Source organism: Ailuropoda melanoleuca, chromosome 1 (assembly GCF_002007445.2).
Source record: "Ailuropoda melanoleuca isolate Jingjing chromosome 1, ASM200744v2, whole genome shotgun sequence".
Lineage (NCBI taxonomy): Eukaryota > Metazoa > Chordata > Mammalia > Carnivora > Ursidae > Ailuropoda > Ailuropoda melanoleuca.
The window spans coordinates 77,080,857-77,152,369 of NC_048218.1; the positions used below are offsets into that span (position 1 = coordinate 77,080,857).

The 71,513-nt window shown below is 45.7% G+C and overlaps 1 protein-coding gene and 1 long non-coding RNA gene across 4 annotated transcripts; one reads left to right on the top strand and one right to left on the bottom strand.

Annotated features, from left to right (window-relative positions):
• The first annotated feature begins 7,304 nt into the window (after nucleotides 1–7,304).
• Nucleotides 7,305–59,331, top strand: LOC117802396. Of its 2 annotated transcripts, none has more exons than XR_004625770.1 (3): nucleotides 7,305–7,582; nucleotides 19,673–19,767; nucleotides 59,168–59,331. It is a non-coding gene; the product is annotated as an uncharacterized LOC117802396 (long non-coding RNA). The 2 variants fall into 2 exon arrangements; XR_004625769.1 differs by lacking the exon at nucleotides 59,168–59,331 and adding an exon at nucleotides 39,701–40,646.
• RTP4 (receptor transporter protein 4) lies at nucleotides 23,150–26,057 on the bottom strand. 2 transcript variants are annotated; one of them, XM_034661341.1, is made up of 2 exons: nucleotides 25,752–26,057; nucleotides 23,150–24,356 (listed from the first exon to the last, which is right to left on the bottom strand). In XM_034661341.1, the coding sequence occupies exons 1-2, from the start codon at nucleotides 25,931–25,933 to the stop codon at nucleotides 23,354–23,356; spliced, it is 1,185 nt and encodes a 394-aa protein (XP_034517232.1). In that variant the 5' UTR covers nucleotides 25,934–26,057; the 3' UTR covers nucleotides 23,150–23,353. The 2 variants fall into 2 exon arrangements, with proteins under 2 accessions (XP_034517232.1, XP_034517237.1); XM_034661346.1 differs by having other exon boundaries at nucleotides 23,150–24,335; nucleotides 25,752–26,054.
• Nucleotides 59,332–71,513: the final 12,182 nt, after the last annotated feature.

Sequence of the window (71,513 nt, forward strand, 5' to 3'; positions counted from 1 at the left end):
TCAAAATCTTGCCATTTGCAACAACATGGATGGAACTAGAGGGTGTTATGCTAAGCAAAATAAGTCAGTCAGAGAAAGACAAAAACCATATGATTTCACTCATATGTGGAATCTAAGAAACAAAGTAGATGAACATAGGGGAAGGGAAGAAAAAATAAGATGAAAATTGAGAGGGAGGCAAACCATAAGAGTTGCTGAACTCTGGGAAACAAACTGAGGGTTGCTGGAGGGAAGGTGGGTGGGGAGATGGGGTAACTGGGTGATGGGCATTAAGGAGGGCACTTGAAGTAATGAACACCGGGTGTTATATGCAAATGATGAATCTCTAAATTCTACCCCTGAAACTAATAATACAGTATGTGTTAACTAAATTGAAATTAAATAAAGAATGTTTAAAAATACTTTAACTTGGAAAATTTATAAGAACAAATGAGTACGTTGCTAACTTCTATCCCTACGTCCAGTTTTGATTTTGGGTTTGTTTGGGTTTTTTTTCTTTTTTAAGAGAGAGCAGAAAAGGTGGACAATATATAGCACAGCAAATATGTGAGCGTGAAATCAGCAACCTCTTCTGCTAACCACACTGGGATACTGAGGGCAAATCTTTCCCTCTCCAAGCCTGTCTCTGTGTCCCCAACTCAGTATAAATCCACCATAGCCTGGCTGTGAGTGTCAAGACACAGGGACTGAAGAGGAGTCCAGATACCCAAGCCAGAGTCATGAGAGGCATTTGATTAAAATGATTCCTTTGAGTTTTCATTCTTTGGGATTATTTTTCTCCAAATTTCATCTTTCTTCCAAACAAAAGCCTGAAGTCTCCCCTTGCTGCATCATAAGTATAATCAAAACATACCCTTTGGCTAGAAACATGTTGTCCCAGATGCAAAAAAAAGCAAGTAAGAAAGATCCACATAATTTCCTACACAATGATTCCAGAGAACATTTTGCAGAAGACAATTGATTTCCACCAGCACACTCATTAATTTTCATGACGCCTTCTCTAAGTTTTGGAAACAAATGAAGTTATTAATATTTGAAGACATTGGGCGGTATTTTCTGGGCCACCTCATTAGAAAAGCTCCATTGTCAACTAAAGACAAGGAGGGGGGGTCTAGACCCAAAATCTAGCCTCAGAGCTGGCTTATGAGAAGCCAGGAGCCCTGCCACTGTGACGAGAAAGTGGGTTGGAAACACCGGAGGCATCAAACTGGTTCTCAGAATTGGTACTTCACAATCCCATGTGAATAGAAAGGAATGTGTGCAGGAGCACACGAGGGGATTGAAAGGACTTTGCCAGAAGCCCTCTGCAAACTTCTCCTTGCATCTCAGTGACCACCTTTGTGTCAGATGCTGGTTTATGAACCAATCACTTTCCTTGGAGCTGGGGGTGAAGCATGTGAGCTGTGTGAGAGAAAAATGGATACCTGAAATAAAAAACCAATGCTTTGTAAGGAAAGAGTGGAAAATGGGCACTGGGCAGGAAACCCACAGTGTTCATGAACTCATACTTAGAGCTGTCTTGGTTCTGCACTCAACGGCCTCAGCCCTTGGCTGTCTCAGATTTTCAGTGTCCAATGACAGTGGCCCGCACCTGACTAGAAGTAGAATTTACTCACAGAGGAGGGAAGCAAGACGAGAGAAGGCAGGGTTTTGAGGAGATGGTGTCGAGTGTGGAAGACTACAAAGCACAGAGCTTAAGAGCAGAGTTGAGGAGTAAGACTTCCAGCTCTGTTGGATCTTGCATACTTGGTCTCAGTACCCAAATGGTCCTCAGTTTCCCCTTTGATTAAATGAGGATAACAGTACTGGCCACAGTGTCGCTGTGAAGATTAATTGAGATACTAGAAGGGGGATGCTTTAAGCTTGAAACTTCTAATGGATATTTGATTTAAAAAACTGCTATTTTATTACGATTTCTGAGAAGCGAGGACAGTCAGTGGGGAAAATGTTGGGGGTGAGGTTGGCAGAGACAACAGCTGGTCCTGGAGGCCCTGGGGGCAAAATCTGAAGAAAGGTTTGTTTTGAGGAGAGGGGAAATGGGGTGAAACCACTCCTTCCTGCTCTGTTCTGTTTTATAGTGGAGCCTCAGAGAAATAGCCCTCATCAGTGGGACAGTTCAGTTGATGAGGGCTAGCTCCAACATCTTAGAGCTTTGCTCCTCCTGCCTCATCCCCTATAAATCTCAAAAACAGGCACCCAACACAGGGATGTGAACTTGAGCAAGTTATGTTCTTTCTCTTGGTATTCATTTCTCAACCTATAAAATGCCGATCTCTCAAAATCTCTCCTATGCCCTTGGCCCTAATATACTGTGAGTCGCAGAACAAGATTAGACTTTGGGCACAGCACTTCCGAAACATTTCCCTTTCATCCTAAACATCCCATTTCATCTAAACATGATGATGGCTCTGAACTTCACTTAGCCCTAAAGAACTTACCCTTCTTAGAATTTTTCTCTTCTTTTTATTTAGAGGATAAAAAGATTGCAAAAACAAGCCTCAGAATCAGGGCGTGGGGGTAGATGATTCATTCCCATCATGTTATCTTTTGAATGTAGTTAATAGCTCCCCCTGCACTACCCCCATTCCTTATATACCTGAATTCCACTGGAGACAAACAAAACGATAATGGCAAAGGCAATCTTAGAGAGACACTAGCAAGTCTGATGGACTCTGGTAATGAAGTTATTACAAACTCTGCCGCCCACAAAGATCTGGCAAGAACAAAAGGATGGGTGTTTGTGCAGATGCCGTGTCATAGCTCAGTGTCACTTGCCTCAGGCTACCAAATCTCTTGGCAAATAAGTTAACTCACTTATCCTCAGAGACCTGCCCGAGGGAAGGACATTCGTATTCACTCTGATGAAGAGCCAGAAAATTAGGAGTTTTTCTAAAGCCAAAAAGTCAATGCTAGCCTTGCGAACCTACCTGAGGCTTTCTAGGTTTTCCATGCAGCTTCTCACTCCATTTTGGAAAAGCAAATTATTACAGAGCGCTTGAATTTAAGAACTAGAAGGGTTTTTAACAGATGCCAATGGAGTACTTTCAGTACCTAAAGCCCTTTCTTAAAATCTCCAGTAGGTATCCTCTAGCTTCACTTGAAAACAGCTAATGAAGGTTCCAACAGAGACTATGCAGAAAAGGAGGCTGGAGATCGTGAAATATGAGGATTGAGTGTGGAAGGGTGGGTGATGGAGTGATTAAGGAATCCTGCTAGAGAGAAGACAAGGAGTATTAAGAACACACCTTGGGTTTGGGAAATGTGGGAACGAGGACCCAGTTCGGGCTTCCTCATAGGTCAGTGTTGGCCTGAGCAGCACCTTATGGGGGTAGATGGGCGGGCAGACAGGAAGTAGGGAGGGCACCACTTCCGTAAGCTCCTCTCTGCAATTGACCATGTGGCTCTTGTACATCATGGTCTTTCTGGATTGTGTTGCAAGGACAGAAAGACTGGTTTGGGCAGAATGAGACTTCAGTGATTATCCTACATCTACTAGCAATTACCAGAGTAATTCTGACAAGTTAAAAAAAATTACCTGAAACTTGGAAATTGGTGAAAGAGACTGTCAGGTACTCACTCAATGCCAGAGTTGACTCTCTATTTACTGGATTATTTTTCTTCACTATAAGGCAGAAGCTCATTTGGAAAATTTTGTTCCATAGAAATGCAAATAATTTCTTCCCAGCGGAACTAAGAGCCTCGGAGTTTACGGTTTATGATCCTGTTAAACATAAACCAGTTTTTGTACAGCCTGTAACCCTGCAAGCCGTCAGATCACCTATGCATATTTAGGGTCTCAAGTGCTCTTAGGGCCAGTTTTAAATCTTACTGCTTTCCACGTTAATTAAGGAGCTCAATAAAATCTGGGAAATGTATTCATTTACCATTTGTATGAAAGACATGGTTTTATCTTTTTGAAAATTATATTTTAACAGGCAACTCACTTCTGCCTCCAAGGATTTGGTCTCCTTATCTGTTAAAAGATGCTTCAGGACTAGAAGGTGTCTAAGGACCCAGTCTAAGGTCTCTGAGCCACTAAGCCACCTGGGACCCTCTTTCCCAGCTTCCCAGGGTCTTCAGGGAAAGGGGTATCCTCACTCTTTGGAGCAGAGAATTAGTGCCTGCCAGCACCTTCCCTGCCACTCAGCTCTCAGAGAGTGGTCAGAATGATGTAGTTTTGGAATACAGGTGAGGTTCAATGGGGTGGAGTCTGGAGCCAACAACTAAGAATTCTTGCAGCATCTTTGGTGCAAAATGGTGGTTTATTAAAGCACGAGGGACAGGCCCCGGGGCAGAAAGAGCTGCTGCCCCCGGGGTTGTGAGGAATGGCTGATTATATACTATGGGGTTGGGGGAGGTAAGGAAAAAGAGAGGTTTCGAGAAAGAACTTTCATATATTAGAGAAGACTCACAAGGTATCAGAGTCCTTGCTATTGTCAAGTTAAGGTTGTTTACCCCTCTGGTAAAGCATTCACAGTAAGATAGTTGGGATTCCTCCAATCACATGTCCTTATCAATGAGCTGCAGGTTTAAAAGAAATTCAATTTTATTTACATTTCCTTCTGCCTCAGTCTCCCTCAATTTTATGGAGAGGAGGGTGATGTTAGGGCTTCAGAAAATTGAGTTATGGGTCTCTGGAAGTTAGGCTATTGATAAGAAAGCTTCTTCTTTGTAAAGCATTACGACAGGTGTGACCTGAGGGAGACTCAGGTCTTGCAGGATTGTGATCTCTATTAGTTAACTGTTTTTCCTTCCCTTAGCTTTATATATCCCATGGGGGGGGGGAGTGTCATGTCAGCTTCTGCTTTGTCCTCAGCTTGCCTTCTTTTCCCTCATCAAGAAGACACTAGAACACTGTTCTGCATACTGCAGCACTTCGAAGGTTGTTTAGAACTTCCCAAGAACCAGACGACATTGCTTTACCCTGTTTACTCCCATTGCCCTGCTTCTCCCTCCCCCAACCAGTCCCTACTTCCCGCTATAAACCTCAGTGATTCCTAGTGCCACATCCCCTTTTAGTTTAATGAGGATGGTAAGGCAGCTTCCCCCGAGTGGTTCACCTGTTAGGCAACCTCAAGTGGAGATCAGTGCCTTTTGGCTGCCACTGAAGCAACACAGGTCAAACCACTACACCCCTCATTCCCACTGCTGGAAAGGGGCACGTCAGGATCGCTCTCTAAACCCATTTCCAGCTCTGAGGTCTGATGAATCTGTCCTTTCAGACCTCCAGAGACTTCTCTCCCCCCACCTTCATGGCCCGAGGATGTTTAACCATCATACTCCCTGACTTCTTGGGGGTGAAATGGGAAGGGTAGAGGGGCAGAGAAGGGACTACTGGATGCATTTAGTACTCCTTGAAATCCACAGCTTGTTGCCCTGGACTGTAGTTAACAACCAACACATAGAAAAACGTTTGCATTTCAGGGGACTCCTGATTTTGTTAACAGGAGGGTTTTTTTTGTTTTTTGTTTTGTTTTGTTTTGTTTTTTTGCTGAACTTCCTCAGGTCAGATCTCTGTTTGCCTCAGAATCAGCTCAGTGCTCATCGTAGTCATAAAATAAATATTTTTGTTTCTGATCCCAGCTTGGCTGCCTGGCCTGACTGATAACACTTGCTCATGGCTGGGTAAGGTGTGGCTGAATTTCTCTGCACACCTTTCTTCCCTCCAGTGACGACCCGATGCATTATTTCAGGCTTCCAGTTAATTCCTCAGCATGGGGGTAGAGTCACGCTTCTCTCCAGGCCAGCCCCATCCTGGACCTTCATGGTTCCTGGATAAAACAGTTTAAGGCTGGGGTGGCTGAAGTTTGGATGGAAGGAAAGGCCAAGACGTCATATAATATTTCCTGGATATGGAATAGTTACACAAGGTGCCTTAGAAACAAAATCATCAAGTGTTTGGGTATGGTTATCCTGGAAATCTAATTTGAAAGCAATCAGCGATGTACCTATTTAACACCTGGAATGGATTTTTTTTGTAAGAACACCTTCCTCCTGCCTGGAAGGAGGAAGCGCCCGCCCGCGTGACTCAGTTCGTTAAGCCTGACTCTTGATTTCAGCTCAGCTCCTGATCTCTGGATTTTGAGTTCAAGTCTCCTGTGGGCTCCACCCTCAGTGGAGCTTAAAAACAAAACCAAAACAAACACCTTCCTCCATAGGACAAAGAACTTTGGGATTCTCTGCTCCAGTTTAAAAAGAAGTTTTTCAAGGATTTTGGGTGAAGGAACATTTGGTTCTCTAAGAAGGAAAGTCAACTCCAAGTCAAGCGCACATTCCTTCACAAAACCTTTGAATCTCAGAGACGCAGTTGTCTCCAGTATCACATCCTGAGCAAAAAAGAAAAAAGAGGGAAAGGAAGGAGTGTGGTGGGCACTCCAGCTTTGCCCCAACCACAAGCAGGGAGAGAGGAAGTGCAGAAGCAGCAGCAAGGGTTTGTCATCCCACCCTGCCACCCTCCCTGGCTTTGTTCTTTCTCCAGACAAGTCATCCCCACACCCGCAGGCCTCCACCCACCGGTGCCCCACACCACCCCGCGGCCTTGGCTGCCCAGGTGCCCCAGAACCGCGTGCGGGCGATTTGGTCCCCAGCGGCTTTGGGTTTCGGCGGCTGCCGCGGGGCGAGCACGAGCCGGGGTGCAGTGGAGGGGGGCGAGCCGGGACCCCACGCGGAGGTCTGGGCGCCGCCCCACCGCGTGGCCGTCCCTCCGGGGCTGGCGGGTGGGCGCTGGGACCCCTGGCGGCCCCGTTCGGGTCTGGCGCCCGCTTGGTCCGGGGTCCGCATGCTGGGCCGCAGCGCGCCCCAGACCCGCACCCAGCCAGGGCAGGCCGGGTCCCCACTCCGGATCACTGGGAATTTCTTGCAGTCATTTCGGGGCCGGGAGTGTGTCCGCAGTGACTTGCGGGCTGCAGCAAGGCTCACATACACGGCAGTAAGCCTCAAACCGTAACCGCAGCATTGTGCTTAACATTTCGAGCACCAAAAGACTATTTTCGGGGAGTACTTTGCCACCGACGATCAGAATTGGCGGAGCAAGGGATGGTACAAGCCGACAACGTTTCCTCGGTTTTATCAGGGATTTAAAGCTCGCCTTTGTCCGCACTGAGCCCCCCGCCCGCCCTCCCTCCTCGCCTGCAGCTGACCCGCGAGCCAAGGCTAGCGCCAGGCTTGCACAATGGAAACATCCGTGCCAACTGCGTTCCTACAGTGTCTGCATTGTGGCTGGGGGAGGAGTCCGGCAACAGAAGAGAAGGGCCCGGATGTGACAAGAGCCAAGAGAAGAGGCTTGTTAGAGTAAGGAGCTCAGGATGGGGAAACCGGAGGAGCTGGGAGAACCTTAGAATTCCGAACAGACGCCTTCAGAGTGGCTTTTCATTTTAATTGTTGTGAAAGCCGTATGTGTACAGAGCTCCAGAAAAGTCTTCTATAACGTTTATTACAAAAATCCGCCCTTCCCCGCCCCCTCCACTTCCGTTTTCATCCGCAGAATCAATCAACCTTTGTCTCAATTTTGTCTTCTAGTATTTAAAACTCCATGTTTCTGCTTCTTGATTTCCAAAACCATCCACGGATTTCCTCCCATCAAGTAAGAATTTAGCTGTCTTACACCCTCAGCCCCCTCAGCTTTTAAGTCCTAATTTTTTTTTGTTAAAATACTATTAAATCGTGATACTTATTATGACTGTTTGAATATTATTCATAGCTAAACGATGTTGAGAGTCTCATTGCCTTTATTGTACAGCTGTTCTGTTACCCCCGCAGTTAATGATCAACTTGGCTTTCGTTTTGTTTCTCTGTATTTTTCTGAGTTCCTGTCTAAATCATCTCCAAACTCTGTTGGAAGTGTGAAGTCTTCTCCTTTGCATTCAGGTGCCTCAGGGAACCTCTGAGTTCCTTTTGTTTGCCCCTTGCAAGCATTCCCTCCTGGAGCCTTCCTTCAGCCAGCTGCAGTGTGGGTTTCTCTTTAGGCCAGCCGGTGGCCAGCTTCTCCAGCATTCTGAGAACTCACTCAGCCCCTCTGCTGTGTGGAAGCCCCTACTAACTGGGCTCCAGGTCCTCACTACACTTGGTTTACTTCCTCATTTTGGGGAGTGGGTCATATCCTCCAGCAGCTTCCTGAAAATGGATGCGGGACAGGAAAGGAGGTAAAAATTTGACTTCGTGTGTGACTGAAGATGAGGTTTATTCCGTACCTACATTTGACTAAATTTTGGCTAGGTATAAGATTCTATGTTGGAAATAATTTTCCCTCAGAATTTTGAAGGCTTCGTTGCCTTGTTGCTGTATCCCTGTCAGCTTTTTAGTGTCTTGTATCTGAACGTGGACAGAGCCAAGGACTACCAGATTTTTGAGGAAATCCTCTAACATGAAAGGTAGAGACCAAAACAAGCATGAGAAGAATAAGTGAGAGGTGGCAGCCAGTACAAGTATCAGAAAAGACAGATGCATGATGTGGTTTTGGAATATAGGTGAGGTTTGGTGGGGTGGGGTCTGGCGCCGACAGCCAATAAAGAATTCTTGAGACATTTTTGGTGCAAAAAGGTGGTTTTATTAAAGGACAGGGACATATCCTACCCAGGAGTGGGGCGTGGAGGTTGCAGGGTGCCATCTTGTGCCTTGTCCTCAGCTTGCCTTCTGCTCCCTCATCATTTCCCCCTTGAACAATTTTTACCTTTAATTCTTTAAGGTTGTTGAAGGCAGAAGGTTCTCATCTTCTGTAACTTCTTCCTGCTGAATAGGGGCATAGAGATGTCCCTATCTATGGGTCAATATTGGTCAGCTGGGGAACATATAGGGGAGTTATGAGACGGGGAGGCAGCTGAATCCAACTCAGACAACATATATAAACCTAGTTGAGTAGAAAGGATCATCCGTAGGGCACCTGGGTGGCTCAGTCGGTTAGGCGTCTACCTTTGGCTCAGGTCGTGGTCCTGGAGTCCTGGAGGTCGAGCCCTGAGTCGGGTGGGCTCCCTGCTCCTCAGGGAGTCTGCTTTTCCCTGTGACCCTCCCCCTCTCCTGCTTCTCTTTCACTCGCTCAAATAAATAAAATCTTAAAAAAAAAAAAAAAAAAGAAAGGATCATCCATCAGCTAGAAGTTGTGGCAGTGAAGGAATCTTGCTGGGAGGCAGGGAGACTAGGCAGGGAGACACCAGAAATGACAAGAACCATTAATGTTATTATAAGAGAAGCCTGAATAAAAGACCTTCAATAGTTGACCATAATTTTCCTCCAGTTCAGTTTTAACCAATCATTAAAGGAAAGAGAGATTGCGTAAAGCACCAATTTGATTTATGTTAGGTAGAAACCAGAAATATTTTTGTGGTAATCTGGAATGTCTACACAGCAGCTCTGTTGTGATGATAGTGCAAGTTCTATTCTGTGCAACAGTTAAAACATCTAATGCCATTCTATTGTGTAAATTTTGTATTTTGTAGTTTTCTATTTTGTAAATATTTGTATTTACAGTATTAGTATTTAATAGAGAAATGCTATTTTGAGTGTTATTTAGGGCTTTGACCGTGTACTTATTAAGAGCTTCCATGTGCCAAACATCCTCCAGTCTCAAAGAGGGAACAAAGAGGGATGCTAGGTGGTCATACCAGTGAGACGCAGAGCGTGTCCACTATTGTTTTAAATTTGGAAGGTTGGCTGGGTGGGTAACGGTTTTAAAAATGCATCTGTGCATCCAGGCAAAACCCAGAGTGCAGCAGCCTATGCAGCCTGGGGAAAGCCACGGCCACAAGTTAGAGCCACATAGCCACTACGTCCCAGCCAGGAGCCCGCCATTTAATATGAGGCCTCCTTGAAGTGCAGTCAGGATTACCATGGCTATTTGGTTTTGGAAGGCCATCCCTTGAATTTGTATAATGATTGCAGGTCCATTTGACTGGGAAGTTATGGCTTGATAATAATCCCCTTTTCTTTAAATTGCTCCATGGGCATATAGGAGTAGGAAGGCATATTTGGAGTCAATATATAGATTAATTTTTAAGGGTTTTGCCAGTTGCAAAGTGCAGGTGCGTGCGATTAACTCTGCTCTGGGGGCAGACGTATTTGCTGACACGGCTTTGGCTTCAACACTGAGTTAAGACTGACGATAACATACCCAGGTTTTCTTACCCTCTTTGCCATGAACTACTGCCATTTAAATAACTAGCTGTCATTGCATTTTTAATAGGGGCATCTTTTAAATATTTTTATTCTGTGGGGATAAACAACGTTATGCTCCATTGTGCAATGGTCAGGTCCAGGCATAAGGGTAGCTGTGTTTAAAGTTTGACAGGTTTCAAGTATTATTTCTGGAATATCTATAAGCATTGCCTGGTGCTTATTAAGTTGGCTTCCCATCATCCATTCATGGCTTTTGGTCTCTAGGACCCTCTGGAATTGGTGTGAAGTCCTTACAATCAGGGATTGTCCCATAGTGAGCTTTGAGGCTCCCTGTATGCTTGGCTAAAACTTTTGTCTGCAATTGTACATCAACAGAGAGGGCTTCTAGAGTAAATATGACTAGGAGGGATGAAACCATCAAGGAGCCCTTTTTATTTGAGGTCCAGCCTTATCAGTATTCTAATTACAAGGAGTCTTGTCTCAAGAGATAAGGGCATCCCCAGGTGCAACATCCAACCCAATCATAAAGAAAGGGGGGCTAGCCAATATCTCCACTAGTCCACAGCCAGAGGTACACTCCAGCTTTTAAGGAAAAATTTCATCATCCCAGCCACACGGTATTGGTCAAGGTGACAGTTGAGTTATACAGTTATTGGGGGATTAATCCCATTTTCCAGTTGTTGAATAATCATATTCCCCTGGGGTCCTGTTATTATCCCCACAGAATAAAAAGCATCAAGATTATCTATACATGAGCTATTGTATAGAATAGAAAAGCTATTTCTCTGAAGTTTACCTCAAATTGTCTAGCTTAAGTAAACAATATTTCAGAACAAAACTAGGATTTACCATCTACAAAGGCGGGTTATTGAAACACAACTTTTCTCTCTAAAATAACCCTCCTTTCCAGAGATAGCCAAATCAAGACTAATTTGTTTGCAAAACTAGTTCAATTTTTAACAGACTTAGCCTAATTATTTACATAAGCTCAGCAAGAACGAGTGATCATACAGATCTTTTAGAATCTGCTTTGCTGGAACTTTTTATAAGGAATCTCCAGGTTGAACTCTTAGTAGCCTTTCCAGGCCAGAAGCCAAGCCAAGTACCTGCCATCAGACATGTCTGCGGATTTCTCTTCACGGGGTCCCCTGTATATCCTGAGTTTCCAGCACCTGCCAGGAAGTGAAATTCTTTACTCACCTGGGAAGGCTGCTGGGAACTCTGTAAGCAAGGCATCAGGCCAACAGTTCCAAGAGGCTTTATGGCTCTATGTTTCATAAAGTCGACCTCAATTCCTTAAAGCTGTCTGGTCATATCTGAGTCTATGCCTGTCTCTCTCAGATGTGACATTCCAGTCAAAGCCTTGGTAAAATAACCAATGTTTCCAATGGTGTCCTGTTACAAGCAGAACAGATTCTTATTGAACTCATGCAAATGACTGTGACTGTCATGGAAGAAAGAATACTTACGGAGACCTTTTGAATTTGAGAGTTCAGGTAGAGAGAAAAGTTAAATGCTTTAATTTGTTTTATTATTATTTCTGTAAATCACTGATGACTTAAGAGAAAGTTTCCTTAGTCTGGAAGAACAAATATCAGAGAACAAGCAATGTTTCAACCAAGAGTTGCAAAAAAAACTATTGAATCATTTCTCCCAATTCACTTAGTCCCATATTACTATTCTTGTTCGGTTTGAATGCAGCTTTAGTTAATTCTGGAAATTCTTACCCATTTCAGTTTTAATCTTAAAGATATCGAATACCTGTATTTGTCCTAAAAGTCCCTTATATGAATCTCCTTAAAGATGGAACAGTAACTATAAATGACAAGACTCAGAAATGGACATGGTTAAAAATCAGATGAGAGGGTATATAGCTGGCAAGGAAAGTTAATTCAGTGACACATGACACTTCAATAATCAAAATACTAAGTGATGGTCTTACACCAGAACATATAAACTTTAAGAACTGCATATCATCTCTAGAATAGTTATAGCATTTACCCAAATATTAACCTAAGACTTATTTGTTTAACAGTACTTCTGGAGTAACTTAACATACCAAATAAAAAGGCTTAATGAGTCAAATGGCCTAATGAGGCCAAATGAGGCTTCATTTACAATTTAAATCTTGGGAAGTTTGTTTAACATCAGAAAGTCTTTTTTTTTTTTTTTTAAGCACGTGCCTAAGTAGGATTACAGATCATTACAAAACTCAATTATTTTTATTTAACCAAGGTGACAATAAAAGATTCCAAAGCAAATATGTAGGGTTACAGTTGTTAGCAAAACTTAGCTCCTTTGATATTGAGAAGTTTTAACCAAGCAATCGAAGACCTGATAAAGACAAAACACAGAAACTGGTTTTCTGGGCAGACAAAACAGAAAAAACCTTTGTTTACATTTTCTTATGAAGAGCAGACCAATAATTCAAGAAAATTTTTTCTTTTGAACCGACTTTCAATCTTATACCACTGTACTTTTAAAATCCCTTTATTTTAATCTTAGTCTGTTCTGACCACACCTAAAATTCCTTTTCAAAGATTTCCTTTCACAAACCTTCCACAACTTTCTTTTGCATTCAGATTTTGTCCTAACCCATTTCTCTCCAAACAACATCTTATTTAGGGCAATATTACCTTATTTTACCTCCAATAAAAATGTATTCCCATTCCTTAGATTTTTCTTACATATCTCCTACTTTTTTTTTTTTTTTGGAGAGACACAGAGAGAGAACACAGGGGTGAGGAGGGGCAGAGATAGAAAGAGAAAGAATCTTAAGCAGACTCCATGCCCAGTGCAGAGCCCAATGTGGGGCTGGATCTCATGACCCTGAGATCATGACCTGAGGCAAAATCAAGAGTCAGATGGTTAACTGACTGAGCCACCCAGGTGCTCCTCTCCTACTTTTCTATATACAGAGTTGTTTCCCTTATTTCCCTCAGTATAAATTACATTTAGTAGAATTTTGCACTCCTAGAAACTTTAGTCTCCAGTGAAAACTAAGTAGTAACAAATTGTGAACTGTTAGACCAAAACTTTTTAGACAGCAAATTTGTGAATCAGTTAAGCACAAAGCATGTTAGTGTCTTTGCAATAAGTAGTCAAAACCACAAGCCTACGCCCTCAGTACTCAATGCTTTAGCACTTTATCCTATTTTGGAAAAGACCTAGATGTCCAATGAATTTAATCCCACTTACCATCCAGGCAAAACTTTAAAGTTTCAGGTTACCAAAGACTTTGAAAGCTATCTTAACAATTACTTGTGAAAACTTTGGGACAGACAAGATTAACCATCATTTTAGGTCTTATTTTTTTTTAAGATTTTATTTATTTATTTGACACCGAGAGAGACAGCCAGCGAGAGAGGGAACACAAGCAGGGGGAGTGGGAGAGGAAGAAGCGGACTCCCAGCAGAGCAGGGAGCCCGATGTGGAGCTCGATCCCAGGATGCCAGGATCACGCCGGGAGCCACCCAGGCGCCCCAGGTCATCTTCTTGCTGACAAATTGCAACCGAGGTAACAAGAGCTTATTTGACCTTAAGTAAACCTCGGTAGAATAAAAGTTTCACATTTAATGCTGGTAACTCTAAAGACATGTTTATCTTAATTAAACCAACAAACTTAAATTAGTTTAAATACTCAATTATATTCCACCTGGATCCTCTTTTAAAAGTCAGTTTGCTCCCCGTTATCAATTTTTCCCTGAGACACTGGTTGGGAAATCTGGAGTGGGTGGTGTTAAGTCCCCGGAGGGCTCTTCTTTGCTCCTTGACAGCAAGGGGACGAGGAGGAGCCAATGGTGCAGGAGGCACCCAGGATGTCTAGAAGCCAGTTATCCAGGCCACACCCAAGGTGGTGCAGAAAGAGGAGGAGGGGGAGGGGAAGGCAGAAGTGAAGTGCTGCCAGTAGGCTGAGAAAGGGTTCGGGGTTCAGAGCTTATCATCTCCAACACAGTGAGAAAGGGACAGGCGGGGCTAAGTAGGGAGAGATGGATAGGGGGTTCCATGATCAAGCTCACAGAAATCCCAAAAATGTGAAGGTGTAAGGGAACCAGAGATAAGGGAACACTCCAGACCACCCTGCCCTAGGTGTGTGTGTGGGGGGAGGTATTTATGACAGTCTCCTGTAGTCAACAGCAAATAAATAGACCCTAAAAAGAAGTAAGCCATTAAAGAGGTTATACTAGTCCTGCTTACACAAAGGTGCTGTCAGCAGAGAAGTCAAAAAGATTTAAGTTCCCTGGTTAACTTTCTATAAAAGGCCAGCCCTAAAAGCCCTCCGTGGCAAACCTGTCAGGATCCCTCTCACTCCTGAGAGCTTTTTTCTGTATCCTTGCCTAATCCTTCCGTTGCTTTACTCATTCTCCTTTGTCCTCGAGATTCATTCTTTTGACTCCATGAGACAAGAACCCAGCTCTCCTGCTTCAAGAGGAGCAGACGCCATGTTTTCCTGCCAAAAGTGGGGAATAGGCAATCCATATCCGGCTGGAGAAGGCGGGGAATTTCCCTGAAACAGAGTTTTGGCAGCTGTTTGGGAATATTCCTTAAAGTCCCCATCCTGAAGTAGACTAACCACAGTTGGCTCCAGTTACAGCCATTAGCTCAGGAAATGAGTGAGGGAGAAGCCCCCACATCTATTAGGAAGAAGAATGGGGGGGGAGAGAGTGTCAAGAGTTCCCTTCATCTGGGATGGCCTGTGTTTCCTCCAGTAACCTTGGTTACTCAGAGGAGACCTATTTAGATAATTATCATCCAATATGTCAGGGGGGAGTTTACTAGCCAAACACATTCTGCAAGAGGCCCTTAGGTCTGGGTCCTGATTTAGAGCCCTGAAAGTCTGGATGGACCTAGGGTACCTCTATTTGCCCTGTTTGCTGCCGAAGAGATCTGATAGATCCCAATGAAGCCATGCAGTGTTACAGGAGATCAGTCCTTTCCTAAGTTTTGCAATCTGAATTGTTTCCAGTGGGTTAAAAAGGTATCCCCAGGGACAGTCCTTGGGGAGTGAAGCAGGAGCCTACTGAGGCCATGCTCCTGGAAAAGTAGACAAGGTCCATTACCAAAATCCCCCCCCCCAACTCCCAGGGGGCGTCCCACACAGGATATGTCAGAGATCCCGTGTGTCAAAAGTGACTAGAGGCATCCCTCAAGCAAAAAAATTGCTATTGATCACCATCCTGCCTCATCACGAAGGCATTCCTGCCATAAAAGGCCCTGGAAGGATGCTGGTGTCTCCCCTTCCCCTTGGCATCCTATGCTACAGATGGGTACCCGGTAAATGGACTGAAATACTGCACCAAGCCGTCCAATGCCCTGAAAGCTGCATTATCGCTCTGCCATTTTTAACCCATGGAGAATACTAGAAAAGTTTTACAGGGGGAAATTACCCAATTTTGTAATTTAAGTAGTTAGTAGAGGATATTGAGGGGAAAACAGTAAGACAGAAATCCATCACGGTTCAATGCAACATTCCAACGCATGTAGTCTTTACAGCCAGCTTCCCTAGGAAATGGTCCCAGGCTGGGCTTTAATTCAGTCGGGTACTGGTTTCAGCCAGCTCCCACTGGAGGTCTTGAGGCCAGAAGTGGCTAGACGTGAGATGTACAGGGGATCACATTAGACCAATGAGGGGGAAACCTCACACAGGAGTCTTAAGATTGGCAGCTGTCCTGGTGATTTAGGTGGCTTGTCCTGTGCCCAAGACAGACAACTTTGAGTAAGAACAGGAATAAAGAGAGGGCATCAGGTTTCTGGGTCTAACTACCATTCCGGCCAGGGTACTAACTTCCAGCCAAAAGACAGGCTTTCTCCTCCCCATAGCATAGCCGCGGGCTGGAGGAATCAATGCAAGTGTTCCAATGAGACTGTAGTCCTTGAAAAGCCCCTGGAATGAAAGTAAAGGAAGAGAAGAGAAAGTACTCACCAAGTTTGCACCGAAACTCAAGAGTCTAGATGAAAAGATTAAAAACCCCATATTCGGGTGCCATTTGATGTGGTTTTGGAATATAGGTTAGGTGCAGCGGGGTGCACCCTGGAGCCAACGGCCAAGAATTCTTGAGACATCTTTGGTGCAAAAAGATGGTTTTATTAAAGTACAGGGACAGGACCCGTGGGCAGAAAGAGCTGTTGCACCTGGGTTGTGAGGGGCAACTGATTTTATACTTGGGAGTTGGGGGAAGTAAGGAAAAGGGAAGTTTTCAAAAGAACTTTCATATGCTAAAGAGGACCTATAGGATATGGGAGGCCTTGCCATGGTCAAGTTAAGGTTGTTTTCCCCTCTGGCAATGTGTTAAGACAGTTGGGAGCTTCCTGGATGAACGTCATGCAAATCTCACCCAGGAGGTGGGGGCCTGTTGCCTGTCTGGCTAGTGCTTTGTGCTCTGCTAGCCTTCTGCTCCCTCATCATGCAAACAAACAAAAGCTTAAATGCTTCAGAGACATACTGAGATGCTGGAAGACCAATATCATTATAAGTCTAGGTCCTTTATACGTTTGGTTTTTATCTTGTTTTTCTCTCAAAAACTTTTTGAGTCTTTTATATATCTGGTGTTAGAAATTTCATAATAATATGTCTAGATATGAACCTTGTCCATTCGTTGTGTAGGGGGCCCTAGGGTAGACCCTCTCAATCAGGAAATCATGTTCTTTGGTTCTAAGGAAGGTTTTTAAAGTAATCCTTTCATTATTTTTTTCATTTCTGTTTTTTTTCTTTCTGGAGCTTCTATTGTTTGGATATTGGGTCTTCTGGACCAATCCACTAGTTTTATCTACTTCCTAATCTCCATGTAGGTGGACAGCCAGTAAGAGTATTTCTCAGTTTATACAATCAAAAGAAACCACAAATGGATGATCAGGAGACGGAAACCAGCTGAACCAATTAAAAAAAGAAATCAGAACTCTTTATTCAGGAAGATCAGAGCCACTTTTCAGACCCATAATTCATTGGCTGCAAGATAGGGTGGTTCCCAAGGAGGAATGCTGCAGAAATACCCAATCCTTCCTCAAAGAGGTGTGTGGCCATTTATTTGGGTAATTGTGTGCTGGGGGAAGGGGACTATCCAGACATTTTGGGGGCTTTTAGATCCAGGGTCTGAACTGATACTGATCCTCAGGAATTTGAAATAAATCACGGACCGCTATTTGAGTAGACGTATGTGGGGGCCAAGTAATAAGCTGAATCCTGGCTTAGGGCAAGTTTACGATGGACCCACTGAATCCATAGCTCACCCAGTGGTCACCCATAGCTCATTGCCAGTCCCTGAATGGATCATCGGAATGGACACAGGTGGTAGATGCCAAAACCCTTCACTGGTTCTTCAGTCTGTGGGGTAAGAGCTACTGTAATGAAAAAAGCTGAGGACCTCTCTTTCTGAAACCTCAAAACAGTATCATAAAACCCAAAAATATCACACCTCAGGGGGAATGGTAGAGATTAGAACCACCCTTAAGACCAAAAAGACAAAGAAGTGGTGATCTCCAGCCTGTCCTCATTTGATTCACCAGACTGGCTCCTAGAGAAACCAATCAAATCCTGGAGGATGACATTGCACTATCTGAGATGCAACCAAGTAGAGGTCTCAGTTACAACCACTGTGCCAGAAGAGATATTTTGGATAGAGCAAATTATACTTTCAGAGACATGCTATATGGACATTAATCTGATGAATTCATCCTTTCTCAGAAGTACTTTTCACATAGAGAGTATAGCAGCTTACATTTACACTTTTGTCCCAGGACCATGTCAATTCTCTCAACCTCTGTCATAATATAATCTGCAGTCTGAACCATCTGGGACTTTCTACAGAACATCGCATTGGTTTACTCCATCAATGATATCGTTTTAATCAGACCAGAGGAGTAAGAAGTGGCAAGTGCATTGGAGACCTCACCTTCCAGAGGTGGGAGTCTTACAGAATCCTACAAAGATTCCCTGCCAAGTCAGTAAAGGTTTTAGGGGTATGGTAATTTGGAGCGTGCCACGACAATACTTCCAGAATGAAGGGCAAATTATTGCATCTTGACCCTCGCACCACTAAAAGGAAGCACAATACCTGGTAGTCCATACTTCTCTGGTTTATTTACCAAGGGATAGAGAAAGCTGCCAACTTTGAGTGAGACCCAGAATAGGAAACAGCTCTGCAGCAGGCCCACAATGCAATGCCCTGCCACATGGCCCATGTGATCTGGCACATCCTTTGGCACTAGAGTTAGCTGTAATGCTATGCGGTGTTTACCTCAATCCCCAGTAGGAGAAATACAATTTATAACACTTGTGTTCTGAAGCAAGGCCATGCCATCTGTAGCAGAGAATTACATGCCATTCAAAAACCAACTCCTACAAGCCAGTTGGCTACATAGACGTAAAACTCCTGATGGTGAGATATCAAAATATGGTGGGGCCAGAGATGCCCATCATGACCTAGATTCTGAAAGGCCCATTTAATCATATGCAGGCTCAGCATGATCCATCAGAATATGGAAGTGATGCAGCCTGGGATTGAGTACAAGTCAGGGATAGAGAATACAAAGGAGCTGGGTGAAGTGGTGGCCCAGCCCCCAGGTTGACCTCCACAGGTGCACTAATGCCTCTCGCTCAGCTCACAGCTGATGACGTGTTCAGGGAAAAGCTGTTAATTAGGACTGGTCAACAGAGGAAGGAAAAGGCCACTCTTGGTTCACCAGTGGTTTAGTTCAATTATGTGGTGAAAGCTGAAAATAGACAGTAATTAGTTAAGATAAGGTCATACTGGAGTCCTTATAAAATAAAGGGGAAATTTGGATACAGAAATGACTTGTGAAGAACACCATGTGAAAGTGAAGGGAAAGATCAAGGTGACACTTCTACAAGCCAAGGAACTCCAAACATGGCCAGCAAACCACCAGATCCTAGGTGAGAGCCTAGAACAGAATCTCTCTCACAGCCCTAGCAGACTAACACATCACATAATATCACATTAGATCAATGACCAAATTTGTAGCAAAAGAGTTACAGCAGAGGTGATAAGGACATGGAATTTCCTGGTTTCATCAAATACAGCACCACCCAGAAGCTGCCAGCCTGACAGATCAATAACATAGTCTCTCAAAGATTGGAGACCTCTTGGTCTCCTCTTGGAGATGCTGCCTTGCAAAGATGAGTCACCATCCACCAGGGTATAGTATACATCCTGAATCAATGACCACTATGTGTGTGGTCCCAGTAGGCAGAGTGTATGGGTCTGGAAATCAAGAGGTGGAAGTAGGGGTGACCCTGTTTACCATCACTCACATTAAATCAGGTGCCATTTTCAAGGTGTCCCATCAACCACAACACAAGGCTCCATAGGTCTCGCCATGCTCGGTGGGGGCTGCTCCCATTAAGGAACACAGCAAGAACCCCATGACCAGCAATGGCTGGCTGTTTCACAGATTTTTTGCCAAGAGAACAGCAGGCAAGAAAGTGTCACTCTCCTGATCATTGGAAAAGAATAGGACTCCTGTTACACAGTGGGGGCGGGAAGAATATATTTAGCACCCAATGATCCATCGGGGCCTCTTTTGGTACTTTTCTGTCCACTTTTGACAGCGGGTGGACAAATGCAGATGCCACAGACTGAGAAAGACCTTGTGACCAAGGACCCACACCCAGCTCAAGGATGAAGGTCTGGATAACTCCATCAGGTAAGCCATCTGAATAGCAGAGGTGCCTGGGTAAGGGGAATGGAGAGTGGGTAGTAAAGGGAGATGGTGAATATCTAGTTGCCACCCCAAGACAGATGCAGTGATGGAGCTCAGTTTGCCTGCCGAATGTTTTATACCAAGCAAGTGGATTGAAGTGGTGTAAAATAATGACCATAGTAGAGGCTGTGGTCCTCCGCCAGATCCCTGCCTTTGGGACCAGGACACTCATTACCCCAGCTTTCAGGAGCATTGCCAGCTAAAGACTTGTAGCTGAAATCCCCCAAGGACTCACCTCCAGCCGCCTCACCTGAGCTTGCTGCAGCGAATCAGTCTAATTTGTTTCGTGAATCTTATCTCTCTTATCTCTCTTACCTTCTCTTATCTCTCTGAGGCATAAATCATAGCTTTATTTTTGAAATATATTTTGGGTTGTTTTCTTATCCTTGAATAATCTCTGTTTTCTTTGACTCCCCACTTTTTTAAATCTTTTTTTTTTTTGCCTTCATATTTGGAGATATTTCAAATATTTGATATCCCTCGGCAGTCTGTCCAAATTAGCTGTCTAACACCGAAGAGCTGACTAGAAGTTCTGTAGGGATTTTGTATCTGATGGATTCACTCTGGATCTACTTCAGCTAGTCATTCCATTGGATGAAACATCCCCCGCCGTCACCCTTTAAAGGAGATATTTATTGTTTCTTCTCCTGAGCTCATAAGTGTTCCCAAAGAGGATCCATCCACTTTCCTGTGTATTTGAGGAGTGGGTGGGTAAGATCGAAGGCTGGCATGGCTCCTAGGTTTCGTGGTGGGGTAGGAAGTCCAAAGAGTTCGTATGTAGACCTGAACTATCTTTCTGATTGCCGGGTGGCACTCCCACCCTTCACATCACCCAAGTCCCTGAGTCCAGAGTCCTTCTAAGTCTTCAGAGAATAAACCTCCATTCTTCTCCCTGGAGCCAGTTAAGAGTGGTCACCAGGCTACAGAAGAGTGGAGGAAAGAACCTTGCTGTAAAGGCTTTCAGCCAGTCCTCCTTCCGCAGCCCCAGCACCCACCTTCAGAGCCACAGTTGGCCACAGTTTTTGAACTTTCTGAAATTGTGCCACATGAATTGCTTTGCATCTCAGTTTTCCCTTGTCTAATTTCTATTCCAGATCTCTCTACCCTGGTAAGTTAGTGTTCTATCACTAGTCAATCAGTCTTTCGGCTTCTGCCCATTCCCTTTACCCTTGTGTACTGATGCCTTTTTTCTCCCTTTCACTGTCACTCGGTAAGGTTTCAAAGAAGCTCAGAGGGAAATGCACGTGTTCAATCCACTATGTTTAATTGGAAGACATTAACCTATTCTACAGATGGAGAAACTGAGGCCCAGGGAAAGATAATGGCTTGCCCCAGGTTCTACAGCATAACCAGGCTAGAAATAAAGTGTCTAGTGCCCAAGGCCAATGTTCTTTGTGAAGGAACTGAGAAGGTGTGAAAACAGGAGGAATACAGAGAGTCAGGGGGGTGGTTTGGGGGAAAGGTACCGATCAAAGGAGCACGATGGTGAGAGTGGCCTAAGAGGAAAAGAGAAGATAGCGCCAGAGAAAAAGAGATACTTTTATCCTTAGGTTTTCTGCTGACATTTCACTGTTTTCAAATTCCTTCAAGACCTTTCTTGTCTGTAGGTACCACTCTCTGTGTTTACCACTATGCTATCTCAAGTCAGACTCCTCATGTTTTCTGTTCTCTTCTCTATTCTTTCCTAGAAATATACAATATTTTAAACATGTGATTCCACTCAAATTGCCCATCTCCTCAAATGCTAGCAATGACTCCTCATTGCCTATGGGGTAAAACCCAAATTCTCTAGTTATCTCAGTAATTTAAGCTCTTGGACTGGTTGGGGAGAAGGGCTGATTAGAAGAGAGGGGATAATTTGACAACAGAAGGGACAGTAAGTGTAGGCGACAGGGAGAAGAAATTAAAGATGGCTCTAAGGTGATCAGCTTGGTTGATTGAGTCAAATTAGGACTGGGAAGTCAGAGATGCTGATGAGCTTCGTTTAAAATATGGTGACTGTGGTTTGAGAGGCATGTAGAAATGCCTGACAGACATGGAGATAGGGAGTGAACAATGCAGCCGTGCACCACACTGTTTCAGGATTGGCAAGCTCTTGCATGCTTCCTCATCCAGTGCTGGAAGAAGTGAAAGGATAGCTCAGCTCCAGGGGTCACCAAATGGAAAGGAGTCTCCTCTGGATGAGGGCATTTAGGTAGATTTAAGTAGGGGAGAAAGAAGAATAAGAGGGGATCGCCCTATCACTATTTCTTTTTTTTTAAATGATTTTTTATTATATTATGTTAGTCACCATACAGTACATCCCCGGATTCCGATGTAAAGTTCGATGCTTCGTTAGTTGCGTATAACACCCAGTGCACCATGCAATACGTGCCCTCCTTACTACCCATCACCAGTCTATCCCATTCCCCCACCCCCCTCCCCTCTGAGGCCCTCAGTTTGTTTCTCATAGTCCATAGTCTCTCATGTTTCATTCCCCCTTCTGATTACCCCCCCCTTTCTTTATCCCTTTCTTCCCCTACCGATCATCCTAGTTCTTATGTTCCATAGATGAGAGAAATCATATGATAATTGTCTTTCTCTGCTTGACTTATTTCACTTAGCATTATCTCCTCCAGTGCCGTACATTTCTCAATCTCATACAAGCCCTATCACTCTTTCTAATCTCTCTTTTTTGGTTAAAACTGAAGCATACCTAAAACATAATTGCCTGATCCTTGGGCTGATATTGATAGCTGTACTACTTTCCTATTTTAGTTGTAACAAGTTACCACAAATTTGGTGCCTTAAAACAACACAAATTTCTTATCTTACAGTTCTGGAGGTCCAAAGTCTAAAATCAGTCTCACTGAGCTGAGGTCGTGTGTCAGCAGAGCTGGTCCCTCTTGGAGACTCTGGGGAAAAATCTATTTCTTTGTCTTTATGAGCTTCTAAGAGGAGTCTGTGTTCCTTGGTTCATGGCCACTTCCTCCATCTTCCAAGCCCATCATTCCAAGTTCTGCTGTCATCATTAAATTTCCTTTTTCCCACTTTGACACTCTTGCCTCTCTCCTATGAAGACCATTGTGATTACATCGGGTCCATCCTGATAATGCAGGATAACCTCCTCATCTCAAGATCCTTAAATTAATCAGATTTGCAAAGTCCTTTTTCCATGTAAAGTAACATATGCACAGGTTCTGAGAAATAGGGAATGGATATCTTTGGGGGGGGCATCATTCTGCCTACCACAATAACTCTCTGATAACATGACCCTCAGTTCTTGTGAGGATATGTCAAGATACAGATAGAGAGAAATGAATGAGTGGATGAATGAATGAAGAGCTTTTAGTGACTCAACAAATATTTATTATTGGTCCATTATCTGCCAGGTTATGTTTTAGACTATCTGCTAAGGAGACCTAGGACACTACTGTTTATTCTTACAAACTTGACCGTGCTTGATCTCAAAGCCTACTCTGTGTCACAATAAAATGGCAACCAGTTCATTGATTACCACGGAATTAATACAGAAGAAAAGAAGACAAACTTATTTCCCTCTTTCTGCTTCTGAGTATTTGCCTACAAAGACAAAGAACAGAACAATACAGATCCAGAAGTAGAAAAATGCATCCGGGTCAAAGAATACATCTCGTTGCATTGAATGAGGGCATATGCGACGGGTGTTTGGAACAGAGTATCTAGGCGAACGTCGCCAGGTAGCTTCAGTTCTACTGAGGATCACAAACCCCCCAGCCGTCCTCCGTGTGAGCTGTAGGTGTGACCCTAGTGTAGAGGGGGCTGTTCTTCCACTAGTCTGAGTGTATGACATGGTCCATGTGGCTTGTGAGCATGACTGCTGTGTAGACTGTTGGCGGGCCATCCTTAAAACCTCAGAGTATGTCCTCCAGGGGGTCTGTGATGCTGTCTCCTGTGCAGATTGTAAATTTCCCTGTGTGGCCTGCCTGTCTGCCATTGGGGTGGGCTGGATACTAGTCTCCCCTTTGGGCTGAGTGTCTGCCCCAGGCGCTTGGGTCTCAGCAGTGGTAGGGCTGGGCCCTGACTCCTGAAAGACATAGTTAGACCCACACTCCTGGTTTTGACCGGACACATCACCAACGTGGCATGAGGAACTGCTAATATCCATATAGGAGGGTAGGGTTATTGATGGCTCTGTCATGTTGTTTCGTGACCTCCATGAGCAGCAGCCCAGAGTGCATGCTTCACAGTTGCTTGTGTCATGGGACCCATCCAAAGGCACCTCCCGGATGACTGGTAGCTCTGGAAACTTCCTAAAGCCGTTCCCGTAGAATTTCTCCAGAATACGCCGCACCACGTTTTTCAGAATTCGCATGGCACTCTCTGGGGAGAACTCAGGATTCTCAAATCGAGACCAGGAACACTTCTGGCACCTCTGAGCAAAAAGCCGCATAATCACCTGGCCCTGGGACTTCTTGGGCTCCAGGTGCATGTGACATAGGATATGCACTTGAGCGGAAGCCCAATTTCGCCGGCATGAGGAACACTGGAACCTGCAGACAGAAGGAAGAAGGCTGTTGTGCCTTCAGGTGATCGTCGACCTGAGGAGGTGGGCCTGGTCTCGGTCTCTAAGATCTCTTCCAATTCAAGAAGGTGCATATGATATTAACAAATTGCCAAATAAGAATGAGAGGGAGTGTGATTTTAAATAAAGCCTTTTCCCGTGATCCACTGAGGTTTGACCCTGCATGGTTCCGGGTTTGCCTTTTTGCTAATAAAACATCTCTGGATGTCTCAGAGGGAAAAGTAGTCCTGCCATCTCCCAGCGAATTTGGTCCTCCTCATGACCGCAGAAAACATAAGAAATAACTACTTTGAGGCAGGCACTGTCATAGGGGCTGCAATGTGAACCCACTTCATCTTTAAATCTCCCCTCTGAGGGAGGCATTATTGAGCCCAGTGTCCAGATAAGGAAACTGAGTCATAAAGGGATACACAACTTGTTTTTAAATATCTATGTTTAAAACCATTATCTTATGGGAATGTAGAAGAAGGAACACTTACTCTGCCTAGGAAGACCAGGGAATGCTTTAAGGAGGAGGGGGCCCTTGAGTTGGTCCTTGAAGGATGAGTACCTGCCAAACAGGCAGATTATCATGATAAAGGAATAGAAGTCTGAAAAAGCACGGGCATGGCTCATAATCCATAAGGATGGAACAGAGGACAGATGGAGTCAGGGTGGGGCAGACAGGGAAGCAGGACAACAGGTGAGGTGGTAAGTAGAGCGCGAAGGTCCCCATGTGCCACATAAAAGGAGATCTGGTGCCTAGGTCGACATTTCTCACCCCCCCCCCCACCCTGCCCCCAACCTGGGCAAGGAAGCTGCTCCCTGCAGGATGCAGGCTCTCTGGGGGGGAAAGTAGGGGGGTGGCCAATAGAGGAGGGGCATTACTTAGGGACTCCAGGAACTGGGTTTTAGATGTCTTTCTTGCTGCACCATTCCCTGTATTATCCCCAGGCCTTCAGCAAAGTCATGTTCAAAATGATTGTATGGCCTCCATCCATTCTTGGGGCTTTAGGGAAGGCCCTCATCCCTGGCTAGTGCTCAGGCCAGTAGGGCTGCCCCAGCCTGGAGAAGTCAGGACTGAGGGCGGAAATAGCAGAAGTCTCTAGATAGAGGCAGTCTGGAACAGGAGGTGGTGAGAGAAGGGGAGGGCAGATGTATGGAATATGGAAGCAGTCCTTGAGAACTTCCAGAAATGTTTAGGGAGGAAACCTAGCAAAAGAAGAAACTTCTTCTTTTTGTGGTATGGCTAAGCAAAAATGGAGAGAGCTCTGTGGCCACAAAAGGATGGGGATCCCGGGGACACTGATTCCTTTAACAAGCTCTCAAAGGAATCAGTCGGTCGCTGCTAAGCTGATCCCCTTTTTGCCTGAGAAGTTCCGCTGAGAGGCCAGCTCTCACTCACCTGCCAAATCCTTTTTGCTGGTACTGCTTCCAGCCTTCGGCGAGGCAGTCCGGGTCCAGTTTCTCATTGAGCTTCAGGGTCCATCTGGCCCGGGGTTTCTCCTGCTGCATCAGCTCTTGAAATGTCTGCTCCCAGGTCCGGACATCTAAAACCGTTTTCTTCCCCTGAAGCTGGGAAGCCATGCTTAGTGAGTAACTCAGCCTTGCTCAGCAACCTAGAAGGTGGTGGGGGGGAGGAAAAAAAGCAAAAAACACCTCAGTTTCGGTTTCTCGGTCTGGAATGCGTCAGCTATCTTCTTCACTTTCGTTTCAGACTGTTTGCGTGCACAGAACAGGTCTTTGTTTCGAAGACAGAGGGCAGCAGAGTTTTGCCAGTTTGTGAACAGGCCTCTCAGAGAGAGATCTGAGTAGAGAGCTCTGTTCTAGATTCTGGAGGCACTGATAAGTGACTTGGGTATTTTATTTTTCTCTTATTTGTACACCAGGCAAAGCACTATGCTCGGCGCTGGGGTAAATGCCACTAAGAAGCCGTTTCCTCCCCGCATCCCACCCCCCCACTGATGCTCACACTCTCATGTAGACACAGGAAGGTAGCTGGGGGAGCCTGTGTCCCATGCTGCTCTCGTGTGCCCACTGCCCCCTTACCACATCCCCTGGGGGGGGATTATTCCTGGTCTTCTACAGGGATAGCACAGAGAGGTGTATTACCTTGCCCAAAGCCACACAGCCATTGAGCAGTGTAGGTGGACGAGACTCGAACCCAGGCCTATGGGGGCTCCAAAACGGGTGATGTGTCTACCCACCTCCATCTCTGAGAAGACACTGAGGATGGTATTTCAGGGCCTAGCCTGACACCCTGGAGCCAGGGTGGGAGGAAACCTGACCCAGTGATTTGGTCTAGTGAGATCTCCTGGGTCTTGGAGCAGGACACCACGCTAAATGAAAGGATTATTTAACTCTGCTATTGGCATGCAAATTATCTTCGGGGTATAGGCAAGCAGGTGTGGGAGCTGTCTTTTGGGGCCAGGATAGAGAGAATTCCCACTCAGGGGATGAGGGACTGGAGCTAGATGCCCTGTAAGTCACTTCTAACTTAGAGTCTGAGATTCTAGAAAGTGAGCGCTATCCCTCTGGACTTTAAAACTCAAATGGGGGAGATAGGACAAGCAGGACCTATGTCCTTGGAAGCCCCACTAGGGTTACCACATCCCAGACAGGATCAGCCTAAGTCTTCTCAGACTTTCTAGACTTTCACATGCTCCTCTTCTTCCCTCCCTCCCAGGATGTTCTACTTTATACAAATGCTCTGTTTTTATAACTTTACACTTCCAGGGCACCTATGTCTGCACAGACAATGTAGGAAACTCTTGTGTACTTAGATAATTATGGGAACTTGGAATTAAACCTATAGGATATGTGAGAAGGCTGGAAAGCCCTTAGGAATCAACTTTTTCTCTTTATGGCAGTTGTCCACTTGATAATTTATTTCCGTAGTTGCTCTAGCTTAGGGGCGGAAGGGGCTGGAGGGATTTGGTTTGGTTAAAGGAGAGAAACAAGAAACAAGAAATGTAGTCCCAGGGCGCCTGAGTGGCTCAGTCAGTTAAGCATTCGACTCTTGATCTCAGCTCAGGTCTTGATCTCGGGGTTATGAGTTCAAGCTCCACATTGGGCTCCATGCTGGGCATGAAGCCTACTTTATTTTTATTTTTTTTAATTATTATTATTATTATTATTAATTATTTTTATTTATTTTATTTCTAATGTTTTTTTATTACATTATGTTAGTCACCATACAGTACATCCCTGGTTTCTGAAGCAAGTTTCGATGATTCATTAGTTGCGTATAACACCCAGTGCACCATGCAATACGTGCCCTCCTTAACACCGATCACCGGCCTATCCCATTCCCCCACCCCCCTTCCCTCTGAAGCCCTCAGTTTGTTTCTCAGAGTCCATAGTCTCCCATGATGAAGCCTATGTTAAAAAAAAAAAAAGAAAGGAAGAAAGGAAACTAAATGTAATCTCCCAAACGTAGCAATAACTTTACTTATATTTCAAACACCTCTTCAAGTAGCAGAAACTCTAGGCAGATGCAGAACAGGTACAGAAGATTTTTAAGGTGGCTGCTCTGGGGAACAATGAGGATCGATGACCCCTAACCTAAGCCCATTTGCCCGCACTGGGAATTCAGAATAAGGAGAAACGCATACTAGGATTGGAGTGTCTGCTGTGTTGGGATGCCAGACATATCTTCACCTCTCGGACCCGAGGATGACCTGTCTTCTCTGAGGCCGCACTAAATCCCATGAAAGCGTGGGCTTGTCTAAAGAAGGAATGGGTTGCTAGTGGTAGAAGAACAGGCAGAATGCAGAGGAAGCAAGCTGGGGGAGTCCGAGTGGGGTCTTCATGCTGCTTTTCTAAGGGCTGTGCTCTCTGGGCTGGGGCTGCTGGGCATATCTTGGGAAGGACTACTGCTCCACTTAGGATTACTTCTCAGCAAAAGATCAGCCCGGGGCGCCTGGGTGGTTCAGTCAGTTAAGCGTCTGCCTTCAGCGCAGGTCATGATCCCAGGACCCCGGGATCGAGTCCCACATGGGGGGGGGGGTGGTCCCTGCTCAGTGGGGAGTCTGCTTCTCCCTCTGCCCCTCTTCCCACTCATTCTCTCAGCAGCTCTCTTTCTCTCTCTCAAATAAATGAATCTTAAAAAGAATAAATAAATAAGATCAGCCTGGTGGGGAGAGAAGGAGTTAAGATCACGTTGTCCCTGCACGCAATGGAAGGGGCACGTTCTCCTCACCACCGCCCCTACACTGCACGTTATGGATACTCTCAACTACTTACAACAGAAAGCAGAATTAGATAGTTGTCTTTACAAGAGCGAATAAGACGTCTATTAAATACCTATAATCTGCTCGCCCTTATTCGCAGGCTAGCAAGAAAGATCTGTGAAGAAGCTTCTACCGTCACCTTCCCGGTCCCACTTTTCTCAGCTTATCCCTTTAGCTCAGAGCATGAGCAGAGCTGGCCTGCCCGGACTGGGTCCTAGTCCCACCACTCTCTACCTTGCTGGCCTGGGGAAGAGTTTCACTGGTCCGTACCTCGTTTTCTCCATCTAAAGTGTGGTGAAAATAATACCACCTTACCTCCCAGGGCTGCTCTGAGAATTGAATGAGTTTAAAGATGGTTATCAGCACTTGGCAAGCACACAGAAGTGTTTGCTACTTGTTGTCGTTGCATTGCACGTTTCTTCGTTAAGTTTTCATAAGGCCTTTCTTAAACATGTTGGGAATACAACAAAATAGAAGTATATATAGATAGTAGTACAGGGCAAAAAAAAAATCTACAAATAAGTGTGCATATCAGGCGTCAGAGAGCACAATAGTCACTTAAGAATTCAGACCGGGCACAGACATACATTCCTGTCACTGTACATTCTTAGACATAGAGATACATTCCTAGATATTCCAGATAAACACTCATTCTTATCCTTCTACTGTTACATAACGCCCAGCCCTGCTCTGTGCACCTCCCTGGGTGAGGCCAGTGCTCCCCCCAGGACTCACATCCAGCCCCCATCTCAAGAGCCAGCTACCTGTAAAAAGTGGGCTCAGAAGCAGAGGAATAGGAAGCCCAGAACCGCTGCTGCTCGGGTCCAGGGCTAGGTCCCCTGAGAACTCCATTCTGGAAAGCAAGGTTCACGCCAAAAGGACAAAGAGTAAATAAATAAACCAGACAAACTGGGTACAGTCAAAAGAACTGGAACAAAAACTCACAAGTTTTTAAGGGGGCAGCTTGTTTCACAATTTCTGTGAAAACCCCACGCAGTCCATGTGGGATGTTGGGGCTTGACCTGATAGGAACCATTTGGGTATTTGGGGTAGAAAGATCTTCAGTGAGCACGAAGAAGGCTGAGCCCCAGGCAGGAGGGTGACCAACCCTAGGCCACCCAGAAGCTCCTACAAATGGAGCGCTGGAAACTATTTCCTCTCTTCCAATAAAGGCAGCCTTAAAACCAAGGTCCTAACTATGCAGGCTCTGTTCCAAGGCTGGGGTGAAGATGTGTTAAAGCAGGGTCTCCACGCCCCTCACCCCTCTGTCCCCCACTGCAGATCAGTGCCAGGAAACCAGCAGGCCAAAGCCATGCCGTTCACTGGCTTTTCTTCTCTCCCTGACTCACTTTACCCAATTGTTCCCGCCCCCAGGGATCACCTGTCACATTAACCACCCGCACCAAGTTCTGGTCTCAGGCTGTGCTTTCTGAACCCCAACCAACACAAAGAGCAACTTGATTAATTTTTCTTCGCTTCCTTTTACTGTGTGCAAAGGCGTTTTCTGATCTGACACATGAGCCGGGAAGTCATCATTGCCATCCTCCCAAGAAAAAAATTCAACAAACTGAAAACTAACAACTCTTCTTGGATCCATTAGAGAAATGGGGTCACAGGGCAAACTGCTGCCCTGTAAACTGGAGAGACAGGTGGATGGACACAGAGAATCACAGCTTACCAGCGCCAAAGCCCAGGAACAGAAGCCACCGCTGCTGGAACCATAAGGGCAAAATACTTGAAACTGTCATTGGCGAGTTGCTGGAAACTCAAAGACGAGCTGAAGAACTGAAAACCCAGGAGACCCAGTCTTCAGGGAGAGTCCCATACTTTCATGAACTCTACTTCCAGGAACCCCACCAGGGTCTCACTGTATAAGGTGGAGAAAATTCTTTTACTTCCAGCAGGGGGAGAAGAAAAATGACTATTTTTTAAAGATACCCAGAACTCTGTTCTTAACAAGATCTTCCCCAAGTTAAACTATTTCCCCAGAGCATAACATACTTGGATTTCAGCCTAACTGACCTGGGGGGATGGGAAATACCCAATGCCAACCTCCACTGGCCTCCACCGTGCACGTGGGAACGACCCCACTCCTTCCCATGTGTGACCTCCGTTCTTCCTGGTATAAGGACAAGAGCTACCAAGCTTGCAGTGTCGAAAGAAGAGGGCCGGGCATAAGGTCAACATGACAAAGCTACCCCTGTGCCGTTCTCTGGGAGAGGAGCCAGGTCCCACACATGGCAGACACATCCTCTTCTCAGCGCATAGTATCTGGGGGACAAATAAAGAATTCAGTCAGCCACCAATATTTCCAAACATACACTAGAATCATTTGCCCACCAAGCCGTGGAAGAGATTTTAAAGGTCCTCTAAGCTCCATTCTTTCCTGGTTCACTTTGTAATGATTAACATTTGAATTACAAGTAAAAATTTAGATATAATTCTTGGAGTGACTCAGGAGGGAAAGCTTGGGCTTCAACTTAGAAGACAAGGGTATACATTCCCTCACCAAGACTTACTAAGTTACTGAAGCTCTTTGAACCTCAGTGTCCTCATCTGTGAAATGGGAATAATATGCAGCCCACTATATTTATTGAGGTATGCACTAATATGATATAAATATGAACCATAACTACAAAATATCACATAGTATTATTTCAAAGATGAAGACTGTAATAGAGGCTTGAAATATTTGCATTTGAATGAACTAGAGCATTTGAACTCAATTATTCAAGAGTAAAGAAAAGACAAGGACCCACTTATGGAAAGAAGAGAGACATTTAGACCAAGAACTTAGAAAGTGTCTGTGTCTGTGTGTTGGGGAGAAGAAAAGCAGAAGATTAAAATGAATAATTAAATTTTAGAGCATTTTATCTGCTACAATGTATCTTTATCCCCAGAACTATGTTGTCCCTCTGATAACCCAATGGCTTAGGACTCTTAATAAGAAATGTTTCAGGATGGATACACTTACTGGAGCTTTAGAAAATACAGAGGTCCAGGCCCACCTCTGTAAATTCTGAATCTGTAGGTCTAGTGGTGGAGAAGGCATGCATTTTTTTTTAAAAGTTCCAAGAATGATACTGAAATACGCTCTTGCATAAAAATCACCATACATTCAAAATCTGAGGCTCAGGCAGTCTGAGCCACTTGCCAAGAGCTCACAATCTGAGTGTCAGCAGCAGCAGGTGAAGCCAGGTGCCTTAAGTCCCACTTGCGTTTCCTTCCACTGTGTGATTCGGGAAGGCGAGGTCAGCCTTGATTAGTCTAGTCGTTATGGCTGAGTTGCCCTGGCACCAGAAAGCAGCTTGCTTTCTGATGGATGGAGTCCAGGAGACGGCCACAGTCCTAACGTGAGAATTGAATCAAAGATGGGGCACCTTGAAGTCCAGGGAAGACGGCTATGAGCAATGGGGACAGGTCAGCCAGGGCCGTCTCAGTGTGAAGCTGCAGGGACGGTCGCTGCCCAGCCTGCCAGCGGTCACATCCACAGGAACCTGGCTTTTTACCCCTGCAGCCTGAGGCTGGCCCTGAGAGTGCAGTTCGAGCCTCAGGGAGATCCAGGAGGCCCTCCTGGCATCACTGAAGATTTTAAACCTGTGCAGAGTGCACTCAAGACCCCCGGGCAGCAGCAGAAGACAAGCAGGCTCGAAGCCTCAGGCCCCCAGGGGTGGTTTGCTGAGTGTATGGAAGGATTCCTGATCTTGACGTCTAGGTTGATGTTTTGCAATATTCTTCCCCCAAGGACAGTTGAGGAGATGGGCACTGGGGCAGTCTCAGAATCTGACCTAGAGTCTTCCATGGTGATGGATTTTTCCCAGTTCCTTCCCAGATCATTTTCACAGCCTGTTTCGTGCACCTCTCTGCAGGGCACTCTTCATTCTCAGCCATGATATTGAGGATTGGGTTTTCCATTGTTGTTGGAGGAAAAGAGATCAATGCTGTCTCTCTCCCTGCCAACTCTTCAGAGGTTTTTGTTTTGTTTTGTTTTGTTTTTTCCATTTCATTTTTCCAAATCCAGATTCCTGATAAGCTGTTTCAGCGAGGAGGGGCTTAGCTGGCCCTGTGAGCACCTTTAATTATTGAGTATCGGTAGCATGTGTCAGCTCTGCAGAGAGCTCGGGGAGAGCCACTGCTTCCCAACACACCCTGCTGTGCCCCAGCGCTGCTGGGAAGGGGGCTGGGAGGTGGCAGGTGACAAATGTGGCTGGAGGCATCAGCGCCGCCTCACTGCTTTCTCTCCCTGCCTGCCCCTTCCAGCCCCACGATTTATAATGCTCTGCCATGTCCAATTTTGGTCGCAGCCTGATGAATGTCATGAGGCCGTAAACACTCCGAGGCTTTACTTTTTGTGTGTTTTCTCCCACTTTGTATTTGTTATAATCCATGTCACCCAATAACAGATTAATTTTTGGATCCACTTTTTGTTCCTGTTAAGCTCCCGCGAGTTGCGAAATGAATATTCAGAGCACTAATATGTGGAACTGAACTGAAAAATTATTCTGGCACAGATATTTAAGGAGAAGAAAACGAGATCGTGTCCCGCAGGGAATTGGATACACAAAAAGGATCGGATTTGGACAAGAGGAACTAGATTTGAATCCACAGCCGATTGTCATGATCTGGACAAGGGGCTGCACCCTCCTGCCTCAGCTTCCTTTCTGCATCATAAAGCAGTGGCTTAGATGGTGTCAGGTTCAATCCCAGTTCTAGCATTCTGTGGGGGCATTGGGGCTCTGGATCTACGTTAGGGGATGCCTGTTAATGTGGTCCACAGCATCGGGTTATCCCAAGTGGGTAGTAGAGTAGTGAACTTGAGGACAGTCTTCCAAAGGTCGAAAGCCTACTTTCTGGTAGAACTTACTTTTCCCTCAGAGAAAACTGGTGAGTAGGTAAACCCGAGGATGAGGTCTAGGTGCACCTGCTGGAAGAGGAGGACAGCGTGCAGAGGTCAGTGCCTGAGAAGAGGGAAGAGTGGTGGGGTAAAGGGGGGACTATGTGTCCTGAGAAAAGGAAGATGCACTAGACGGAGGGCTCCTGGCATTACCAAAGACCTTTTTTGTGTGCAAAAGGATGCAAACTTATCCCTGATAACTCCAACGGCTGAACTGTAGGCGAGGGGTGAACTACAAGGAGAGTTTTAATCCCACGTAAGGGACAGCAGAACAAGACCGTCATTCCAGGCTGGACAGAGGTGGGTAGCCCCTCTCTCTAGTAGCATCCCAGGAATTTGGAGTAGCACGCAGAGGGCCAGATTAAGAATTAAAGACTGGGACTGAAACCTAAGCTCTTCCAGGAATGGACAGGGCGACCCCGGGGAGAGGATACTGAACAGTTCTACAACGAAGGTCAGCTGGAGGAGATGACCTTCAGGCCTCTTCCCAGATTTCTAAAAAACTCCAGAGGTATCTCCCCCTTCCCTGAAATTGAAAATAAAATACAGGAGAAATTGGCATGGCCCTGCTTGGCTTGGTGCAAGTCAAAGCATCGGTATAAGTGGGCCAAGTGGGTGTTTACAAAAAGACTATCATAGAGTCTAGGCTACCACATTTTCCATAGCTCTAACCCTCAAGTCAATGAGCACACAATGGTCCGTATTCATCTGTGGACTTCAGAGATGTTTCCATTCATCTGTACATGATTTCCTTAAGTGTGACTGCTGGATAGATATGAGTGTAGCAAGTATTAGCGTGTCTAGATTTATGGATAAAATGCAAATGAGAACTGAAAGCAAAACATTACTTAGGATCTGTGCTTGCTTTGAGAGGTGTGCTATGCTTCTAGTCTGCTGAGACAAGTCAGCTTTGATGAAGAAAATCCGTTTTATACTCCTAACTCTATTCATTTTCAATGACTTTCACCTCCACTGTGTTTAGTTACCCCACCCCGCAGCCTCATCCTTGACCTTGTCATGTTCTAGGTTATCCATCTGTCTAACCACAACCAGCTCTCTCCTTCAGCTGCTCCCACCAAAGCTATTGCTAGATCTTGCCAGCCCCTGACCTCCCTACTCTCTCTGTCCATCAGGACCCTGCCGCCTTTACCTCCGTCTCTCTCCAGTTTAGGTAATGTGGTCTTACACTGACACTTGTCCCATCTGACTGCGAAAAATCTCAACCACGGATGAATCTACTTCCCACTTCGGTCGAATACATAAGTAACCTGCTGAATGCTGCTGGGAAAACACACACACACTGATGCCATTGCGTTTTATGTCCCCGTCTCAATAGAGCCTTCTGCCTCATCCATAAATCTCTCTGCTTCCTTCTCTTCCACTCTATTATAGCTATTTCGAACTGTGCACTCTCCCCCAAATCCCAACCCTGCCATTTTACCAGCTCACTCTGGGGAGATGGCCTTACCTCATTCCAGGGAAAGCCAAAAGCTTCAGATTGGGGAACTCCTCAATGTTCTGTCACCAACCCTACAAACTCCTTTGTCTGTACCTATCTCTTTCCCCCTAAGTCGAGCGATGACTTCAGTCCTTCCCAATAACCTTGACATTTTCATTCCCCTATTTTATATTTCTGATAATCTTTGTCTACTGATGCTTCCACTCAGCATTTAAATATGTTGACCCCACATCCCCTTCTAAGCCATCACTGACCTCCTCCCTCCCTGTTGCCTCCACATTTCTCAAATGAGTCCTCTTACACTCTTGGCCTCCACTTTCTTACCTCCCACTTCCTCTGACTTCTATCCCCACTACATCTGACTTTTGTCTCCAACACCCCACCAAACCTGGTCTTACCATCATCTCCCTTAACCTCCTTGCTGCTGAAGTCATTGGGTAACTCCCAGTCTTCATATTACTTGATCTCTGTGCAGAATGTTGGCCTCTTTGAAAGAATCTACTTTGACTTCTGTGATACCACACAGTCCTCTTCTGTTTTTCTCCTTAACTTTCTAGCCACCGTCTTCTCTTCCTTTGCAGGCTCTGTTTCCCATGCTTGTTAGTGCCCCTCAAAGCCCTGCCTTCTCATCTGATGCTCTGCTCATCTTAGGATAGCCCAAGCCTTCTCATGTACGCTGCCTGATGCACCCTGCTGCCTGCCTCCATTCTAGTGTCTTCTGAGTGTCATAACCTTATCTTCAGTGACCTCCTGAGCATCTCCACTTTGATTTCTACAGGACCTTCACTGCGCTACACCAAAAGCGATCTCTCTAAAACTCAGATCTCATCATGCCAATGACCCCACTGAATCCCATGTTTCCTTACTAGTCTTCAGTGGAAGGCCAAATTCCTTGGCTTGACCCCATAGCCCTTCATGACCTCTGCTTGCATCTTCAGATCAGTATGTCTCAGCCTCAGCCATTGCTATTTTGGGCTAAACAGTTCATTGTTGGGGGGGGGGTGTTATCCTGTGCTTCACAAGCTATTTAGCAGCATGGCTGACCTCATTCTTTTTTATTGTTTAATAGTATTCTAAGCAATGATATTTTTGAGGTCTGGTCATATTTGATGGACACTCTGCAATTTTTCTTTTATTCAGATACTCTCCTTACCTTCGTTACATGATTCTGTTCTTGCACACTGCAACCTGCAGTCTCTAACCTAAGTTCTAGAAAGAGTTATGTTATAGAGTAGCCTCAACGGGCCATTCTAGAAGCCAGCTAGCCCTGAGCATCTATTAATAATAGGATTTATCCTCAGTGAAGACTACTTAATCTTACCCTCTTCCTTGCCTCTCCCCTCATCCTTGCAGCTGGTCTTGGTAGGATCAGAACTTTGGGCTTCCTACCATACTGCCTTGTGTCTATTTTTATCAAAGCACTGTATTATGTATCATCTATCCTACTCATTATTCTGAATAGTTTAGACAACTAGAAACAAAGACAGCATACTCTTGTTAATACTTCTAGCACCTGACATGTTGTCTGGTGCATGTTAAGCATTTTACTAAATGTTTTGTTTGAATGAATGAACCAAAGAAGCAGTCACTGCTTTGATAACTTGCCTTGTATTGTGGTTTCCTTGGATCAGGGCCTGACTTGGTCCTGGTCAGGCTTCCTGGAGATGGAGTCTTGCCTTTGCACAGGGTAGAGAAGCTTTGACAGAGATCTGTTGTCAGTCTCTCTGACCACTGGTATGGCTCTCTGGCTGCTGCCTTGCCCCTGCCTCCATCTTAGATGTCACCTGACCATCTCTCTAGGGTCCTCATTGACCCTCTTTTTTTTTTAATTATACTATGTTAATCACCATACAGTACATCCCCGGATTCCGATGTAAAGTTTGATGCTTCATTAGTTGCGTATAACACCCAGTGGCACCATGCAATACGTGCCCTCCTTACTACCCATCACCAGTCTATCCCATTCCCCCACCCCCTCCCCTCTGAAGTCTTCAGTTTGTTTCTCATAGTCCATAGTCTCTCATGTTTCATTCCCCCTTCTGATTACCCCCCTTTTCTTTATCCCTTTCTTCCCCTACCGATCATCCTAGTTCTTATGTTCCATAGATGAGAGAAATCATATGATAATTGTCTTTCTCTGCTTGACTTATTTCACTTAGCATTATCTCCTCCAGTGCCGTCCATGTTGCAGCAAATGTTGAGAATTCGTTCTTTCTGATAGCTGAGTAATATTCCATTGTATATATGGACCACAGCTTCTTAATCCAGTCATCTGTTGAAGGGCATCTCGGCTCCTTCCATGATTTGGCTATTGTGGACAATGCAGCTATGAACATTGGGGTGCATATGGCCCTTCTCTTTACTACGTCTGTATCTTTGGGGTAAACACCCAGTAGTGCAATGGCTGGGTCATAGGGTAGTTCAATTTTTAACTTTTTAAGGGACCTCCACACTGTTTTCCAGAGTGGCTGTACCAACTTGCATTCCCACCAACAATGTAGGAGGGATCCCCTTTCTCCACATCCTCTCCAACAATTGTTGTTTCTTGCCTTGTCTATCTTTGCCATTCTAACTGGCGTAAGGTGGTATCTCAGTGTGGTTTTGATTTGAATTTCCCTGATGGCTAATGATTTTGAACATTTTTTCATGTGTCTGTTAGCCATTTGTATGTCTTCATTGGAAAAGTGTCTGTTCATATCTTCTGCCCATTTTATGATTTGTTTATTTGTTTCTCGTGTATTGAGTTTGAGAAGTTCTTTGTAGATCTTGGATACCAGTCCTTTATCTGTAGTGTCCTTTGCAAATATATTCTCCCATTCCGTGGGCTGTCTCTTAGTTTTTTTGACTGTTTCCTTGGCTGTGCAGAAGCTCTTTATCCTGATAAAGTCCCATAAGTTCATTTTATCTTTTGTTTCTCTTGCCTTTGGAGATGTGTCGTGAAAAAGGTTGCTCTGGCCGATGTCATAGAAGTTGTTGCCTATGTTCTCTTCTAGAATTTTGATGGATTCTTCATTGACCCTCTTCACATTGACTCATTGACTGAACTGTGCTTTCCGCTCACTCCTCTTCTGGTTTTGTGCATTAGCCTATGTCCTGAATGAGCTGGTTTAGTACAGGGAAGGATCAAGAAGGCAGTCTTGTTAAGGCAGCTGGACCCATTGTTCTGGAGGTTAGAGAATAAGCATGGCTATTTTGAATGGGAGACATCAGAAAGTAAATTCTTACTTTTTGGATTGGCTGATGCAGTGTGGAAAGTATGTTTTATTTTTTTTATGTAAGATTTTTTAAATTTCTTATGTAACAAACAAAGCATTGTTCTAACTTGCTCGATCTTCGTAACAACATTATGAGGTAGCTCCCATTCTTATCCCTGTTTCACAGATGGAAGCACAAAGAAATTAGTTTGTTCCCTGTCACAGAGCTGCTAAGCCAGGATTGGAAACCAGGTGCTCTGGCTCTGGAATCCTGCTCTGCTGCCCCTCACTTCTGGGTCTTTCTGCGTGCTGCTTCCCTGGCTACAACACTCCTTCATCATCTCTTCATCTGGTCAATGACTACCCATCCCTGAAGTCTTATCTCAGATGTCTTTTTTCTCTAATAGACAAGCACTTACTACTTCCCCAAGACTGGCTTTGGTGCCCACCCCATGTGCTCCCAGAACAGCTGGTATTTCTCCTTTTATAGCACTTTCACATTTAGAAATCTATTGACTTTGTTCAAATCTCTTCTATGACTTAAACTTTTTGAAAGCAAGAGCATTTTCTACCTAGTACAACATTGTACCCTCACATCTAGGAGTGAAATACCTAAAAAGTAGCAGGTGCTCAAAAAAATGGTTACATAAATGAATGAACCCAAACCTCCATATTTTAATATCAAAATTTAGTGTTATTCCATGAAATTCTTCTAGTCTAGTCTCTTTGCTCCCCCCTCATCGATTTTCGGATTGATGAAATATCAAGGAGGAATAAAACCAAAATAATGGCTAAGGGGTTTCCCCAAACTCTCGCTCCCACTCACAATTTTCATAAACTGAGTGATTAATATAATAGACTCACATGGCTAAGTAAATGTATCTCTGCAGTATTTAGACCACTTCTGGAACTTGTCTCCAACTCTGAGAACACAATAAAAGGGACATTAAAAGCCTGAATATATTATGGGTGACTCCTCGTCACCCATTTAATGCAGTGTTGTGGTCAGTTTAATGCGGTGTTGTGGTTGGGCAGGGAATAGTGGTGAATGGACCCCATGCCCGCCCTGGGGGCAGGAGGAGGGCCAAGATCGGTCTAAAAACTATCAGTGAAAGTGCATCTCCCTTCAACAGTTACAAGAAATTCGGGTGCCTATTCTGAGTCGTGAGCTCCTTCTCCCACAGGGTCACGTGCTGTGCGGATAGGATCCCTGGGTCCTACTGCAGCTCCTCTGTCTCCTTGAGAAAGTTCAGTCTCAGAGTGAGGGTGACACTTCAGAGGCAGAGAAGGGAGATCAAAAGAAACTTGGTTCTTGACAACATCACTGAGCTGTGGCAAAACACTCTTGAAGAGTTCACCTTATCTCTGTTAACTGAGCTTATTGTTGCCCTTTATTGTCTGAACCTCTTTGAATTAACTTTCCTGGCCCTTGCAACATGAAGGCTATGCTGGTATATTGGAGCAAGTGCAAGGACATATGAGCCCGGTGCCAGGGAACCCTGAAGGTGGGTGAAGGAGGCCACTACCCCAGCTAACTTCCAGATCGCTGCCTCTGGCTCTCTGTCTCTTTTCCAGGCTTTAGGAAGGCAGAACTAGCAAAGGAAAACTACCCTAAGCCTACAGTTCTTCAGTCCTTCTTTGTCTACACCTAAATGTCTAAAAGGTCCACAAGTCATTCTTGAGAGATTCAGGTTCAACATCTGACGTTGGAAAAGCACAGACTTGGAGAATCAGAGCAACATCTTTCTAGTAAATAAAGTTGCTAGGGAAAAGACGGGATATTTAATTTGTATCCTGAGAATGTTCAAAAAGATATATTTCTTCCAGCAACATCATCCGCTTTTATAAAGGAGGGACTGTTTGACAGTAAAGAAAACCAACAACAAGCTACAAACAAACGGAGGGCACTGATACCAAAGCAGGGAAGGACATGTTCAAAAGTGTCCTGCAGTCAAAGGAAAGGCAGAAGGATGTGGGTAATTGAAGAAAAATAAAGATACAGGGAACACATCCAGAAGATCCCATGGAGGTATAAAATAGAGCCTAAAAGAGAAAATTGCAAATTGAGGAGAAACAAGAAAAGGAAGAAGAAGAAACATTGCTTGAGTCAAAGAAAGATTTATGTTTCAGTCTGAAAGGATTTCATAAAAAGCATCATTAAGAGTCCTACACATACACATACACCTACTTGGATAAAGGTTATTTTTTTTTTTCATATCAGAGGAGGAAAAAAAATCTAAAACCTGTAGGTATCCAGGCAAGACTGGGAAGAAATGGCTTACCTACAAAGAAACAGAAATCAGGTTGGCTTCAGATCATTCCTTATTAATATTAAATGCCAGAATGGAAAGAAGCAACATTTTGAGAGTTTAAAGGGAAAATAGTCACGGCCAGAAAAGTATATCAAGTTATTTTCACTTGCAAGGGGGTAAAAATTATTCTTAATAAGCAAGAACTCAGATAGTACATATATCTACACTTCCCAGAAACCTTATTAAAATTGTGCCCTAAAAGATAAATAAAATATGAACTCTAGGATGTGAAGGTCTTTAGTGTTTTGATATTTAATACAAAGTTCGCTGTTAGCATCTGAAAGATAATTTTTTACCATATTAAGGATGGTTCACAATCTAACTCTTTTGCATAGAGTTTTAATCACTCATATGTAACCTCCATGAGAGAAGGGTTTTGCCCATTTTGTTCACCCTAAATCCAGTGACTAGAAAAGTGCTTAGCACACAGTTGGTGCTCAAGAAATACTTGTTGGAGGAATGAGTCCACGGGAAGGAGATGCAGCATCAGCCCAATGCCTTTCCCCTACATATATTTTTCTTTTCTTTTTTTTTTTTTAAGATTTTATTTATTTATTCAACAGAGATGGAGACAGCCAGCAAGAGAGGGAACACAAGCAGGGGGAGTGGGAGAGGAAGAAGCAGGCTCATAGCGGAGGAGCCTGATGTGGGGCTCGATCCCACAATGCCGGGATCACGCCCTGAGCTGAAGGCAGATGTTTAACGACTGAGCCACCCAGGCGCCCCTAGTTTTCTTTTAAAGTAATTATGTTCTGATTTGCATTCACGGACTTCATCACTCAGAACCACCCTTGCACACCCCAAATACTCTCCATATTAGTAGTACACTATTCCTGGAATATACGGCTGATTTGATTTACTTAGATTTTTATAACTAACCTCACATTAGATGCTGCTGTTTGGGTTTTTTTGTTTGTTTGTTTGCTGTCTGTGTGTGTCTGACTTAGCTTTATTTAGTCTACCCAGAATGCATTCTCCTTTCTTTTCGTAAAAGGCCCTATTTTCATCTGGACAGTTACCACTTCCTCATTCTAAGCCCCTGAGGTTCAGGTGAGGCTAACTGCACCGCTGTTCTGGGAGTGGACGCGGCCCCTGCCCCGGGTCTGCTGCAGCACCAGATCGGCCACAGTGAATGCTTATTCAGTAATGGGAATGGGACCCAAGTGGGACCAGTGAGTTCCCTCCCCAGGACTTGTCCTGGAGTCGTCAGTACAGAGATGCTCTTACTCTGCTGTGGTTCCGAGCCGATAGAATGTCAGCTTGCACCTGCCGGGGGACCCCCTGCCACAGCCCCAAGCCTGGGAACGAAAGCAGCACAAAGGAAATTTTATGTGCATGTTTTCAGCATGCCAAAAGACGTACTGTCATATCTGTGAGTAACGTGAACGAGGAAGTTCCTTTTTCTCTCCTTAAGTCCATTTGACAAAATGAATTTAATATTCATAAATTAGAATTATTGGTGTCAGGTCTGTGCCAGCCTCATAAAAAGATTTGGGGAAATATTCTTTCTGTTTATACCCTGGAATAGGTTAGAAAGCCAATGACCTACACCTCCTTCCGCTCGTATTCAGAACACGTTGAAAAGTAGACACGGGATATAGGCGGAGCGAAACTCTAGGAGACCCTTTAGTACTGTCAAAACTGGCCTGAAGAATTACGTATTTCACTTAGAGTTTTCACGTAGTTATGTTTTTCTCATTCCTAATGTTTTATATTATTATTTTCTCCATTTACTCAAAGCCAAATTCCCATGGATTGCTTATTTTAACCTATTCAATTGGCAAATTTTTAAGTTAGTTACTAGGTGTGCTTACACTCCCTCAAGAAGAGACAATTAGTGTGTTTTCCCTCAGTCTCTCTTCCTTCTGCCTGTTAGCACAATTGGAATTTTTACTCTGAGTTATGAAAATACGTATTTCTTCTATTTTAAGAGACTAGATTTCTATTTAAAAATGAGATTTACTGGGGGCACCTGGGTGGCTCAGTTGGTTAAGCATCTGCCTTCGGCTCAGGTCATGATCTCAGGGTCCTGGGACTGAGCCCGGTGTCGGGCTCCCCGCTCATTGGGAAATCTGCTTCTCCCTCTCCCTCTGCCCTTCCCCCTGCTCACACTGTCTTTCTGAGTCTCAAATAAGTAAATAAAATCCTTAAAAGAGAGAGAGAGAAAGAGAGGGAGAGATTTACTGGATTTAGTGAAAATCAGTATTTTTTCTTACGTATTTCACTTTCCCAATCTGATCTCTTATTCCTGATTACGTTTTAATCTAAAAGGCATATTTCTTCAAGTCCTTCATAAGATGTTCAGAGGTACATACTCTTTTGAGCCCTTGCAGCCCTTGGTTGGAGGACCGTAGGAGCCACCATTTTGCTTTGCCACTGTTACTCTTCAAAGACTTCCCAAGTCTACCAGCTTCCACGGTTACAGATATGAACGTGAATGTCAAAATCATTCTTTCCCTTTGTAAGTCGCCTGTTCTCTCTTTTTAAAAACTTCTAAAATGCACTTTCTATTTCTGGAAATTAAAACTTTACCACAAAATATTTGTTTGTATTATTTTTATTAATTATGTATATAACCCTGTGACTTTGAATCCAAAAGTATTTCTCTTTATTCAGCTCCAAGAAATGACATTTTAAAATTATTATTGTTTCTCCATTCTTTCCTTTCCCTCTTCTGGAGTTGTTTGTCTTTGTCAATTTTACTTCCTGATTCCATCCTCCATTTCTCTTTTATTTGCATTCAAATTTTTCATTGATTTATCTTTTTTTGTCTGTATTCTGGACTATATATTTAGGTCTATTTCTTAGATTAATAATCCAGTTTTCAGTCCTCCATATATTTTCACTCCTCTTGTAGAATTTCAATTTTAGGAGTTTTTTAAAAATTATTTTTTCTAATTTTTGAGGGTTCTCTTTTATTATTGTTGTTATTTCTTATTTCTCTTTTGTAACATCTTGAATCTCATTGAAAATTTGTATTAAAGCGTTCTCGGGGCGCCTGGGTGGCACAGCGGTTAAGCATCTGCCTTCGGCTCAGGGCGTGATCCCGGCGTTCTGGGATCGAGCCCCACACCAGGCTCCTCCGCTATGAGCCTGCTTCTTCCTCTCTCACTCCCCCTGCTTGTGTTCCCTCTCTCGCTGGCTGTCTCTATCTCTGTCGAATAAATAAATAAAATCTTTAATTAAAAAAAAAAGGGTTCTCTTTCCTCCATTCTATTTAAAAGGGCTCTGTTTTATTTTTATGTGTCAGTGTTACAGCTTTCCCATTAGGCTTCTCATTCTCTCAAATTCCCAGCATTATGATGATGACGATGTATTTTCGTTCTTCTTTTTTTCATATTTTATAAGATTTTATTCATTTATTTGAGAGAGAGAAAGAGAGCACAAGTGGAGGGGAGGGACAGAGGGAGAGGGAGAAGCAGCCTCCCCACTGAGCAGGGAGCCCAGCATGGGGCTCAATCCCGGGACCCCGGGATTATGAACTGAGCCGAAGGCAGATGCTTAACTGACTGAGCCACCTGTATTTTCATTCTTATGAGAATGGCCTAGACCTGTCAGCACCATGAGCCAGTGTGAGTTCCCTCAACACTATTGAGGCTGGGCTGTTGGGGCCTTGAAGGCATTAGACCCTGTCCAGGCAGAGCCACAACAACAGATAGACAGGCTAGGATTCCTGAATTAAGGACGGAGAAGGCCACCGGGTTCATGAAATTATCCTGGTTCATGTGAGGGCAAAGAGGGCACTGGAAAAGAGCAGTGCCCCTAGGCAGGCCTGGCCTACCCAGGACAGCCGGGGCCAGCAGGGCCAAGCCTATCCTGGGGCTGAGAATACCACCCTGCCTACAAGTCTGGCAGCCCCTGGGCTTTGATCCGGTCTGCCTGAGATAGGAGCCATCGCCTGCCGCAAGCAGGTCCCCCGTGGTTGCCTGAATCGTCTCCATGGTAACAGTTGCCAGTGGGGCAGGTGGGACTTCTTCCAGGCTTCCTTTCTTCCCTGAACTCTGGCCACGTGGTGAAGCCATCTCAAAGGAGTACCGAGACAGACATTTGAGTTCAAAACATCAAGTTAAAGTCTTTCCTTTCGCCTCTACACTTTGAGAAAATATACTCTGCTATTTGTAGTTTGGAAGGTAAAAATAACGTGTTTTCTAAAAGGGGACTCATGGCATGGTGGCAATCACTTCGTGTGTGAAGTCAGAGAGCACACAGGGTTCACGGCTTACCGCGAGCCAGGCCTGTGTTCCTTATCATCGAAGCTTGCTGACAGAATGGGCCCATGCCTCTTCCTAACAACCTTGTGAAAATCAACACTAAGAATGTAAAGATACTCTCTTAAAAGTAAATCATTATGAAAATACAAGCTGATGTTACTATTAATATCAATAAGAACTGGAGTTACCATGAAAAAGAAATGGATTGGCTCACACAGCAATAAAGCTCCCTGTCACTGGGCACATTAGTGAGCATGTAGCACAGGCCTCTCGTAGAGAGATTTGGGGAGACGGATGCATTGGACATTAGAATCATTAATCTCCAAGTCCCTTTTCAATTTTCTACAAGTCTGTGATTCATTCGGCACTTGGAAGTGTCACAGGCCTGGGAACCAAAATTTCCCTGAAGTTACACTCAACTCCATAAATTAGAAGTCAAGTAGGAGCAAATATATTCTAAATTGGGGTAAAGTATGGCCTCAATATGTGGCTAATGCACACAGACTTCTCTTTCACTAATGACAAGGAAAAATGCTACAGTGGGAATTCTCTCATAAAATAGCTAGCTGCAGCCCATTGTCATCATCCTGACAGGCTGAGGGAGAGAGGGACCCCAGACTTAATTAGCAAAATTTGACAAATTTTCTCTTGAGCCCTAGGCTTCAAGCACACCTGCCCCTGCTGTCTCCGAGGCCCGTATTCCAAGTCTCCAGGCTATACCGAGATGTGGTATAAGTGGATGAATTCATATCTGCAAGTTATCAAGAAAAACCATCCACCCATACTCAAACCCGAGCAAGAATCGCATCTCTGTCAGTTATCATATCCAATATATTCTGAAAACTAATGAGCCTTGTTAGATTTCCACTGGAAACTGACAGGAGACCCCCATCTTCATGAAACCAAATACAGAATGCAAAATGAAAGGGAAACTCAAATCTGGCTAGTGAGGATTTTCGTGATTTACTTAATTCATTAATCCAAACAACACTAACAAAGAATCCTTTGTGCGCGGAGGCACAGGGCTCAGTACCATAGAGAGAATCCAGAAAAGAACTGGTGATGTGTTCTGTCCCTTAGAGGTTTATGGTAACAAGTGCCAACATACTATGACAAAGTAGAGAATAACCATGATAAGTAGGAGTAGGAGGTCCAGTTGAGGGGGGGGTTAGTGGGACCTGGGAAGGTTACTTCTCACCAGGAAGATTATGAAACATTTTCTGGTCAATCAGTAATTGAGCTCAATCTTGAGGAATGGGAAGAATACAGATGTGTGAGGATGAAGACAGGGACGGCCCAGAGACAGATAAGTATGGAGAATATTCACAGGACAAGAAGCTAACGCATGGTATTTATCAAGTGCTTACTGTATGCCAAGTGCTGTGCAAAGCTCTTGAAACAAATTATTTCATTCAATTGAGAAAACTAGGGCACAGAGAGATTGAGTAATTTCTTTGAAGTCACACAGCTTAGACGTGATAAAATTGATACAATACCTGGTGATGGTTATAGGAGGATGTGTAAAAGCCACTGATGCTATATCAAGAGGATATGGGATGCCAAGTTGAGGAGACCAATGTGTCTAGCTCTTGAGATAGTCTCCCTAGATCTTGTTATTGAAAAGATTCAATAACTGTTACTCACTATATTTTCCATTCATCCTGGTGTTTTGGGAAATCTTGAAAACCTAGACTTATTTGACAGAGTGAAAATAGCCAACTCCCATTACTTTCTTTACCATATGGTTCTTGGTTCTGAATTCAAGAGAACACTGAGGTGATTTAAGGAAGACCAACTATAAGCTGGAACCACTTGACTTGGGCAGAGATGAAGGAAGGAGCCTTGAGAAGGGCCCTTCATGAAAGAGTCAACTTAGTGGAATAGAATAGAATCCCACCACCCGCTTCAGACTGAAGAAGACGGTCCTATTGTGTGGAACATAGGATAGACGAGAACAAGAGTCAACAAACCAGGGGTCAGCAAACCAAATTCAACTTGCCACCTCTTTTTGTAAATAATGTTTTATTGAAACAAAGCCAAGCTCACTAATTCATTGCTACTCTCATGTGATAATGGTGTTGCTCAGCGGTGCTGCAGAGATCATGTTGGTGTTCCGGCCGCTCAAATATCTGGCCCTCTACAGAAAAAGTTCTCTGACCTCTGAAATAGAAAAATCAGAGCATGCTAGTATATTCACATTGGAAGGAAGAATGGAGATCATTTATTCCCTTCCCCTCACCCCCAACACACAGATAAAGAGACTGAGCCCCCGAAAGAAAGAGATTTACCTAAAATCGCAAGACTGGTAAGGGACTATAACGGGCTGCTAGCCACCAGACTAGTGTTCTTTCTCCCACACTGATCCTGAAAGACTAAAGTAGCTTGCTGTCTTTCTTTCTTTCTTTCTTTCTTTCTTTCTTTCTTTCTTTCTTTCTTTCTTTCAGATTTTATTTATTTATATAGTGGAGGGGGAGAGGATGAGGGAGAGGGACAAAGAGGACTCTGGGCTGAGCGTGGAGCCCAACGCAGGTCTCGATCTCACAACCCTGAGATCATGACCTGAGAGGAAACCAAGAGTCAGCCGCTTAACTGACTGAGCCACCCAGGGGCCCCAAAAGTAGCTTGTTTTCTACACAATTACTCAGTAGCTAATTCCTGAGATGCTGGGTGTCCAGCACCAAGCTTCCTCAGGGTCTGTGGAGGGGGAGAGTAGAAGCCCTGGTGCCTTCCCGTCGTCACATGGTCTGCACTGGAGGTGGTGACAGGCCTGACGCAGTGGAGCTGCCCCGGAACACCCTCCCAAGTCGGCATCTGAGGGAAAGACAAACCTCACCCCGAGTTCCCTCCAAAGTCCCTCAGGAAGCCCCACACCAGGACCGGCTTAAAGCTTCTCATTGAGTCCACCACCCCCGTTCCCGGCTAGAACAGACGTCTGCTTTCCAGTGAGGCCTCAGACGAAGTAGCTTGTGCCAGCAGCCGTATCACCGAGGAGGCCCTATGCCCCTCAAGGGCACACGGAATGGAGGCCTTCGCCAGACCCCATGCTCAACCTGGCATGGGGCTCCTGTGCGTCAAGTTGGGGTCCAGGGGGCATCCCCACATTATTCAGATTATTTTCCTGCTCTTCTTCCCCTCACGCTTGTGAGTGCAGGATGTATCTCCACCAGATGTTCGAGGGGACCTGAGGCGGGGTGTGATCAGGTTCCCGTGCGCCCTAGAGATTGTCCACATGGTGGGGGGTGTGTGCAGAGCATATGTGTGTGTGCACGTAGGAAGTCGGGCACGAACGTGCAGGGAGGGGTGAGAGGTTTCCCCAACCAGGACAGTCTGCGGAAACAGCAAAATTTGATGTGGATTTTGTCTCCGAGGTTAACAGAATCTTGGAATTAGAATGCCATCTGAGGGCCCAAGGCTCCCAGACTGCACCCAGGAGCAGAAACTGCGCCGCCAGCATCCCGGACAGACAGCTTCTGCCTGTGTCCTCGAGGGGGCACACTCACTATTTCCCCGGGGGAGCCCACCCCCATGTTCAAACAATGTCAACTGTCAGATAATTATTCTGTACATTAAAATGAACTTTCAGCTTCTAGTTCTATCTTCCAGAGCTACATAGAATGAATCTCTCTTCTCCCTTTCCTCATGATGGTTCTTAGGGTACACCCACATCCATCAGACCCCTTTCCTGCCCCATCTTCTGTCCTCCTGGTCATGGAGCAGCATGGACAAATGGTGCCAGCATGTGCATGGGTGCGTACACATATATGCACATGTGTTGAGATGTGCAGGGGAGGGAGGGAGGAGAGAATTACAGCAGTTCTGAATTAGTGAGGTGTAAAAACCATGTGTGAGAGAGGATTGAAAAATAGGCAGACCATATTGCACAGGGTGTTCTAGGCCAAACTAAAAGTTTGCACTCTAGACAGGAGAATAACACAGTCTGATGGACAATTTAGAAAGCGTATTCTGCCTATACGGTACAGAAGATATTTGCAGGACCAGGCAGGAAGCCCATTAAGAGCATACTGCCAAAGTCCAAATGAGAGATGATGAGGCCCGAGCAAATCAGGGCACCAAAGATGGGCAAAGACAGGGCCCAGAAATGTTCAGCTGGGACCAGAAGAGCTGGTGATGGGTAGAGACTGTGAGGGAGAGAAAGGGATCAGGGATGATGCCAGGGGTGACGGCAGAGTCAGCACATGGGGCATCTCCAAAAGGCTGCCACCACCGGAAATGTTCATTTCATGGCCTTGGAGCCCTCCCAAAGGAGAATATGCAGAGAGAAATGATACATTAACTGCGGAAGCTGGCAAGGAGTGAGGAATAAGAAACACTAATTACAGGCCAAGATAATTAACCAGCAGGTCTGGGATCAGCTGCACGTAACCTCAGCTCATCTGCGCTTGGAAATGGCCAAGGGAGGATGCGAGGGGCAGACTGTGGGCAGGACATTTTGCAAATGCTAAGAGAGCAGCTGAGCTCAGACCTCGGTGACACTTGAGTTTGATGTACTTGGCACTTTAGTTCCGGTTGCTGGAACCCTTGGGGTGCCAAATGCACTGCAGCCAGCTGTCCAGTTGTCCAAATGTCACTTATGCCTTGAGGCCACTAATTACTGGGCTCCCCTTTAGCCTCATTGCGTCACTCCATTAGGGGCTTGCTGGCGACGTGTACAGGAAATGGATTGGAGGCCATTAGAACGTCCAGGTTGAGAAGGGTCAGGTCTTGCCTCCTGGGAGGAAAGCCGGCTTTTATAATCTGAAGAAGGAGAAAGATCTCAGGACTAGGACAGAAGAATTTGCTCTTGTCCCAGCCCCGCCACATGGTCTTGAGCAAGCCAACTGTTTCATGTCCCACAGCCTCTGCTTGCTTATCTGTTACCCAGGGCATAAATCATCCCTGAAAGCGAAGACCAGATGAGATCAGAGATTTAGGAGTATGCATGTTGTGACTGCTGGTGATGTGAATTGCTAACCTGAACACTGAGGTACATTGGACTGGGGACAAAGAATGCGGGGTTTCAATCCTATTCCCGCTAGTATGTCGTATGACCTTGGGCAAGTCACTTCTTCCGGCTAGGCCTCAGTTTCTTCGTCTGAAAAACTGAAGGGATTGGTCTAAATCAGTGATTCTTAACCAGAAATGTACACTAGACTTGCCTATAGAGCTTCTTAAAAAAGCAAGGGCCCACACGCTACCCCTGAAGCAAATTCTCAGGGGAGATGAGAATCTCATAACCACTGAGGATCACTGGAATGGACAGTCGAGCCCCACCTGCCTCCCACCTCTGCGTGCCTGCTCCCTTCACACCCGAAACAACCTGATTCCCATCCTCAGATAAGCCGGCCCACAGCCTCAACACCGACCCTGTCCTCAGGCCAAAGCTCGGGACCTCAGCAGCAAGTCCTGTGGTGCCCCCCTGGCTTTGACCTCCTGTTTTCCTCTCACCTCTGAGCCCTGGCCTGCTGTCCAGATGTGGTGTCACCTTGTTCCCTGAGGAAGCCGCATTGCGGGGCTTGTCCAACGCAGAGGGTCAGGGCATTTGTCTTGCTTTTCTCAGAGTCTGAGATCCCGTCCCTGACTCCAGGCTAAGGGGAGGAGCCCTGCTACTGGCAGCATCCAAACACCCCCTGCTGATGGACCCCTCCTTTTGTCATGCCACGCCCAGACAATGCTACGCCATCCAAGATTGGTGTGAACTCTGTGATGTGGCTTCCTTCCCACCATTTACGCACAATCAAGTGGGTGGCGTGTTCTGCCAGCAGCCCACCTTAGGCCTGTGGCTTCATTCCTTCCGCGCTCCAGCCTGGTTCCTACTCTCTGTCCAACTGCAGTCAAGGTCGTTTTGATCAGTTCTGCCCTACCGTGTGATTTCAGTGGTTTCTAATAGTCCTCCCAACCAAAAAGTTAGGACCAGGATGGTTGATTTTGACCTCCGGAAAAGCACTGGGCCTCGGTTGGCTCATCTGTAAAACAGGAATGTCGGTATTTGCCGTGTAGGGGCATTATCTCTGACTCAAGTGCTTCTCCCCACGGATTAAGTGAACTAAGTACTACTTGTCCTCAAGCCTTAGGGCTTAGACATTCCTTCCTAAAGAAGGTTTATCAACATTCCCCATCCTCACTGTTATGCGATCTGATAACTTTTCCTCTGCAACTCCTTAAACTCATGTAATTAATTGCTAATGATCAGAGCTAACAGTCTCTCTCCCCTAGCAGATCCTTAAGGTCTATAAGGGCAGAAACTGCCTTTCTTACCCACATGCAATCCCCCATGCCTAGCATACAGTAGACGTGAGATGTGTCTGATGACCCACAGATAGGATATTGAATGTGCCTGGTCCACGCTATTCCGTCCTCTCCACTCCTAGGGGACACCACTAAGCCAGTCCCAGGATCGGAGCCCCCAGCACAAGGGAGCATGAGGGCAGCGCTGAGCTTCCTTCTGGACCCTGAGCGGGAGCCACAGGCAACAAGAAATCTGGTGAGAATGATTCCCACAGCAGCAGTTAGCAACTCTGAAATCCTCAAATTCAAAAGAATTTCATCCGAGAATCTTCTAACAAAATAGTGGTACCAGCTGGGCCAGCCCATGGAGACCTTGTTCTAATTCATCTGGAATATGGTCTGGGCTTTGGCATCGTTCAGTAATTCCCCCAGGAAATCCCAACATGCAGCCATAGAGGGCAACGCTTGATCTGGTGCAACCCCTTTTCGGCTATGAAGGGCAAGCACAAGGGGGAAGGAACTAGCTGAAGACCCCGCAGTAGCCTCGGCAGAACCGGAGCTAGGACTTCAAGGAGCTCACCTTCCACCCACAGCTCCTCCCACTGCACCAAGTAACAAATTGAAATCCCCTTTATCAATCGCAGAGGCGGCCTTCCTGGCACCAGACAAGGCTGGGGGCAGACAGCTTGTTTTTTCCACCCTGAAAAAATGTGTTATTAAAAGCCTGTTTATGCAAGAAGGATATAATTAAAAGTGAATGAGTGTAATTCCTTTATCGCAGTGAATATTAATTAAAGGTAAACACAGCATCAATATTCATTTAGAGGAGGATGGAGGCTGAGAAGCAGACTGCTCACACCCAGGCTGTCAATCACATCAGAAAGGAAAAGGATGACAGGACCCCGAGAGCCAAGTGTTGCTCTGTTTGCCTCAGCTCCTCTCGGATTAGAAGTTAGCGAATCTGCTGTCAGCATGGGCTCCGTGACCGTGCGCGTCTGCGTGGGCACAGGTCTGCGTCTGTCTGGCACAGCCCGTAGGAAGTTTCAAGCTGTAAAGACTCTTCTTCATCTGGGGCGAGCACGCTGCAGGGGCAGTGGGTCTCCTGGGCCGTCCTGGGAAGGGAGAGGCCTAACAGACCCACAACCAGTCCTGGTGCTCTCGACGGCGCACACTGGAAAAATGGTAAAAGCACGTCCTTTCCCAAGGAAAATCCCAAGGCTGTGCAAGTCCCCAGATCTGACAAATCACTCATCCGTGAAGGCCTTTGAAGATGCAGATTGCCGGATCTTACCCTGGTCTGAATCAAAACCTATGGACTGAAGCCTGGGAATAAGCATTTCTTTTCTTTTCTTTTCTTTTTTTAAGATTTTATTTATTTATTTGACAGAGAGAGAGCCAGCCAGTGAGAGAGATAACACAAGCAGGGGCAGAGGGAGAGGAAGAATCAGGCTCCCAGGAGAGGAGCCTGATGTGGGGCTCAATCCCAGGACCCTGGGATCACGCCCTGAGCCGAAGACAGACGCTAAATGACTAAGCCACCCAGGCACCCCTGGGAATAAGCATTTCAACAAACTCTGATGTTAATCCTGACTTTTGACCAAGCTCAACATCTTTGTTTTGATAGGTCAGTTAGGGTCGAGAATCATTTCACTCATTGATTCATTCATTCATCTGATAAGTATTAAACGTTAGGCGCTATGGTAGTCATGGGTGAAGACAGAGAACAGTACTGTTTCCAGTTCCTTGTGGTCTAGCAAGAAGCACTGACATACAAGAAATGCAATTACAACACGCAGTGATGATTTCCATCATGGAGGGAGGATAACAGGAGGATGGGAGCACAAAGGCAGGTGAACTGAGCTCTGACGGTGGCTTCCAAGACAGCTTCACAGAGAAGGGTAGTGGAGAGCCTGTGCGTGCAGCATGCTCTCCCAGCCATGAAGACGTGGAGCCTTGGAGACATGAGTGGAAAATGAATTTAACCAAAAGGCAGAGAAAGTTTCATGAGGTTGATGAGTGCTAGACTGATGAGTGTATGGATGTCATGCAAAGGCATTTGGATTTCACCGTGTCGAAGAGGAAAAGACGTCCAGAAGACTAACCTACACTGTGGTGGGTGATGGTGGGAATGCATTCAAAGACTGCAGGCTTGGGGCGCCTGGCTGGCTCAGTCAGTAGAGCACGCAACTCTTGATCTCAGGGTCATGAGTTAAAGCCCCATGCTGGGCACAGAGATTACGTAAAAAACAAACAAACGAAAACCCCCAAAAAACAAGAAACAAAGACTGCAGGCTTAAATGCCTCTTCATGATATTGGACTTACAACCAAACAAGGGTTTGGAGGATGTTAAAAAGAAATGGCAGTTGACATCCATCCAGGAGCAAGACAGTGAGTTGAGAGAAGCAGTATATTCCTAGAGAAGCTGAGTATGTCCTGAATAGTCAGAGGAGAGGAGGGGAGAGGTATTTCAGGCTGGGCAAGACTTGGCATTGGGACCAGCAGCAGTACCGAGCAAAGGTGCTAACCATTATAGGTCAAGAAGGTCTTGATAGGCTTTTTGCCCTGTGGCTGTGGGCAGCCACCAAACCATCTCCTAATGAGAACGGGGTCAGGTTTGGCTACAACAATGTAGAGAGAGCAACAATGTGGGTACCAGTCCTGATGACCAAGAAGAGGTGAGCTCCATATTCACATGGGCCCCATGTGATACATTTTATTTATTTATTTATTTGACAGAGATAGAGACAGCCAGCGAGAGAGGGAACACAAGCAGGGGGAGTGGGAGAGGAAGAAGCAGGCTCCCAGCAGAGGAGCCTGATGTGGGACTCGATCCCCGAATGCCTGGATCACGCCCTGAGCCGAAGGCAGACGCCCAACGACTGCGCTACCCAGGCGCCCCCCATGTGATACATTTTAGAAGGAAGTAAATGCATTCTCTTCTGTCTGAACTGGCCTTTAGAATCAGAGTTTCTCAGCTCTGCCAGGACCCCTAGAGTTTGTCCATATCGACTTCTACAGCACGGAGATGGGCAAGATGAATGTCAGAGAGAGCAAGAACCTACCCACTGTCACTTGGTCACCTAACCCCACACGAAGTGAGACCTTTTCCTTATAGCAAACTCATGCTGGAATCACCTGGGGAGTTTTATTTTTTAAAGATTTTATTTATTTATTTGAAAGCGAGAGAGGCAGAGAGAGAGGGCACACGAGTCGGGGGGGAGGGGCAGAGAGAGAAGGAGAAGCAGACTCCTCACTTGAGCAGGGAGCCTGATGTGGGACTCGATCCCAGGACCCTGAGATCATGACTTGAGCCTAAGGCATGAGCTTCACCAACTGAGCCACCCAGATGCCTCATTCTGGGGAATTTTAAAAACTATTGACGCCTGAGTCCCACCCCAGAGATTCTGGCCTTATTAATATGGACGGGAGCCTACTTCTGAGAGTCCTAAACACTACCCAGCTGATCCGAATGGGCAGCAAAGCTTAAGAGTCATAGCTCCATCCTTACTCTAGTTAAACAGTCACCCAGGAGGTGTTAGAGGGAAATTAAAGAGTTACTCAGTGATTGAGGTGTTAGCTAAGACGATTCCCATCTTGATGGCAGAGTCTCTGTTTTTCTTTTATATGTAACTTGCTCACTTCCCTTTCAAACTCTGAAAGCAGCTCACTAGAGCTGCTGTCCAAACTATACAATAAATCTGTTTTTCTATAATCTAAAATTGAACTGTATCTGTATTTCCCCTTGTTTATAACAAAGTTAACCTCCTCTTGCCCCACATTATACAGGCGGATCATTTTGGATTTGAGATCTAGCATAATATTGATTGTTTTAATAGTCAACAATTATAAAGATTTATTTTTAAATTGTCTTAGTTTCTTTACTCAAGGATGTTTCTCTCTGCAATAACTTTCTCTTGTGTTTTTTTTTTCCTTTTGCTAGACCAAAGCTTTCAGAAATTCTTATAGTGAGAGTTGCTGTACAGACTTCGTATGTTTAAAATGCTTTTATTTTGACCTTACATTTTAATGATCATCTGGGTTAGTATAGAATTCCAGCCTCAAAATCATTTTCTTTCCTATCTTAAGATATTATTCCATTATTTCTTGTAGCCATTAACAACAATCACAAGCTTGTTGTCAATCTCGTTCTTTTTTCTTCGTAGATCATCTGTTTTCGCTCTGAAAGATTTTAGATTGCATTTGGCTTTTTTTCCCTTTCATTATCCGGAATTTCAGTAAGATGTGTCTAGGGTTGATTTTTTTTTTTTTCACTCTCCTCAGAAGCCTGGAGTGTCCTTTCAATCTAAGCATGTATCTTTCTCCAGCACTGGGATATTTTCTTCTACGAAATCTTTGATTTTCTCTCATTCATTTGGTCTCTTCCTTCCATCTTGAACTTTATCACAAAGATACTGGACTTCTGACTCTTTCCTCCAAGTAATCAGAACTTTTTCTAGATGTTTTATCTCTTGATCCTTCTGTTCTAAGAGCTGGCAGGATTGCTCAGGGACAGCTCACAACACACTCATTTTCTCTTCACCAATGTGAAGAGAAATGTGGTCTGCCACCTCATGTACTGACTTTTTCTTCAACAAGCACTTTTTCACTTCTAAGGTCTCCCATTGGTACTTTTCCAGAACATTCCATTCTCGTTTCGTAAGTGTAAATATTAATTACATTTCCCCATCTTTATTTATTCTGTTTTCTCTTTCCCAGGGTGCTAATTTTTCTGTTTGTTGAGTTTTGTTCCTTTCTTATACAATGTTTGTTTTCCTTAAATCTTCAGCAATTCTTGGTAACATGCCCAGTTTCTATTAGAGATAGCTTAGAAGGCCACCTGAGTGCTTTTTCCTTACCAAAATCTGACTCTCGGCTGTGATGGGAGGGTGGGATGTGCTCTAGGCAATGAGTCATGCCTGTGGCCAGACTTCTGGATGTGGGGGCTGCCAGCTTCTCCTGGATGTCACAGGGGCTGCCCTGCTTTGCAGCCCTAGCACACAGAGGCAATGCCTATTCTAAGGGCACTCACCCATGCCGCTTGCTGCTTGGCTTAGTGGAAGGAGAAGATGATGATGGACAACACGAGCAGTGGGTCTTGAGACCATCTAGACCTGGGCAACCACATTGCTGATATTCACGTGAAGAATAAATAAATATGTCTGAGTTTTATTAGCCCTGGGCTCCGAGACAGATGGGGAATATATAGACAGAACTTAACTCACAGTCAGAAGGACCTTAAGCACTTCACTCTATTGCTTCTCCTTATTGTGGGGATATATCATCATCAAGCTCTGTATCTATCTACAGCTATGCTATCTATATAGAGACATCCACATGGACATTTCCGCAGATATATGCTATATCTCTCTCTATACACAAATATCTAGGATACATAGTGAAAGATGTATGTGCAGTGTTTCACACAAGACTTGGCACTGGAATGAGAGCTACTGTGAAAGAGCACTGTCACCCAAAGCCATAACTCTGCTTATTTCCTCTGTCTCTACTCTTTATGGAAAATCATATTTTGAGTCAGAATGGGTCTCAGAAGCCATTTACTTCGATTCCTTCATTTTCACTTTTTTTAAAGGTTAATAAATACATGAACATTTTAAAGTTAAGACATTCTCCTTGTAGAAAATATGGAAAGTACAAAAAATGTAAAATCATATAGAGAAAAAGAATTCATTCATAAACCCATTATAATTAGCAATATCAGCTCCGTAATTGGTGAGGTGTGACCCAGGGAAGAGAAGCGGCAGGCCAACAATCCATCGGTCAGCAGGGCATGCGTGGGCCGAGCCTCCTCCGTACCAGTCCTCTGTACTTCCCTCTGATACAGGTAGGCTTTGGTGTTTGTCTCTCAGTTAGAGGAACTTAAGATTGACCACAAGCCTGGGTGGAGTTACGATGTCATTCAGGAAGCTCAGAGTAGCCCTCAGTTCTGCCCGCTTATGCCCTCCTTCGTGCCCATAATCATGCTGGTCACAGCAATGTCTCCCTCTTGAATCCCATGGCTGCTCAGAGCCGAAGAAATCATTCTGCTCTTCGCTTGTCTTTAAGTATTAGTGTGGCAGGTGTAGATGCCATGCAAGGACCAGTCTTGGGGAGGGAAGTAGCGGGAGCTGTGGGGGCTGTGCAATTATTCCCCTGTGCAGTCTAGAGAACTCCTCTAGAAGTGCAGGGTCACCTCCATCTTGAAGCCTTCCTTCCCCTGCCCAGATGTGAACCCCAGCTCCGTGCTCCTTCGCAGTTAGCACCTCCCCCCACCACACTGATAGAGTATGTGTTTACAGGTCTGCGCTACCTGATGGATTATGAATTTCCTAAGGCAAGGATCCAACACCTAGCATAATTCCAGATGCATAGCAAGGGCTCTATAAACATTTGCTGAATGGATGACTGAATATCTGAATGAATACATTTTACCAAATATTTCAGAAACATTCTTGTTGATACGGAAAGAATGCCCCAAGAACAAGTGAGACAACTCCACCTACCGTACTACGTAGGGCATGAACAATCGTGCACTTCATAGCTAAACCATTTAACCAGCCTGTCTTCTAGTAGCATAGACATCTATTCCCTGACTTACCCCACAGCCAAGGGTGGAAGGCATGTGAGTGGTCATTTACTCTGACCCTGCAATTACTGCTTGAATGGATGCTACAGAATCCCAGAAGAGTGCTCAGCTAGGTTCCCGAACTTCTCCAGTGTCAGCGACACACCTGCTCTCCTATTCACCCTACTTCAAAATCAGCAAAACACTGTTTTTAAAGAAAGTATCTTAAGAAACGGAAAGAGAATTGAATTCAAAATTAAAGGTTTAGAGGGGCACCTGGGGGGCTCAGTCAGTTAAGCATCCAACTCTTGATCTCAGCTCAGGTCTTGATCTCAGGGTCATGAGTTCAAGCCCTGCATTGGGCTCCACAGTGGGCATGGAGCCTACTTTAAAAAAATAAATAAGTAAGAAATTTAAAAACTAAAGGTTTAGATTTGAAGCACAGGTTACTCTTAACCGCCTGTTGGGTTTATCTCTTTACTATTTTAAACCTCATATCTTGAATTTAGGAATACAAATAACCCCTGTAGCAGGCTGGCCATGGGCTAAGTGTGAAAATGAGTATATAAAACTATTTTGGGAACAATGAAACAGTATATATATTTAAGAGAGGAAAGGAAGTGAGGATGGGAGGTTAGTAGGGAAACAGATATCTGTTCTAAATAAAAGAGAGTATCTGTCAGAATAAAGGAGAAAAGATCCTTCTCTGAAAAGAGGAAACCCCTGGAATCATGGAATATCATGTTAGAGGGATCAGGAATGCCTTGCTTATGGTTACGGATGGTTATGAGCTGAGTCAGTGGAAAGAACAGTCCCCAAACTAATCTGATGCCTCCACTGTCCTGCCTCTTTCCTCCCACCTTTCTGGTCTCTAAGCCTCTATGAATATAGGCTTTGAGCTGCACAGCTGAGTTTGAATTCTGATTCTGCCACTGATTGAACCCCCAAAAAGAACTTCACTTCTCCATCCATCACTTTCTGCATCTGTAAACTTGGATTGATCATAGTGTCTGCGCAGACGGTCCTCTCTTCCCTCTTACCCAGTTTTACTTCCACAGTCTATCAGTACAACTTCCTTGGGTTTACTGTCAACTTCCTTCTCCCTTTCCTCCCCTGGGCACAGAACTTGCTTTGTAAAACCAGGGCCCTAGTAAACCACAACCCTCCCCCACTCCCTGCTGCCCCCATGTGGCAGAGTGGAGCTTGAGAAAAAGTCAACACCACCCTGAAGACCCGGCTTTAGATACAGAACCAAGGACCACAGCTGTGCCCATAAAGTTGCCCAACTGTCACGCTCTATTTCCTTAGACCCCTCACTCTCGTCCCACTGGAAACAACTTTACAGCATCCCTGTCCTCAACCTGCCTTTGCTGGCACTCTCAGCTGATGACCTTGCTTTCCACATCTCTGAAAAAATGGAAGCACTCAGAAGGACACATCTGCAGACTTTCACAAATGTATCTCTAAACCCACCAGCATTTTCAAACAAGCATTCTACCTTCTCTCCTATTACTAAAGATACAGTGTCCGCCCCCCCATCTAAAGCTGTTATGTGTTGAATTGTGCCCTCTAAAAATTTCTGTGTTGAAATCTTAACCCCAGCACCTCCGAACGTGCCCTGATTTAGAAACAGGGTCGTTGCAAATGTAATTAGCTAAGATGAGGTCATACTGGAGTAGGGTGGGCCCCTTAATTCAATACCACTTATGCAAAGGGGAAATTTGTTCACAGTCGTGCACACAGGAAGAACACCATATGAACAGGAAGGCATGGACAGGGTGATGTGCCTGCAAGTCAAGAAATGACAAAGATTTCCAGCCAACCACCGGGTTGGGAACAGATTCTCCTGCACAGACCTCAGAGGGAACCAACCCTGCCAATATCCTGACCTTGGACTTCTAGCCTCCGAGACGGTGAGGCAGTACATTTCCATTGTCTAAGCCAGCCGGTTTGTGGAGCTTTGTGATAGCAGCCCTAGAAACTATGACAGAAGCCAGCTCTTAGTGACTAAAGTGACTGGATTCTTACCCCGTTTAGACTACCCAAAGGCACTGTTCCAGCAGTACTCCCCTTTCTCTCCTAAGCCTTGATTGTCCCATCTCTGCTTATTTTCATGTTGATGGACTCATTGTGTCCAATTCCTCTTCTCTTTTCTCTTAAACACACTCAAACTAGGCTTGCTTGCCCTTTACTCTGTGGAAAGGGGTTCTTGTCAAGGTCATCAATGACTTCCACATGGCTAAACCCAAAGGCCAGTTCTAGGTCTTGCTCCTGTCTGAGCCACCAGTGACATTTGACACAGTGGATCCTTGCTGCCTCCTTGACACTCTCCCTTTCCTTGGCTTCTGGGACGACACACTCCCAGCTTTGTCCTTCCTGTCTGTTCCTTCTCACTCTTCTGGGGGGTCCTCATCTTCTCCCAGACCCAGAATGTGGGAGACCCACCCCAGGGCTCTGGCCTTGGTCCATCCTCTATCTACACACACTCCCTGGGTGAGCTCATCCAAGCTCAAGGTTTTAATGACCACCTATGTGCCAACAACGCCTAAATTCATACCTCCAGCTGGCCTCTCCCCTGAACTCCAGACTCACATATCCAACTGCCCACTCCAGTAAACACCACATATCCCAAACTGACCTCTTGTTCTTCCTCCAAAAGCCTGCTCACCAGCATTCTCTCTCGGCCAAGGAAAACTCTGTTCTTCCAGGCGCTCAGGCAGAAACCTGGTATTCATTTTTAATTCCTCTCTTTCTGATCACAGATCCAAGAAGTCCTATTGACTCTACATTGAAAATATATATAAGCCTTTCTCACCCCCTCTGCTGATCTACCAACCTCTCTCACAGGATTATTGCAGTAGACACTTGACCAGTCTCCCTAATTCTTTGTTACACCCTACACTCTCTTCTCAACACAGCAGTCAGAGAAATTCTGTAAAACGTAAGTCACATTAAGTCAAATCCCCCAGTGCCTCCCAGTTGGTGAGAGAAAAAGCCAAACCCCTACAGTGGCCCCTTAAGACTTTCATGGCCTCTGCCAGCCCTTATATCTCTGGCCTCATCCCCGCCATCCTCCCTGGCGCCTCCACTCCAGCCATGGTGCTCCTTGGTTCTAGAGCATGTGGGCTGTTCTCACTGCAGAGTCTTTGCACCGCCATTCCCTCTAACCTGCAGCACTGGTCCCCCGGATACCCACACAGATCCCTTCCTTACCACCTCCATGCCGACTCCAATGTCACTTCCTCAGTAAGACCTACTGGACCAACGACATGAAGCTTATCCCTGCCTTCAAAGGCTCCCTTTTCCTTCCCTGGGTCCATCACTTCCTAATACACAATGCAACCTAACCGTTCATTAGAGTTATGGTATGTGCTCTGTCTCCCTGTACTGGAATGTAAGCTCTGGAGGGCAGGGATTTATTCTCCTGTTTTGCTTATTTATATGTATAGTAAATGCCCAACAAATATTTGTTGAATGACTAAATAAATAAATGGATGAGTAGAAAGGGTTTAGAAGAAGAATGTATGGCACAAAGTAATTCTTAATAATTATTCACGGTCATCAGTATTACCTCCCGTTACTCAGATCAGATTTCACAGCGTGCAGATCTAGGAACTAGGCTGGCAGAGTGCCCCCTAAAGGGAAGACGTTGGGCGAGGAGGGGAGGAGGGGAGGCTTGCCAGGTAATGAAGCTTATCCAAGCCTCATTTATTTCCAGTTGACTTGCATGGGCTTTTTTTGGTTTTCCTCCAATTGCTCTCTTGTGCCAGCCTTGGATGGATCCCTTGGCCTCACCCTGGCAGGGCCCTACTGAAATCACTGCTCTGGGCTTCTCAGGAGAACCTCGGGCCCAATTTAGCTAGTGGGAAATAAAAATTAATAACCTCAAAGAATTCTTAGCCTATTTCTGCTGTTCCCTCGTTTTCAGGATTTTTCAGTCTTTAAGAAGAAATAGGAGAATTCGGCCCAAGCCCAAGAGCCAATAGCACTTAATGTTGGTGAACAAAACACAGGGAGATGGTGAACAGCCTGTCGAGAACTTCCGGCCTGCAGTAGAGAATACAAATGGGTTTTAATTTGGTTTTGTTTTGATGAAAGGGTTTGCAAGGGAGTTGATTTAATGTGGCTTATGTTTTCGCAGGACCACCCTGGCTGTAATTTTGAGAAGAGAGTGTGAAGGAGCCAGGGTTGAAGCACAGTGTGGGGGCCTCCCAGCCCCTCACAGGACACACGGGACACTCTCTGTGCTGAAGATACGTGTGTGAGCTGGGACAGGGCAGACACAAGGTTGTGTTCAGTCAACTGATTTGTACACACGCACTGCACATAGGTTTTCCTCAAAGCAGGACAGACAAAATTTCCTCAACTTTCTTAAAAACAGGAGAGAAGGGTTCATCCTCAGAACCCCTAATCATTCTTTCCTTCATTCCTTGCCTTTTTGCTCTGCCCAGGAAAACGAGTTTCCTGAATAATTTCTAGTCTTTTATTCTTCAATAAAAATGTGATTTTAGTGATGGGCACCCCTTGCCCCCTTCTTGAGTGAACTCAGACCCTTTGCATATGGGGGTCCCCTCTGCAAGCCCTAGTGTAGATGGAAAGCCCACCCAGTAAGAGGGGCGGGTATTCAAATGACTGAAAGGGTCCTAGAGAGAGGGAAGGGATTAGATTTTACATTTCTAAACACTTGGGGTGAGGTGCCCTGTTCTCTGGTCCAGAGTTGTCTGGGCTGTTGGGTTTCTAGTTTCTGCTGCTACTCAGTGTTAGCCTGTCAACTGACAGCATCTCGGCCAGAGACGAGCCCGGCCCAGAGGAATGTCTTGCTGGAGATGAAAAGGGAAAGTGAGGGTCCAGGGTCTCCCAGCTCCCCACCACTATTATTAGTGTACTTTGTATATGCAACCTATAGTTGTAGGAATTTAGAACCACATGAAGCAGTGAGATCAAATGGAAACCTTGAACTGGTTTTTCTGGAATCATTTTGCCTGGGCGGCTTGGGGTACTGTGGGGAAGAATGCATGTAATGTAAAAGCAAGGCTCTTGCCAGTTCCCAGGACGCCCAGAATGGGCTCAGTTACAGGAGAGAGGCTGCATGCAGCTCCATTGTCAAGGGCGCTGCGTGGCCTTGCTCAGAGGTGCTGTGTTACAAAGTTTTCCAGTGGTTCACTGCTTTCTAAATCAAGGTGCCATCAATGTCACCCTCACCCTATCCCATTTGCCTTCTTAAAGGAGAAGATAAAATAGAATTAAAGTTTTGAGCTGGGCATGTTTGTAGCCCTGGGAAGAACCATGCACGTCCAGCAGATCTCACAGATCATGTGTATGGAATCATTAAAAAGGTTAGAGATAGCTGTCCCAGCACAGCCGTCCCAGTCTGAGCAGGGCCTGGGCCTACTTCCGAGCAGAGGACAGGTGGGATGTGATGAGGGAAGTGGTTGTCTTCTAAGGGTGTCACCGGCACTGGGCCATCACACACCTGTCACCTTTGACATTTGAGGAGAGACATGTGGACTTTTGAAATGCTCCTCAATGAAAGCAGAAAGACCTTTGCCATGGGGAATGGACATGGTAGAGTGGGCGGTAGCAATCGCCCCTCTGACCAAGTAGCAGATTTCCAGGACAGGACAGAGCCTCACACAGAGGCCCAGAGATTCGGATTCCAGTCTTGGGGATGATGGGGCTACCACTGAATCTTTGTGACATGAAAAAGTCATTATTGCATCTCTAGGCCTCAGTGTCCTCATCTGTGAAATAGACAAGATGATCTTCATGGCCTCTTCAGGTAATAATTCGGTCAGTCTAATATATCATGAGGGGATCACTCTGACATCAGAGTGGAGGCTGCACTGGAATGTTGCCTGGAGGCCAGGAGATGAGCTACCATTAAATTACCAATACCTTTCTTAAGCTCTGTCAAGAAAAGCATGAGAATGATCTGAGCAACAGTTGTATCAGCTAGAAACTGCTGAGTAACAAGTCACCCTAAAACTTCCCATCTATTACTTTTCAAAATCTACAGGTCACTTAGAGGTCACACTGACCTGGTCTGACCTGGCCCATCTTGACTGGGCTAATGTACATGTTTATGGTTCCTCAGCTGGCAGATCGACTGGGAATTCTCCGGTCAGCTCTCCGTCACGAGTCTGTCACATCTGTCCAGCAGCTCAGCCCAAGCAAGCTCTCATGGCAGGTGCGCAGGTCCAAGTGAGAAATCAGGCATTTTTTTTTTTAAAACCTCTGCTTGCATTGAGTTTGCTACTGTTCCATTTTCCTAAGTGAGTGTCCTGGCTGAGCCAAAATTCCATGTGAGAGACACAACCAGAGGGCACAGACACAAGGAAGCATGAAAATCAATGCTCTGCAGAGGTGACCATGGAGAGACGATGCATACAAGAAATACTGGGGAACGGCATTATGGGATTGAGCCCCACATCAGGCTCCTCCGCTATGAGCCTGCTTCTTCCTCTCCCACTCCCCCTGCTTGTGTTCCCTCTCTCGCTGGCTGTCTCTATCTCTGTTGCATAAATAAATAAAATCTTAAAAAAAAAATTAAAAAAAAAAGAAATACTGGGGAGAAAAGGAGAAGGTGGCTTCCAATCAGCTACGACCTCAACGCATTTCAAAACCTTGGACAGTGAGGGGGTTTTGGAGTGAAGGAGAGGCTTGGTTTCAGGTGATTTTGAGTTTGTCCTTGAATAGGCTCCACGTCTTTGTGACCAGGAAACAAGATGGGCAGTGTCAGTGAGGACATTCACATGGAAGGTGCTCGGCCAGCTGGCAGTCCACAGGTGAAGGAGGATGCCGGGGAGTAGAGATTCCCGAAGAAAGAATTCTGATCTCCCTGTTGTAGATTCTTCTGCTCAAAACCCTGTTCTCCATAAACATGTCTCATTTTGTACCTATCTTTCCTTTCAGTTTTTGCCAGGATTCCTCCCCTGCCACACTAAATCATGTACACTAAAAAAATAAATAAATAAAGCAAAAGGTGAGGATGCAGGATGCGGGAGGGTATGAAGCTGGGCACCCAGCGTCAGCGACGGGGAGGGCAGTGGGATCAGAGAGAGGAGAGACGAGGCACTCCGGATGCCCTGGGGCGCTGGGTGGCAGCAGTGTCCCTCCTACATTCTCCACAAGATCTCCCTTGCCTGCCCAAACCTCAATGGGGGACTTTGTGGCTTGTTTAAATGATGGAGGTCTCAGTCCCACCAATTTATCTTCTAGGAGAGAGAGTATGAGGGAGGAGGGAGGACAGGCATGGCCAGCCCCTTTGCAATTTCCCAGGGACCGGGGTTGAGGGCCATCAACTTTGTTTTGTGGTAGCTTTCCCGTATTTGTGACATTTGTGACTCTGAGTCTGTTTCTCCTGCCACAAGGGGCCACAAAACGATTCAAACAAGAAGAGGAGGAAGAATGTAGGGCAGCAGCAGAACACTACAGGGTCACAGAAGGTATTCAGATGCATTTTCAGGTTTGATTCTCAAACTGCCCTACACTGTCGGCTTCATCGAGACAGAGAAATCCTGTCTGTCTCACCCATTGCATCCACAGTGCTTGGAGCAGTGAGGGGCACTGAAGAGGTGCTCCATGCATGTTTGTTGAAAAAATGAATAAACCCTATGAAGCAAGAAAGGCAAGCCATTATCCCCATTTTATATGTGGAGTCTAGAGTCTCACCGATACTAAATGGCAGAGCCTGGACCAGACGGAGATTCTCAGCCCAAGGTCATTGCTAGCTACTTTGTCCTAGAATCCTTCTAGGTCATTAGCTTCAGGAAGCAAAGAATCCCAAAGACATGACCGTGTGGAGCAGCTGTATAGTGCACAGGAAAGCCAGCAGGACCCTTGGAGTTTTCTGGAACAGAGAAAGCTTTGCAAAGAAAGCTCAAGACAGAGATGTGGGCGAGTAGCTGGCAAGAAGCCCCAATTCTCCTGGGCTGCAAAGGTACGTTCGCAGCAGGCAGGGCCCAGCTGGGAACATTGGCAGCTCTTCAGCCTCCCTTGGAGCCGAGCTTCAGAATGAAGCCTCTCTGGGCAGCCGAAGTGCTCACATGAAAACCAGCTCCAAACACAGCAGAGTTAGAGCTGACTGATCTGTGTACATCCACTGTTTGGATATTAGCCATCCTACGACTAGGGACCCATCACTGCCACTATTTGTTCGCTGGAGAAAATACGGTCTCAGAAGGAAATAGTCTTACCAGAAATTAAGAAGTTAATGTGCATAGCTGATCATGGAGAATGACACAACATTAGTTCTTAAGGTCAAGGGGAGCCCTGAATGGACCACAGCCTGGGTTCCTAGGCAAAGGTCTGGAAGCAGTTGAAATAACACACATATCGTGAGTGTTCTGAAGAAGAGGGTCCGTGGCTCTCATCGGATCCTGACAGCGGTCTCTGATTCAAATCCAGCCACATCAGGATCTAGAATAGACTTGCCAGCTTCCCTAACTGCTCAGCTTTGCTTAAAGCCCCAGGGATGGGACGTGTCCTTTGCAAGGCAGTGCATGCTGTTTCCTGTGGTCAATGCTTGCCCCCGAGTGAGCAGTGGGCAGGTTGTCCCACTGGGACCTGAGCAACACCTCTCCCTCCACGCGTCCAGCATGTGGACTCAGAACCAGAGCTGTAGCATGGGAACGCTGGAACAGGCTCCAACGGATGCCAGCAGGCATTGAAGGAGCTGCGTTTAAACTTGCTGTATATAATGAATCATCGAGCTTTACATCAGAAGCCAGGGATGTACTGTATGGTGACTAACATAATAAAAAATCATTAAAAAATAAATAAATAAATAAATAAATAAATAAAAACTTGGTGTATTTACAGACAACTAACGCCTAGTTCCCGCAAAGTGAGGTGTTTTAAATGAGAATTTCTGCTCATATGCTCAAAGGGGACTTCCATAAAGGCCAAGCCTCCAGCAGGTGGGATCTATCAACCCCAAAATCCTTTGGACCCAGCTCAGGATCCCATGAGGTTTCAGTAAAGGAGGCAAAGCCCAGAGTTTGTGCTAAAAGTGATACTCAGGTGCCATCTGGTGGTCACTACTTATTAATGCACCTTTTAAAAAACTTGTACCTGCAGTGTTTGCATTTCTTTTTACCGATTTCAAAACAACTCAGTTCGAACTCTTCCCTTTACTTACGTGTAAGCTGAGGTTCAGGGATTGCACAAGCGGTGTGGTAGGTGGCTTATCAGTGGCAGAGCCGACCTTGAAGCTTAGGCCTTCAGGTTCACCTTCCAGAGCGCTCTCCCATCTTGTGCAATGTTAACTTTTCCTACCACTTGGCTCCTCTGGGACAGGAATTTTCCATCTGGGACCAATGTCTGGGCTGACTGTCCTCCTCTGTGCTCCTGCAGTTCCCTAAGTTTCCTCTCTTCAACAGCCTTCTCTACCCAGGTTGTCCTGCTGACTTTTCTGCATCCCTTGCTCAACAAGAGACCTTTGAGAGCAGAGACTGTTCACGTTCTGTATCCCAGGATCCAGCCTGGAGCCTGGATCACAGAAACAGGTGAGTGAAGTCCCCCATCACCCAGGCGAGCAGTACAGCATGCTATACCTGTCACCAGGGCCACTGTCTTCCCGTTCCGTGCTGTGGACCCCGTATGCTTCAAGGGTCCTGGAGAGAGCAAGACATGGTCCCTATCATGTGGAGCTCCAGTCAGAGGGGAGGCCCAGCCAGGTCAATCATGCATCACAATACCCTGTGGGGAGTCCCACACAAGGGCAACCTAAGGGCAAAGAGAGGGCACTGAGGTGAGGCTGAGAAGCTCAAGGTAGTTTCTGAGATTTGAAGGTGAACTCAGGCGAACCCTGGGCATCTGGCAGCAGAAACAGGCGTGAACAAGCAGGTGCATTTAGGGCATGCCTGGGGTACAGAACGCATCTGCGTTGTGGGTGGCAAAGGCAAACCCAGGGGCTGCACCTGGGCCAGATCACGAGGGCTTCGAACACCAGCATGTGGCAGCTTCGCCCCTGCTTCCAGCGGTGAGACCCCTGCGAAGGATTTTAAGGTCAACAGTGATGGGAGTCTTACAATGCAGAGTCCCAGGGCCCCTCCACAGATTCTGATTCAGTAGGTCTGGGCTTGTAGTCCCAGGATTTTTCACTTTCAGCAGAAATTAAGCACTTTGGGGACTTCTGGTACAAATGGTCAAGGGCCACACTGGAGGGAGCCCTGGAAAAGAATGAGAGGAAGCGAGGGACCAAGGACAGAAGGCGACACAGTGAGGGATGGGCTGTGAAAAAGAAGCCTTGTGGTGGCAGCCGAGGGGGAACAATTGGAGGGGTGGGAAGGGACCAAGGAATAAGGGAATGTGCCTGTAAGACCACAGGAAAATTGTTTTAAGGAGGAGAGAACTGTCTCCCAAAGCAAACTCACCAGGAAAGTTAAATTAGGCATGAACAGAAAATGGGTTGATTGGCTTTGGGCAATGAGGAGGTCCTGAATAACTACCCAGGGGGGTGGTTTTGTTGGAAGGGTGGGGGCAGCACCAGACAATAGAGGGTCTGAAGTAACTGGAGAGAAGTGCTGACACTCAGGGGCTCTTCCTCCCTCCAGAAGCCTGGCCGGAAAAGAAAATGGATGGGGAAGGACAGGACGTAGGTGCCAGAGAAGGATTTGGGGGTTCAGGCGGGAAAACTTGACTACCTCTCTCTGCTGTGGGGGCGGAGTGGGTGGAGATCAGAGCAGAGGGAGATCAGTCCAGGAGGGAGGGTGGTGGGAGAAGGGAGAGCCCTGGAGAGCAGCGCATGCAGGGGAGAGGTCCAGAGCCTCTCCCCCACTGGGGCAGGTGGGGAGAGCAGGCGAGAGGTGTGCTTAAAAACTGGTTCACAGTTTGATTCAAGTGCGGTACAAAGAAAACAAACACCATAAGTAGCAACTCACTGGGCCGAAATCAGAGTTGATATAAATCTGAGAGAAATAGGGAAGTTCATTAAATAACTGAACAAAGATGCAAAAAGGCGTTAACAGTCTAGTGAAGAACTAAAACCCAGCTTTAATCTGGCAAACGTAAAGTCTGCACTTGGTTAAGAATTAGCTTCTGCCGGCACAGGAGGGTGACTGGACCTCACAGCAGCCAAAAATTTAAAAAATTAACTGATGATATTCTCTATTTGACTGAAAAGGAGTATGAGGCTTTTAAAAGCTAAGGATCTGAGGTTGTCAATGTGAGATCCCAGGACTTTGCAAAATTCTAACCTACCAACTGTTAGCTCCACCCTTTTCTAAAGATATGAGGGTGAGGAAGAGTGGGCGGTATGATTGTCGAGACAACTCAGTCTATACCCTGCTTTATAAATGTTTTTAAAGTAACTCATTTGGGGCGCCGGTGGCTCAGTAGGTTAAGCGTCTGCCTTCTGCTCAGGTCGTGATCCCTTCCTGGGATCCAGCCCTGCATCCGCCTGGGTGGGGGGCGGGGGGGAGTCTGCTTCTCCCTCTGCCCTTCCCCCTGCCTCTCCCTCTGCCTCACCCCCTCCTTGTGCTCTCTCTCTCTCCCCCTGCTCCCTTTCTCTCTCAAATAAATAAATAAAATCTTTAAAAAACTAAAAATAAAAAAATAAAGTAACTCATTTGCAAATGACAGTATATCATTAGTTTTTGATGTAGTGTTCCATGATTCATTAGTGGCGTATAACACCCAGTGCTCATCAAATCATGTGCCCTCCTTAATACCCATCACCCGGCTACCCCATCCCCCCACCCCCCTCCCCTCTGAAACCCTCAGTTTGTTTCTTGGAGTCCACAGTCTCTTGTGGTTCGGTGGGAACGCAAGCTGGTTCAGCCACTCTGGAAAACAGTGTGGAGGTCCCTCAAAAAGTTAAAAATAGAGCTACCCTATGACCCAGCAATTGCACTACTGAGCATTTACCCCAAAGATACAAATGTAGTGATCTGAAGGGACATCTGCACCCCAATGTTTATAGCAGCATTGTCCACAATAGCCAAACTGTGGAAGGAGCTGGGACGCCCTTCAACAAATGAATGCAAACGATGATTGGAACCCAGTTCTTTGCGATTTATCTCAAAAGTGACTGTGCTGATTGCACCAAACAAACTTCACAAATGGGGAGCTTTGCAAGGATCCCCAAGACCTTGCGGCCTTGAAGAGATTCTGATTGTGTAGATCTTGAGGGTGGGGGACTGTCAATGAAACACAGCGAGGTTTGGAAGCCGCTGGTTAAGAAAGCTTTCGAGTATCTGGTTCCCATCCTAAGCGTAACGTGTGTGAGAATCATTCTTATTCCACATATGCACAGCGCGCTCCTTACTCTCGGCTCCTACATTTCAGTCGATGACCCATTTTTAATTCATACTTTTGTATCATGAGATGTAAGGGTCTAAGTCCGTGTATTTATACGTGTGTGTCTGTATTTTTGCACGTGGATCTCCCATTGCACCCCTCCCTTTAAAGGGCACGCTTTCCCCATTGAATGGCCTTGGCATCTTTACTGAAAATCCATTGATCATAAATATGTAGGTTTATTTCTAGACTCTTCTGTTTCATTGATCCACATGTCCATCCTTGGAGGAAGGATAAGCACTGATTTGTGAAAACATTGTTTCATTTATATGTACTAGGGTTAGTGTGTAAATTGTATTTCTTACGGAGGATTTCAGGAAAAAATATTTTCCTGAAAATTATTTATCAAAGCAGTGCCAGATAATACTTACAAGATCAAAAAAGTGTTCTAGAATAGGCTATTGGCACCTGCAAAGATTGCGGAACAGAGTACAGCCGCACACTTTGCAGAAGGGGAAACTGAGGCCCATAGGGAGGAAGTAACTTAAGCACAGTTAGGCAAGCCTCAGTGCCTTTCCTGGAAGCCCCCATCTTCCTGCTGTCCCTCCTGCTCTCCTGGGCGTCCTTGAGGGGCTCCCATCTCCACCCCCCGTACTGCGGTCCTGCTGGCAGAGCTCCATGGGTGCATGCTGGGCAGGAGTCCTGGGGGCAGCAACCTGCCAATGCCCCTGTCTTCTCCTTTCTCTTCAGCCTCCCCCCAGAGGCTCAGTGACCACTTTCTGCCCAGACACTGCATTGCCCGGTGGGTCGAGCCCCAGACGACTGCTCCCTGTCCGCCTGCCCCTCCCTCTCCAGGGACTGGGAAGCTGGCTTTTCTTCCAGAACAGATAAAAGACAGCAGCACCATCGACGTCAAATGGTTCTTACACAATTGCAGCATCTTGCTGAGAATCATGTAAATAACCCCGGGAACATATGGATTAAATTTCCCTCAACTTACCAGGAATGTAATAAGCCAGGGCCGTGGAGGAAGGCAGCCACTCCACCAGGCGCTCGGAACAGTTGAAAGAGTCCCCTCCCCGCCCCAGGGGAGGAGCTCTCCGTCCCTCTCCAGTTCCAGGGATCCTACCCTCAACAAGACACAGGCACTTGGCTCTGTCCCTGGCAGGCTGGGCTCTGTCACGGCCCCAGCATCCCAGGCAGCTCCTTACCACCCTCTTTCAGAGGAAGACCGTGCCTCCAACCTCGCAAACTGGGAAGAATGAATGCTCACCGCTTCATTCATTCAGCCACTTGTGCACCTTGTATTTATTGAGCACGCTGTCTGGGGGGTAGGAATATCACGAGGAACAAGAAAACACTGTCCTGCTGCCATGTCTAGTGAAAGAACTTTCCAGCACCCCTCAAGTTATCAAAGCTTTTGAATAAGGGCGAGTTCCCAGCATTGACAGTGTTGGGGCAGAGGCTGACGGAGACACAGGGGGCAGATGCAGAATCGGGTGGCTGACCTCCAAGGTCCCTCTTGAGGGCAAGCGAGCTTCCTGAGGTTTGAAGCTCTTGGAGCACCACCCCTGCTTCCTTCCTGCCTCCCGCCCACATGGTTCTTTTCTGAAGGCACCTGGAAGACCTTAGCCCGGGAGGTTTTTGCTGGAAGGCGTGAGAGGTCTCTGGAGAAGCAACAGTGGGTCCAGAAAAAGCAGAATGCTCATCCTTCCTGCTGAGAAGACCGCATCATTCTCATTTCTTTTTATTTCTTTTCTTCTCTGACCCCTCAGAAGAAATCTGAACACTTTCTCCTGAGTGAGGATGAACTTGAAAAATAAAACGAAAACATTTC

Excerpts from the sequence above, each read along its gene's own strand:
- RTP4 (XM_034661341.1), bottom strand. The coding sequence starts at position 25,933 with ATGGCTTCCCAGCTTCAGGGGAAGAAAACGGTTTTAGATGTCCGGACC. Across the intron at positions 24,357-25,751 it reads CAGCAAAAAGGATTTGGCAG|CCTTCTTCCTTCTGTCTGCA; the intron begins GTGAGTGAGAGC and ends AAGGCACAACAG.